This window comes from Salvelinus alpinus, chromosome 22 (assembly GCF_045679555.1).
Source record: "Salvelinus alpinus chromosome 22, SLU_Salpinus.1, whole genome shotgun sequence".
In the NCBI taxonomy this organism is placed as follows: Eukaryota; Metazoa; Chordata; class Actinopteri; order Salmoniformes; family Salmonidae; genus Salvelinus; species Salvelinus alpinus.
This window is the reverse complement of record NC_092107.1, coordinates 41,636,929-41,709,017: the sequence shown is the minus strand read 5'-3', so window position 1 is coordinate 41,709,017 and position 72,089 is coordinate 41,636,929. Positions and strand designations below refer to the sequence as shown.

Sequence of the window (72,089 nt, the reverse complement as noted above, 5' to 3'; positions counted from 1 at the left end):
CAATGGCCAAGACCAGAGAGCTGTGTAAGGACATCAGGGATAAAATTGTAGACCTGCACAAGGCTGGGATGGGCTACAGGACAATAGGCAAGCAGCTTGGTGAGAAGGAAACAACTGTTGGCGCAATTATTAGAAAATGGAAGAAGTTCAAGATGACGGTCAATCACCCTCGGTCTGGGGCTCCATGCAAGATTTCACCTCGTGGGGCATCAATGATCATGAGGAAGGTGAGGGATCAGCCCAGAACTACACGGCAGGACCTGGTCAATGACCTGAAGAGAGCTGGGACCACAGTCTCAAAGAAAACCATTAGTAACACACTACGCCGTCATGGATTAAAATCCTGCAGCGCACGCAAGGTCCCCCTGCTTAAGCCAGTGCATGTCCAGGCCTGTCTGAAGTTTGCCAATGACCATCTGGATGATCCAGAGGAGGAATGGGAGAAGGTCATGTGGTCTGATGAGACAAAAATAGAGCTTTTTGGTCTAACTCCACTCACCGTGTTTGGAGGAAGAAGAAGTATGAGTACAACCCCAAGAACACCATCCCAACCGTGAAGCATGAAGGTGGAAACATCATTCTTTGGGGATGCTTTTCTGCAAGGGGACAGGACGACTGCACCGTATTGAGGGGAGGATGGATGGGGCCATGTATCGCGAGATCTTGGCCAACAACCTCCTTCCCTCAGTAAGAGCATTGAAGATGGGTCGTGGCTGGGTCTTCCAGCATGACAACGACACGAAGCACACAGCCATGGCAACTAAGGAGTGGCTCCGTAAGAAGCATCTCAAGGTCCTGGAGTGGCCTAGCCAGTCTCCAGACCTGAACCCAATAGAAAATCTTTGGAGGGAGCTGAACGTCCGTATTGCCCAGCGACAGCCCCGAAACCTGAAGGATCTGGAGAAGATCTGTAGGGAGGAGTGGGCCAAAATCCCTGCTGCAGTGTGTGCAAACCTAGTCAAGAACTACAGGAAACGTATGATCTCTGTAATTGCAAACAAAGGTTTCTGTACCAAATATTAAGTTCTGCTTTTCTGATGTATCAAATACTTATGTCATGCAATAAAATGCAAATTAATTACTTAAAAATCATACAATGTGATTTTCTGGATTTTTGTTTTAGATTCCGTCTCTCATAGTTGAAGTGTACCTATGATAAAAATTACAGACCTCTACATGCTTTGTAAGTAGGAAAACCTGCAAAATCGGCAGTGTATCAAATACTTGTTCTCCCCACTGTATATATCTTGCATTTCCTTTTTCCCAAATGGGCGGTTATTAGAATGCAGAAGATTCTGTATTTACAGTTGCATAGCTTCTCAAGGTCCAATAGAGACCCAATCCCTTTGTCCCTCAGTCTTCCCGCTCTTTCATTCAAATCCAACCCCCTTCCTTTGTGTAACCAGCCGTCATATTGGGTTAGCCCACTAGGGGCTTGTCATGACATGATTAGTAATCGATGTACGATCTATCCTGTGTATATATATATGTAATTCTGTGTGATTATTTAGGTATTTAGTAAATAAATAATTAAACCAATTTTGTATATTGCTAATTCAACTTGTTAGCTAGGGTTTGTGCAGATAACCAAGTACTTTACGACCATCAGAATGAGACTGAATGAGGTGGCGATTAATAATTGACTGCTATTGATATAGAGTGGATTCGGGAGATAACCCTTCTATTTAAATGAATGCTTCCATGGTGCCCCAGGTTATTAATGGTTTAATTGTTGCATGGTTTAATTCAATCACGTAGTCAGAGACACGACAAGGTTGTTTAATGTAATCCTGTGTGTTATGGAGGGATGGCTGGAGAAACGACACTCTGTGTAAAAGAAATCCAGGCAGACAACATCTGTAATCATTAGTGTGCAGTGAGTTGCTGGGGTGCAGTCAAGGAACGTGAAGTTTTAAAATGTGTGTCTCGTTTAGTCTCTGATGGAGAAACTGAAGACCCATCTGGAATCGTCCCGTAAAGCCGAGGAGAACCACGCTGCACATGCCGCACAGCAACCTGGGAAATCAGACAGGGTGAGTGGAGGTGTACTGTGGCAAGAAAAAGTCCAAAATACATTCATCTTTACAAAACTGTTTCAGTTAAAAAATATTCTTAGGGTGTCTGGTGTGAACCGCTCTCGAGGTCATGCCACAGCATTTTAAATCAGGTTGAGGTCAGGACTCTGACTGGGCCACTCCAGAAGGCGTATTTTCTTCTGTTGAAGCCATTCTGTTGTTGATTTACTTCTGTGTTTTGAGTCGTTATCCTGTTGCATCACCCAACTTCTGTTGAGCTTCAGTTGGCGGACAGATAGCCTTACATTCTCTTGCAAAATGACTTGATAAACTTGGGAATTAATTTTTCCGTCGATGATAGTTAGCTGTCCAAGCCCTGAGGCAGCAAAGCAGCCCCAAACCATGATGCTCCCTCCACCATACTTTACATTTGGAATTATGTTTTTATGTTGGTGTGCTGTGCCTTTTTTTTCCACACATAGTGTTGTGTGTTCCTTCCAAATAAGTCAACTTTAGTTTTATCTGTCAACAGAATATTTTGCTAGAAGCGCTTTGGAACATCCAGGTGCTCTTTTGCAAACTTCAGATGTGCAGCAATGTTTTTTTTGGACAGCAGTGGCTTCTTCCGTGGTGTCCTCCCATGAACACTGTTCTTGATTAGTGTTTTATGTATCGTAGACTCGTCAACAGAGATGTTAGCATGTTCCAGAGATTTCTGTAAGTCTTTAGCTGACACTCTAGGATTCTTCTTAACCTCATTGAGCATTCTGTACAGTGCTCTTGCAGTCATCTTTGCAGGACGGCCAGTCCTAGGGAGGGTAGCAACAGTGCTAAACTTTCTCCATTTGTAGACAATTTGTCTTACCGTGGACTGATGATCATTTTGTGAGTGTTTTTTATATGCAGGGCAGTTCTAACCAACATCTCCAATCTCGTCTCATTGATTGGACTCCAGGTTAGCTGACTCCTGACTCCAATTCGCTTTTGGAAAAGTCATTAGCCTAGGGGTTCACATACTTTTTCCAACCTACACAGTGAGTGTTAAAATTATGTATTCAATAAAGACAAGACAAATACAATAATTTGTGTGTTATTAGTTTAAGCACACTGTGCTTGTCTGCTGTTGTGACTAAGATGAACATCAGATCATTGCCTGCCTTACCCCTGCCTGTCTGTTTTTGACTGTCTGCCCCGTCTGTCTGTCTGAATACCAGCTGTCTGAATGCCTGTAGAGGTATTCTCTCCGGTTAGCAGTAAGAGTTGTCATTGACATGAACACATTTTCTTCCTCGTTCAGATTTATTCCCTAGTGTTCTAGGGTACACACACAAACAACACACCTACCCTTGTCAGATTTATTCCCTAGTGTTCTAGGGTACACACACAAACAACACACCTACCCTTGTCAGATTTATTCCCTAGTGTTCTAGGGTACACACACAAACAACACACCTACCCTTGTCAGATTTATTCTCTAGTGTTCTAGGGTACACACACAAACAACACACCTACCCTTGTCAGATTTATTCTCTAGTGTTCTAGGGTACACACACAAACAACACATCTACCCTTGTCAGATTTATTCCCTAGCGTTCTCTCCTGCCCTGGTATGGGTTTTTCCAAACAGAGCTCATATCTCCACTTTTATTACACAAGTGGTTTAAATTAACGCCATCATTGTGTCATTCATCTTCCACCAGGCATGTGGAATCTCAGACACTCAAAGAGGAATCTTCAAAACAACGTCACATCTCAACTTTTATTAGAAAATACAATCGCTGTTAGTATGTGGCGGTCTACTTTTCCTGTGCTTGTGTCATCAGGTTTACTGGCTGTTTTTGAGCGTTGATAGTCCTCAGTAGAGGCCAGAATGTCCTGTCTGTACTTATCCAATACACTAATCTGGCAACCTAGAACACCATAGAGTTTTGGACCTTCTTTTTTTGCGTGTATTTGTCTTAATCTGCATTTATTTGAGTTCATTTAGAGTCCATACTGCAGAACCACTAGCAGAGGAGAGTTTGGTCCACTATCAAGACTGGCATTGCTCTGTCAGTGATTATTTCCAGGGTTGCTGGGTAGGTAACCCTGGTTTACAGCAGAACACCATAGTGGGCAGCTGCCCAATCAGAGAGGAGGAGGGAACTACTGGGTTAGGTAACCCTGGGTTACAGCAGAACACCACAGTGGGTAGCTACCCAATCAAAGAGGAGGGAACAAGTCATTATCCCAGCATCTCGCAAAACAAACTATTTTTTTTCTTCTAATACCTCTTTTTTATTTCCAGGTCCATTATATTGATAACGTGAACATGTGTCTGTGTAAGTCTGTGTTAGTTTTGGACCATCAGGACAGTCAAGGCCATTGTAAAACCTTGTTCCAATAGTTGTATCTTCCTCATACCAGATACCATATTCAGTACTGGTGGTGGTTGACCGTGTGTGTGTGTGTGTGTGTGTGTGTGTGTGTGTGTGTGTGTGTGTGTGTGTGTGTGTGTGTGTGTGTGTGTGTGTGTGTGTGTGTGTGTGTGTGTGTGTGTGTGTGTGTGTGTGTGTGTGTGCGTGTTTGTTTTAGAGGAGATAAGGATAGTGTGTGTGTGTTATGGATGTAAACCGTGACAAGCACACAGTCAGAGAATGCAGGCCAAAAGCCTTGACTCTAAAGCGTTCACAATGCATTGTGATATTCCATTAAGAGCACGCAGGCCTGTTGGTATGCCTGGAAGCGTGATAGGTTTTCCCATTGGAAATGCTTACGGTATATTGTCTCTTTTGTAGAAGGTCTTTGGTGCAGTCTGTGTGACAGGATACGTCAAGGTAAATGTGTTAGCTCCCCTGAGGGCAGAATGGAGAGAACAGCCTTCTGGGATGCGTAGTCTTGCAGCCTCACTTCCTCTGTACTAGAAACAGACAAAGTAGCACTGTCAGATTTATCCATCTGAATATGTATCCTTCCAGTTTTAAGCGTGAGTCTCTCTCTCTTATGATGTCTCTTCACTTCTCTCTTTTTCTCTAAGTATATGAGTAAATATTTTGATGTGTGTGTGTGTGTGTGTGTGTGTGAGAGAGAGAGAGAGAGAGAGAGAGAGGGAGGGAGAGAGAGAGAGAGAGAAAGCATTATTAATCAACTCTAAGAGACGTTAGAGTTGCCATGGGGATTCAAAATGAAAGCGACAAAGTTGCACCTTTTTTATCTCACTCTCCTCCGTGGGCTATATCCTTATCTCCTCTAACACACATACACTATTGTCATGACTGGCCTGTGAGGATCAGCTTTAGAGAGATATCTCTCCCTCCTGAGGAAGAGAGGTATGGAGGTGTGGGGGGGGGGGGGGGTTATGACCTCACGCCCATCGTAAGTTGTAAGGCAGCAGACCAACTCCTTTCTGGTCTCTAATGTGATAGATGGGAATGCCTGTGCGATTTATGAAGCGTTTACAGACCAAAACTAAAACATCAAATATATGGACTTTCGGACAATATATTTGATCAGGCAAATGGGTGGGAATAATGATGGCAGGAATATGAAAATGAATGTCTATTTGATGTGATTGAAATGTAGATGAAGACTTTATGACAAAACATTGTAACTTGAAGAGTTTTTATAATGTGTATGTGATGTTTACATACTTGATGTTGTGTAGAAAATATCCAGATGAAAGAGAATGTTTTGGTGACGATAAGACAGTGATTTTAGATATCTGAACAAGACCATATTAAATCCTAATACCTCGTAGCTAGTTACGCCCCAGGGAACCCAGAGAGCGTATCATGAAGACGGAAACTCCCCTTCTTAGCTGAGGATATAAAACATGTGAGTTGAGAATTAACATGCTAGACTAGAGGACCACACGCTGCAGCCGAGGTCCACGAGTAGTCACGACTCCGAAACGCAACACGAGGTTGAAGAGGACAAAGTAACCTCTTAACATTCAATGCTACGGTTGAGTACTGTATCTAAGAAGGTGAATTCAAGCAGGACCACCTGGTTATTCTCTTCAAGTCATCGGTTGTCTACATGGCTCTCCTACCCACGCTGGGAGCGCCAACATGGCTGATTAGCCGTCCTCAGAAGACCCCATCTCACAGAATGATTGCAAGCAAGCAAACAGACAACTAAGAGACACTGTGACATCTTGTGGACAATCAGAAACTTACAATCAATAACGAAGGAGACCGCCATCCAAAGAACCAGTCGTCGGTCGAACCTCTCTCTCTCTCTCTCTCTCTCTCTCTCTCTCTCTCTCTCTCTCTCTCTATATATATATATATATATATATAGTGTAGGTCCGCTAGTGACCTGTTGTCATTGTATTAAGTTCTAATCAATTACCTAGACTGTGTGTGTGTTTATCTTATGTTATCATTTAGCTTGTTAGTAAATAAGTAATCAACTCAATTTGTGTGGTACGGAATTATTAGTGAGACCCGGGTTAGTGCAGATTTAACGGATTATGCGACGTTCAGACTGAGACTGATTGACTGCTAGGAAATGATTGACTGATATGATCTCGAGATTCTGGTATTCTTGAGTTAATTCGGGAAACGGAATTAACTTTTCCCCTTGTGCTCCAGGTTACGGAGTTAATTGTTACATGATTAATTTAATCACATAATAATAAACATAGTTAATTATTCTATAAATAGCATGTCATCAGATTAATAATGACGTGCTATGTCAATACACTATCCTTATCTCCTCCAACACACACACGCACTATCCTCATCTCCTCTAACACACACACACACACATCTAAAACCAAGATGGTGTAGCAGTCAAACGTGTGTTTTGTCTTGTCCTGTCCCGTGTAAATATTGTTTTCCCTTGTTTTTTTTGTATATATTTTAATATCACTTTCCATCTACGGACTGAATAGACTCTGCTGCAACCCGCCTCACCCAATGTCGTACGGATCTGCTATTTTTATACTTAAGAACCGGAACCCCCATCAATAGCTAGCCAGCTAACTGGCTCCTAGCTAGTAGTCAGTTAGCCATTGCTAGGCCCATCTCCCGGCTAGCCGAAGAGGCCCATCAGGCACTCCTTGGGCTACAATACCTATTTTGGCAATTGGCCTGGACCCCCGCCGACCCATCACGACTGGACTACCGACGTAATTCCGCCCGAGGGTTTATTTTCAACTGGCTCCTCCGTCGCGAAGTCCCCTGAATGCCAACCCGCTATCCACGGCCCGCTAGCTATCTAGAGCATATCGGATTGTTAGCTTAAGAGGCCCATCGGAAATCGGACTTATTTTTCTCCATATCTCCGGATTCCTACCGCAAGCTCTGAAGCTTTTTTTCCTCACCTGGATCATCACAGCTAGCTGCTATCCGAGTGGCCAATCCTGGCTAATGTCTCTGCCCCGAAGCAAGAACCAATTAGCCTGAAGCTAGCCTTGCTAGGCCCATCTGCTAGGCCCATCTCCCGGCTAGCCGCGGCCCGCTAGCTGTATAGAGCACATCAGACTGTTAGCTTAAGAGGCCCATCGGACAAATTCTATGGCCACTTTCCCTATTTTGCCAATTGGCCTGGTTTACCACACGAAGCCCTGCTGATCCATCTGCTGACGTCACAGCACGAGGGGGCCACAACAGACTTTCTTCCGTCGCAACATCCCTCAAAAGGCCCTTCTGCTAGCTTGCTAGCCCCGGCCCGCTAGCTGCCTGAAGCCACTCACTGGACTCCTATGATCACTCGGCTACGCATGCCTCTCCCTAACGTCAATATGCCTTGTCCATTGCTGTTTTGGTTAGTAATTATTGCCTTATTTCACTGTAGAGCCTCTAGCCCTGCTCAATACGCCTTAGTTAACACTTTAGTTCCACCTCCCACACATGAGGTGACATCACCTGGTTTAAATGATATTTCTAGAGACAATATCTCTTTCATCATCACTCTATGCACAGGTTTACCCCCACTCTATTCACATCCTACCATACCTTTGTCTGTACATTATGCCTTGAATTTATTCTACCGTGCCCAGAAATCTGTTCTTTACTTTCTGTTCTGAACTTACTAGATGACCAGTTCTTTTAGCCTTTAGCTGTACCCTTATCCTACTCCTCCTCTGTTCCTCTGGTGATGTGGAGGTTAATCCAGGACCTGCAGTGCCTAGCTCCACTCCCATTTCCCAGGCGCTCTCATTTGTTGACTTCTGTAACCGTAAAAGCCTTGTTTTCAAGCATGTTAACATTAGAAGCCTCCTCTCTAAGTTTGTTTTATTCATTGCCCTAGCATACTCTGCCAACCCGGATGTCCTAGCCGTGTCTGAATCCTGGCTTAGGAAGACCACCAAAAGCCCTGAAATTTCCATCCCTAACTATAATGCTTAACACCCCGGCGATCCCACAACCTAAGCTTGATGCTCTCAATCTTACACAAATTATCAATGAACCCACCACGACCTCCAAATCCGTAAACACTGGCACCCTCATAGATATCATCCTAACCAACCTGCCCTCCAAATACACCTCTGCTGTCTTCAACTAGGATCTCAGCGATCACTGCCTCATTGCCTGCGTCCGTAATGGGTCTACGGTCAAGCGACCACCCCTCATCACTGTCAAACGCTCCCTAAAACACTTCAGCAAGCAGGCCTTTCTATTTGACCTGGCCCGGGTATCCTGGAAGGATATTGACCTCATTCCGTCAGTAGAGGATGCCTGGTTGTTCTTTAAAAGTGCTTTCCTCACCATCTTAAATAAGCATGCCCCATTCAAAAAATGTAGAACCAGGAACAGATATAGCCCTTGGTTCATTCCAGACCTGACTGCCCTTGACCAGCACAAAAACATCCTGTAGCGTACTGTATTAGCATCGAATAGCCCCCGCGATATGCAACTTTTCAGGGAAGTTAGGAACCAATATACACAGGCAGTTAGGAAAGCAAAGGCTAGCTTTTTCAAACATAAATGTGCATCCTGTAGCACTAACTGCAAAATGTTCTGGGACACTGTAAATTCCATGGAGAATAAGAGCACCTCCCAGCTGATCACTGCACTGAGGCTAGGAAACACTGTCACCACCGATAAATCCGCGATAATTGAGAATTTCAATAAGCATTTTCTACGGCTGGCCAAGCTTTCCACCTGGCTACCCCTATCCCGGTCAACAGCCCTACACCCCTCACTGCAACTTGCCCAAGCCTCCCCCATTTCTCCTTCACCCAAATCCAGATAGCTGATGTTCTGAAAGAGCTGCAAAATCTGGACCCTACAAATCAGCAGGGATAGACAATCTGTACCCTCTCTTCCTAAAATGATCCGCCGAAATTGTTGCAACCCCTAGTACTAGCTTGTTCAACCTCTATTTCGTATCGTCTGAGATCCCCAAAGATTGGAAAGCTGCCGCGGTCCCAAACTGCTACAGACCTATATCTATCCTATCATTTCTTTCTAAGGTCTTCAAAAGCCAAGTTAACAAACAGATTACCGACCCTTTCGAATCCCACCGTACCTTCTCCGCTATGCAATCTGGTTTCCGTGGTGGTCATGGGTGCACCTCAGCCACGCTCAAGGTCCTAAATGATATCATAACCGCCATTGATAAAAGACAATACTGTGCAGCTGTATTCATCGACCTGGCCAAGGCTTTCGACTCTGTCAATCACCCCATTCTTATTGGCAGACTCAACAGCATTGGTTTCTCAACTGACTGTCTCGTCTGGTTCACTAACTACTTCTCTGACAGAGTTCAGTGTGTCAAATCGGAGGGCCTGTTGTCCGGACTTCTGGCAGTCTCTATGGGGGTGGCACATGGTTCAATTCTCGGGCCGACTCCTTTCTCTGTATACATCAATGATGTCGCTCTTGCTGCTGGTGATTATCTGATCCACTTCTACGCAGACGACACCATTCTGTATACATCTGGCCCTTCTTTGGACACTGTGTTAACTAACCACCAGACGAGCTTCAATGCCATACAACTCTCCTTCCGTGGCCTCCAACTGCTCTTAAATGCAAGCCAAACTAAATGCATGCTCTTCAACCGATCGCTGCCCACACCTACCCACCCGTCCAGCATCACTACTCTGGACGGTTCTGACTTAGAATATGTGGACAACTACAAATACCTAGGTGTCTGTAAACTCTCCTTCCAGACATTAAGTATCTCCAATCCAAAATGTAATCTGGAATCGGCTACCTATTTCGCAACAAAGCATCCTTCACTCATGCTTTCAAACATGCCCAAGTAAAACTGACTCTCCTACCGATCCTTGACTTCGGCAATGTCATTTACAAAATAGCCTCCAACCCTCTACTCAGCAAATTGGATGCAGTCTATCACAGTGCCATCCATTTTGTCACCAAAGCCCCATATACTACCCACCACTGCGACCTGTATGCTCTCGTTGGCTGGCCCTCGCTTCATATCCGTCGCCAAACCCACTGGCTCCAGGTCACCTATAAGTCGTTGCTAGGTAAAGCCTCGCCTTATCTTAGCTCACTGGTCACCATAGCAGCACCCACCCACAGCACACGCTCCAGCAGGTATATTTCACTGGTCACCCCCAAAGACAATTCCTCCTTCGGACACCTTTCCTTCCAGTTCTCTGCTGCCAATGACTGGAACGAACTGCAAAACTCACTGAAGCTAGAGACTCATACAGTGAGGGAAAAAAGTATTTGATCCCCTGCTGATTTTGTACGTTTGCCCACTGACAAAGAAATTATCAGTCTATAATTTTAATGGTAGGTTTATTTGAACAGTGAGAGACAGAATATCAACAAAAAAATCCAGAAAAACGCATGTCAAATATGTTATGAATTGATTTGCATTTTAATGAGGGAAATAAGTATTTGACCCCTCTGCAAAACATGACTTAGTACTTGGTGGAAAAACCCTTGTTGACAATCACAGAGGTCAGACGTTTCTTGTAGTTGGCCACCAGGTTTGCACACATCTCAGGAGGGATTTTGTCCCACTCCTCTTTGCAGATCTTCTTCAAGTCATTAATGTTTCAAGGCTGACGTTTGGCAACTCGAACCTTCAGCTCCCTCCACAGATTTTTTATGGGATTAAGGTCTGGAGACTGGCTAGGCCACTCCGGGACCTTAATGTGCTTCTTCTTGAGCCACTCCTTTGTTGCCTTGGCCGTGTGTTTTGGGTCATTGTCATGCTGGAGTAACCATCCACGACCCATTTTCAATACCCTGGCTGAGGGAAGGAGGTTTTCACCCAAGATTTGACGGTACATGGCCCCGTCCATCGTCCCTTTGATGCGGTGAAGTTGTCCTGTCCCCTAAGCAGAAAAACACCCCCAAAGCATAATGTTTCCATCTCCATGTTTGACGGTGGGGATGGTGTTCTTGGGGTCATAGGCAGCATTCCTCCTCTTCCAAACACGGCAAGTTGAGTTGATGCCAAAGAACTCCATTTTGGTCTCATCTGACCACAACACGTTCACCCAGTTGTCCTCTGAATCATTCAGATGTTCATTGGCAAACTTCAGACGGGCATGTATATGTGCTTTCTTGAGCAGGGGGACCTTGCGGACGCTGCAGGATTTCAGTCCTTCACGGCGTAGTGTGTTACCAATTGTTTTCTTGATGACTATGGTCCCAGCTGCCTTGAGATCATTGACAATATCCTCCTGTGTAGTTCTGGGCTGATTCCTCACCGTTCTCATGATCATTGCAACTCCACGAGGTGAGATCTTGCATCGAGCCCCAGGCTGAGGGAGATTGACAGTTCTTTTGTGTTTCTTCCATTTGCGAATAATCGCAGAAACTGTTGTCACCTTCTCACCAAGCTGCTTGGCGATGGTCTTGTAGCCCATTCCAGCCTTGTGTAGGTCTACAATCTTGTCCCTGACATCCTTGGAGAGCTCTTTGGTCTTGGCCATGGTGGAGAGTTTGGAATCTGATTGATTGATTGCTTCTGTGGACAGGTATCTTTTATACAGGTAAGAAACTGAGATTAGGAGCACTCCCTTTAAGAGTGTGCTCCTAATCTCAGCTCGTTACCTGTATGAAAGACACCTGGGAGCCAGAAATCTTTCTGATTGAGAGGGGGTCAAATACTTATTTCCCTCATTAAAATGCAAATCAATTTATAACATTTTTGATATGCGTTTTTCTGGATATTTTTGTTGTTATTCTGTCTCTCACTGTTCAAATAAACCTACCATTAAAATTATAGACTGATCATTTCTTTGTCAGTGGGCAAACGTACAAAATCAGCAGGGGATCAAATACTTTTTTCCCTCACTGTATCTCCCTCACTAGCTTTAAGCACCAGCTGTCAGAGCAGCTCACAGATCACTGCACCTGTACATTGCCAATCTGTAAGTAGCCCATCCAACTACCTCATCACCATATTGTTATTTATTTTGCTCCTTTGCACCCCAGTACCGCTCTTTGCACACTCATTTTCTGCACATCTATCACCCTAGTGTTTAATTTGCCATACTGCAATTATTTTGCCACTGTGGCCTATTTATTGCCTCACTTATCCTACCTCATTTTCACACACTGTATATAGACTTTCTCTACTGTATTATTGACTGTATGTTTGTTTATTCCATGTGTAACTCTGTGTTGTTGGTTGTAGATGAGAACTTCATAAATAAAATGAAATAAAAAAAATATATAAAAAATAATCCTTAGCTCAACTGTAAACATGCAAGTAGGGACTAGACTATAAATACTGCTACAGTAGTCCTAATGGAACTTCTTTAGGGATAGGGTCTAGTTTCCTGAATTTCTGCCTGACTGACGTGCCCAAAGTAAACTGCCTGTTACTCAGGCCCAGAACCCAGGATATGCATTTAATTGGCATAAGATAGAAAACACTTTGAAGTTTCTAAAACTGTTAAAATCATGCCTGAGACTATAACAGAATTGATTTGGCAGGCAAAAATCCAAAGATAAACCAACTGGATTAAAAAAATAAAAATTAGGTCCCAGGCTCTTACAATGGAAAGCTATGGGGCCGATGTAATTCCGACTCCCAGATTGCAATTCCTATGGCTTCCACTAGATGTCAACAGTCTTTACTCAAGGTTTCAGGCTTGTTTTTTGAAAAACATAAAAATTTGGGGTTTTGGTGAAGAGAGCACCGGAACAATATCAGTCTTTCGGGGCGCGAGGGAGACGGCGCGCGCTTACTAATTTTGCTTTCCTATTGAACATACTACTTTCCGTATGAAATATTATAGTAAATTTACATTTTAGGGCACCTGAGGATTAAATAGAAATGTTGTTTTAATTGTTTGGATGAAGTTTAGCGGTAGCTTTTTGGACTCCTTTGTCTACATGTTGAACAAGTGGATAACTGAAATCGATGGTGCCAACTAAACTGACTTTTTGGGATATAATGAAGGATTTTATCTAACAAAACGACCATTCATGTTGTAGCTGGGAACCTTGGGATTGCAAACAGAGCAAGATCTTCAAAAGTAAGTGAGTTATTTAAATCGCTATTTGTGATTTTATGAAGCCTGTGCTGGTTGAAAAATTTGTTGATGTGGGGCGCCGTCCTCAGACAATTGCATGGTATGCTTTCTCTGTAAAGCCTATTGTAAATCGGACAATGCAGTTAGATTAACAAGAATTTAAGCTTTTAAATTATATAAGATACTTGTATGTTCATAAATGTTTAATATTATGATTATTTATTTGAATTGCGTGCCCTCCAATTTCACTGGATGTTGTCGGCTGGTGTCCCGCTAGAGCAGTGCTTCTCAATTATTTTCTGTTACGCCCCCCCTAGGAAGAAGTAAACATTTCGCGCCACCCCAACTCTCCGCCGCTACTGTAAATAGTATCATTTGTCTATAAAATTGTTATAGGTACACCTCTGCATAACATTGTATCCTTATTAACATTAAAGAAAACAAAAAAAGAAAGAAATATAGATCAATTTACAACAAAGAATACCTTTATTAACATAGTTTTTTAGTCTGTAACAGAAAAGACTTAAAGTGCATCACTTTGCCTGAAAAAATAAATAAAATTCAAGCCTTATTTAAATTGTAATTTTTTTTGGACCATTAGATACTGAAAAATAAAATATAATCAATAAATAATAATAAATTCAAATTGATCAGCAACATTAACTCAGGAGCACAATATATGAAACACTTTAACTTATAAAACAAAAATGAATAAAACAATTTGTGCTGATTTTTTTTTATCAAAATGAGGAAGTCAGGATTAATGGCTACAATGAGAACGTTTTGCAAAGCGGGACGATTGTTGGCAATATTCGGCACGTTTTCGCTGAAAAAACTCAAGCGGCTTATCAGCGTGATTGGGGTGTAATGTCTTTAAGTGACGCCTTCATTTATTTGGCCTCATGCTGTCCGCTGCCAACATTTTTAGACACAGTAAACATACCGGTCTTTCCTCGTCTCCCACCGTAGTCACAGTGAAGCCAAGCGCTACATACGCGTCGTCATATTTCCTCGTCTTAGCTTTCGTGAGACTTACGTTTGTCTCATTATCTCCGTCTCTCTCCGCCATTCTTTTCATCCCTGTTAAATATTTTTCCATGGTGTCTCTTAAGGGTTTGTTATCTGCACTTCATATCTCCTGCTGTGTGCTCTTGTTTGGTGCAAAAAAAAAACGACTCCCTGCAGCAAAAAAAAGCATGTTCCCCGGGGTCACACGCGCCCCCCCCTGGCATCGCTCCGGCGCGCCCCACTATTTGAGAAGGACTGCGCTAGAGGGACGTTAATAATGTCCCTGTTTCCTCCTCAACCGCTACCCTCGTCCTCATGGCTTTAACACCGGCCCTGTTTCCTCCTCAACCACTACTCTATTCCTTATGGCTTTAACACCGTCCCTGTTTCCTCCTCAACCACTACTCTATTCCTTATGGCTTTAACACCGGCCCTGTTTCCTCCTCAACCACTACTCTATTCCTTATGGCTTTAACACTGGCCCTGTTTCCACCTCAACCACTACCCTCGTTCTCATGGCTTTAACACCGGCCCTGTTTCCTCCTCAACCACTACTCTATTCCTTATGGCTTTAACACTGGCCCTGTTTCCTCCTCAACCACTACTCTATTCCTTATGGCTTTAACACCGGCCCTGTTTCCTCCTCAACCACTACTCTATTCCTTATGGCTTTAACACCGGCCCTGTTTCCTCCTCAACCACTACTCTATTCCTTATGGCTTTAACACCGGCCCTGTTTCCTCCTCAACCACTACTCTATTCCTTATGGCTTTAACACCGGCCCTGTTTCCTCCTCAACCACTACTCTATTCCTTATGGCTTTAACACCGGCCCTGTTTCCTCCTCAACCACTACCCTTGTCCTCATGGCTTTAACACTGGCCCTGTTTCCTCCTCAACCACTACTCTATTCCTTATGGCTTTAACAGTGGCCCTGTTTCCTCCTCAACCACTACTCTATTCCTTATGGCTTTAACACCGGCCTTGTTTCCTCCTCAACCACTACCCTTGTCCTCATGGCTTTAACAGTCGCCCTGTTTCCTCCTCAACCACTGCCCTCGTTCTCATGGCTTTAATACCGGCCCTGTTTCCTCCTCAACCACCACCCAAATCAGACTTTTGATTTCTTAAATCATGCTGATCTAATAACCAGTTTAATAGATCTATGGTATTAAAATATTAGACGTCTGTCTCCTGTATCAATGTTTTTCTGGTTTAGTTTTCAGCAGCCTGATGCAGCTAAACTATGCCTAAATCCAAGGCCTGGTGTTTCTGTAGATGTTTCAATGGTGCCAGGGTTCAAGGATAGTTCGTTTTTAATACGTTTTGATATTTACCTTCTATGGCACAACGGGTCAGAGTCCAGAAGCATTTGCTGTTTGCACTTTTTGGGTTCCTAGTTCCACAACTGATGCTCAATCTAAACAAGGCAAAGTCTCATTCGCCCATTCGGGGAATAGGGTACCTGTGTGCGTGCGGCCGGCCCAGGTAGAAGTGGTCTAAAACTCCAGCAGTGAGATGCAGCAATTACACCCATACACACAGACCTGTGGTTTAATTAATTAAATAATGATCCACTTAGTGAAGGCTAACAATATGAGCCCCACACTGGCCCAGCACACACACAGTTATCACATCTCTGCCTTAGTGTCAGTAAGCGGCTTTAGCTAGATCGACTGCCTCCCCTGTGCTCTGTCTGAGAGAGAAAGAGGAAATTAGAGCTGGATTAGACTAGATCAATTAGAGCTGAGATTAAAACACATACACACACTACACAAACCACACACTACAAACGCCACAAACACTACACCACACACACTACACTACATCACACACCCCGCAATACATACGCCACACACTCTAGACTACACATGCCACACACACACTACACACTACACACTACATCACACAATACATACGCCACACACACTACACTACACACACACACACTCCTAGGCCTGCTCTCACATAGACCCAGACCTGTCAATCAGTCAAGACAGGGTGTGGAGACACGACATCCACACAGCTCATCCTGTATCCATGGAGATGCCGCTGTCACTGCCATAAAAGATTACATCCTAGAAGCAACACTCAACCATCAGATCCTGTCGACATGGTTTATATGTGACTAGGATGACAACTGAACCAACACCAACACAACTTTTCAAAGCACCCTCCTATCTGGTTTCTGTTGCGATGTGAAGTGGGAATATTTACCCGCTGTTCATTGCTCCCAAATGTGATCTTTATTGAGCTACAGCAATAACATGCACCTCTGTTAACTGACCCAACAATGACCTCTGTTAACTGACCCAACAATGACCTCTGTTAACTGACCCAACAATGACCTCTGTTGACTGACCCAACAATGACCTCTGTTGACTGATCCAACAATGACCTCTGTTGACTGACCCAACAATGACCTCTGTTAACTGACCCAACAATGACCTCTGTTGACTGACCCAACAATGACCTCTGTTAACTGACCCAACAATGACCTCTGTTAACTGACCCAACAATGACCTCTGTTGACTGACCCAACAATGACCTCTGTTAACTGACCCAACAATGACCTCTGTTGACTGACCCGGCTTTAACAAAATGGATTTGTATTGATACACTGATTGATTAGTCTAGTATGAGAATAGCCCTTTGGGTCTCTGTCTGGTGTGTGTGTGTGTATTGATAACGTAGGCCAGAGACTATACTAGCTCAATAATCACGCTTTGGTCAAACAGTGAGCAAACAAACATTTCATCAGATGATGGGGAAGCCAGACGATGACAACTACACCCTGGACAACGTTCGTTTCGAACGTAGCTCAGAGAGAGGGGGAGGAGCGAGATGAGGAGGGGATGAGGAGCAGAGCCATAGAGGACCACAGGTGACTGGCCGTTACCATAGAGAAATTACATCACTGTTTCAGCAACCCGAGCTCAAGAAACTCCTGCTCATCGCCATAGGAACCTAGGTGAGGGAAAAGGGAAGGAGGGCTTGGCCCCCTAGGATTTGTAGTGTACGATTGGTGTGTGTGTGTGTGTGTGTTCTGACAGTGAGTGTGAGTATAGGTATAGTACCAGTCAGACGTTTGTCACACTTTCCCATTCCAAGCTTTTTCTTTATTTTTACTATTTTTTACATTGTAGAATAATAGAGTAGACATCAAAACTATTAAAATAGCACATACCGAATCATATAGTAACCAAACAAGTGTTAATCAAAATATATTTTAAAATGTTTGATTCTTCAAAATACCCACCCTTTGCCTTGGTGACAGCTTTGCACACTCTTGGCATTCTCTCATCCAGCTTCACCTGAAAGGAGTTCCCACATATGCTGAGCATTTGTTGACTGCTTTTCCTTCACTCTGCGGTCCAACTCACCCCAAACCATTGCAATTGGGTTGCGGTTGGGTGATTGTGGAGGCCAGGTCATCTGATGCAGCACTCCATCACTCTCCTTCTTGTACAAATAGCCCATACACAGCCTGGAAGTGTGTTGGGTCATTGTCCTGTTGAACACAAATGATAGTCCCACTAAGCGCAAAACAGATGGGATGGTGTATCGCTGCAGAATTTTGTGGTAGCCATGCTGGTTAAGTGTGCCTTGAATTCTAAATAAATGACTGACAGTGTCACCAGCAAAGCACCATCACACCTCCTCCTCCATGCTTCATGGTGGGAACCACCATCCGTTCACCTACTCTGCGTCTCACAAAGACATGGCGGTTGGAACAAAAGATCTCAAATTTGGGGCCTCCTGAGTGGCGCAACGGTCTAAGGCACTGCATCGCAGCATGAGCTGTGTTACTACAGATCCTGGATCGATACCGGGCTGTGTCGCAAACGGCCGCGACCAGGAGACCCCCGAGGCGACACACAATAGGCCCAGCGTCATCCGGGTTAGGGGAGAGTTTGGCCGGCCGGGATGTCCTTGTCCCATCGCGCTCTAGCGACTCCTGTGGCAGGCTGGGTGCATGCACGCTGACACGGTCGCCAGGTGTACGATGTTTCCACCGACACATTAGTGCGGCTAGCTTCCGGGTTGAATGTGCATTGTTTCGGAGGTGACACAGCTCTCGACCTTCGCCTCTCCCGAGTCCGTACGGGAGATAAAGAAATGGGACAAGACTGTAACTACCATTTGAATATGACAAAAAATTGTGGAGAAAAATGGGTAAAAATAACAAAATAATTCAATTTTCTCAAATTTGGACTCATCAGACCAAAGGACCGATTTCCAATGGTCTAATGTCCATTGCTCTTGTTTCTTGGCCCAAGCAAGTGTCTTCTTCTTATTTGTGTCCTTTAGTAGTGGCTTCTTTGCTGCAATTTGACTTTGAAGGCCTGATTTCACACAGTGTCCTCTGAACAGTTAATGTTGAGATGTGACTGTTAGTTGAACTATGAATCCTTTATTTGGGCTGCAATTTCTGAGGCTGGTAACGACTTAAAGATTGCTGTACACCAGCGGAACCCATTCAACTTGAAGGAGCTGGAGCAGTTTTGTCTTGAAGAATGGGCAAAAATCCCAGTGGCTAGATGTGCCAAGCTTATAGAGACATACCCCAAGAGACTTGCAGCTATAATTACTGCAAAAGGTGGCTCTACAAAGTATTGACTTTGGGGGGTGAACAGTTATGCACACTCAAGTTTTCTGTTTTTTTTTTCACCACAAAAAATATTTTGCATCTCAAAGTGGTAGGCATGTTATGTAAATCAAATGATACAAACCCCCCAAAAAATACATTTTAATTCCAGGTTGTAAGGCAACAAAATAGGAAAAATGCCCAGGGGGTGAATACTTTCGCAAGCCACTGTAGGCTTACCAAAAACAAAGGGGTTGAACACTTATTGACTCAAGACATTTCAGCTTTAAATTTTTTGATCATTAAAAAAAAGAATAATAACATAATTCCACATGTGGGGTATTGTGTGTAGGCCAGTGACAAAATAGATACTAGCCTGCAATCAGTTGGAAATAGGTCATACAAGTGTGTATATCTGAATGACTTGAGACACCTGTGTGACTCAACGGTAGGCACCTCGGAGCCACTTCATGTACCATCTCTGCTAGCGCCGCTAATTTCACGTGACTAACGGAATAATGTGTGTGAGCGTGAGTGAGTGACATTAACACTATTTTGACAGTTTTTTCTATGTATGGTATTTAGGTGCATTGTGATGATTGGCTGTCTCTTGTGCAACACCTTTAGAAAAGTCATACCTTAGGGGAATTACAACCATAAATCTGACTGTTGAAAACCCTGTTTTTACTGCCTGTTGATCTGGAGGGAGACGGGGGAGACACATGGAATATTCAGTCTGGCCAAGAGGACTTTTATGGTAAAACACACACACATACCACAATCTAAATAATGATTTTAAAATGTAAGTAGAGTTTTCGGTAATGTCAACTGAAGGATGAGTCTTCATATTGTAGGATATTGTTGTCTTCCTCACGTAACATTTAATGATAATCTTCAATAAACCTAATCATCTTTAATGTCACTGTTTGAGGTATTACACAATCGACCTGAGCACACACGGTCAAGGCTTTCCCTTGCTTTTAATCTTTAGAGAACTATGGTTAAATTGTTGCTGCAGGTTTATTAAATATCCGTCAGACAGTGTTTTTGATGTAACGTTTTATGTAGCGAGATAGGGGGGGTGGGGGGGGGGGGTTGTGAGGAGAGACAGAGAGAGACCAAACATATTTCAATGTAATCTATTAGGGTCAGGGCACACTGCTTGGGAATTTTTTCTTTCTTTCAGAATTGCACATCCAGGAAAATGACCGCAGTGTATGTGTGTTGCATCCTATGGTTGTCTCTCTATATCTAGCTCTCTGTGTGTGTCTGTCTATCCATCTTTTGGTCTGTCTGTCTGTCTGTCTGTTTGGCATGTGCATGTCTATGTATACTGAAACAAGAATATTAACGGAACATGCAGCAATTTCAATGATTTTACTACAGTTCCATCAGTCAATGGAAATCCTTTCATTAGGCCCTAATATATGGATTTCACATGACTGGGCAAGGGCCAGTCAATCAGAATGAGTTTTTCCCCACAAAATGGTTTTATTACAGACAGATATACTTCTCAGTTTCATCAGATGTCCAGCTGGCTGGTCTCAGACAATCCCGCGGGTGAAGAAGCCGCATGTGGAGGTCCTGGGTTGGCATGGTTACAAAGTGGTAGGCATGTTGTGTAAATCAAATGATACAAACCCCCCCAAAATATATTTTAATTCCAGGTTGTAAGGAAACAAAATAGGAAAATTGCCACTTTATGATCAGGCCACGGATCACACTGTCTATTCTTTCCTGGATGGTGTTGCACTGTAATATGATGTTATACAAATAATTGCACTCAATACACAGTATAACCTATATACCATGGTGAAGGTTTCACTATGCATAGTAGAGAGAGAGAGAGAGAGAGAGAGAGAGAGAGAGAGAGAGAGAGAGAGAGAGAGAGAGAGAGAGACTAATCTTTAATGCATATTTAATTGTAGATTAGAATATTAGGTCAAGACAATACAAAATACTTAAATCTATATACATTTTTTTTACCTACATGGACTATTTTCATTCATCTGTATTTTGTACCTGAGTGGGCTAAAACAGGCCTGGCCATCTTTCTTTGAAGTCCTTCACAGGAAGGGCCTGAACGACATCTTGTCTTCGATATGAGAATGTCTTTGCCATTTTGGCACTCACAATGTTGTGGTTGTCACGTATTTGTACTTCTCCCAGGTGCTCCACTCGCTCTCTCTCCAGGGTCTCATCTGTTTCTCCAGCAGGGTGGGGTGGGAGGTAATATACCTCTGCCTTCTTTGTTTTTTTATGTTCTTGGCAACAGGCCTGTCCTCTGGTGATTTTCTCTTGACAGAGTTCACTTCCAGTTCTGGGCAACCAATTCCTCTCAGTTTCAATCTGTAATTGCCCATCTTGTACTTCAGGCTGGTTTGCCATCCGTACAGGCATGCCAAGGACCCAGGCTCTTTAAGGCATGGCTACTTTTTTACCAAAGCTTCTGCAACCTGCCAAATTTGTGGACTTGACGGATAGGCTCTAAATTGCAAGATCCTTTCATTCAGTTTTTCCAGGATGTCTGATTTCACAGACAGAAGTGTTGAATAGTGTTTTATCCTTCATGTGTGCTTCATTAGCTGCCTCAAGAATGAGCTCTGTATCATAAGCAAAGCGAGGAACTTCAAACTCAGACGGCCACGGACTGGAGCGTTGGGAAGAGGTACATTCTGGAGAGGACAATATCACAGTATCACGTGATCCACGGGAGCCCCTCACATCCCATGTCTCTGTGGGGCTGTTCTTGAGGTCTTGTACATTTCAAGTAATAAGAGGTGGAGGGGGGGGGGTCAAGGTCAACCACTTTGTTGGTGTCTTTATCCTTTAGGTCTTCAGTATCAAGCGAAGAAAATAACTGATCTCCAAATTCACTGTCCATGTACTGTAGAACAAATTATTTTTGAAGCTGAAATGTCTCTTGCACAATTGTGCCAAGCTCAGCCACAGTAGCAGGGATTCCAGAAGGCAATGTAAGCTTACGGATATCAGGGCCCTCCAATAGGACCCGTAGCCTGGCAGACATTTCTGTTCTGTTGTAGTGAAAGTGATCCTGTCAAGAAAAAAATGCATAAAAGTTATCAAATGGGTATGATGTCAAACATGGGTATCCCCTTAAATCGTTATCAAGTGCTGCTTACTAGATCTCATAATAATAAACGTGCAAAACCAAGAATTTCTATTCTATAAAAAAATACAAAATTCGACATGAGCTCTATGAGCAATGCATTGTCTTTAAACCCATGTACCCTTGTATAAATACACCACATTTAAAACTGTTACATTTTAAAATATTGTTACCTAATATTGCAGACAAATATGGTGCTTCAGGGTTACCATGCACTTTTGGCCAACAGCGTATGCTGTTAGTGGGTAAATGTCTACCAATTCATTTTGCTCAATGACCTTAAGCTTCTGTGTGGATTCCAGCTCAAACCCCCTAAGGTGCTCATTATACCAAACATTCTGACACTTGGCAATAAAAGCAAGTTCACCATAAACAACAATCGTTAGAAGTATTTCAACACAATCTGGTAGACCTCCAGAGGATCCGTAGGTTAAGATCATTCCAACCGAGTAGTTTGTACCATTGCAGGAAAGTGTGTTTGCTATCTGAACAAAAGTCTCATCTGGAAAAGAACATTGTACCATTTATTTTGTGTCATCCTTTGACACTTCCTAAGAAATAGTGGACAGCTTTGTAGTAGATAGGGCAAGCTTGACAAGATTGGTGCCATGCAGATGGTACGCAAGCATTAGTTGATGCTTAACTGCAAGAGACAGCAAAATGTTTAGAAAGTTGTTGGTCTGTCGACAATCCGCTTCAAAAAGCTGTGTTTAGCTGCAAAGCGCATAGTCCAGAAAGCTATAAGAGGTCCAAATGCCTTTATCGGCTGCGGGTAGTGTTCAATGAAATTATGTTTCCGGATAAGACTATCCCGAGGAAAAACCTAAGAATCTATGCCTGTGCTCGGATATCTTGCTGTCAAGGTACCAAATTGATTCTTCTGTGTGAATTGGCGAAACCACAAGTTCAACAATATCTTTGAGGTCCATAAGAATTTCCCATGATGGTTCACCTACAGGTATTTTAGTTCCTATAATGAATGGAAGCAGACGCAGTAGGCACCAGTTTTCATCAGCATTTCCTCCAATACTTATTTTCCTTCGATTCATCAAGTCAAGAGGAATTGATTCTGGGCAGTCAGTTTTATCACTTCACTTCCAGGGGAACTGTGTGATATGAATGTTGAGTTCCAGCAGAGTAACATATTGATTCAAACCTTTAAGCACAATGCCAGTTCCAGAAGCAGGATTCCCTCAAAAGGTCATGCAGCACATCTGGTGGATAGCCAGACAGCACATCAAAATGTTTACATCATTCAGCCAAAGCACACTACTTTTTCACACCATAGCAATGTATTAAGGTGGGATTTTCCAAAACTCTCTATATCTGTTCAGAATGTTGCTGCTTTGTTCTGGGTTGGAATGCCCCAGTTCTCACTTATTTTATCTGGGTCTCAGATTTCTCAGCCAAACAGAACCTGCAGACATGCATTGCACTAAAACTTTCTACAAATCCACCAATAAGAGTGGGCTCCAAAATTATCTGCCGCCACAAAAAAAAAACAGTGCCCTTTAGTATCTTTCCCAGCGCAGTAATAAAAACATTTGCCAACACCCAATAGACTCCTGTGATTTTGTGCGTTTTGCGGGATCTTCCAAGGGGATTGCACAAAGTCATCAACATAGAGAAGTAAAGATAGGGTTAATTCATCTCCTGATAAACAGTAATTTTCTTTGAAATGTGTGCCATCATAAAAAGACTCGTATCGAGAAAAACTCATAGGCCTTCTTTTTAAAGCTTTCTCCTGAATGTCCTTGTTGCTAAATACTTGTAACAGTGACAGCAGAATAGAAACATAGTGTAAGCTTCTTCTTTTCTTTGCATCAACTAAATGTTCTACCGGCTCCACCACAGAAACGTTTTCTTAAAAAACTGCTGCATCTTGTACGGTGTGGCGAGGGGTCCATCCGGCCCTAAAACTGTGCTGATGGGATTTGTCTCACAGACATCTTGAACAAAATCTAAGATTATGTAATTGTCATTAACTTCAGTCATGTTTCCTTAACTTCTCTGGGATATGTGGGACGGTAGCGTCCCACTTGGCCAAAAGCCAGAAAAAATGTAGCGCCCCAAATTCAAATATATTACTATAAAAATCTATCTTTCATGAAATCACACATGAAAGACACCAAATTAAAGCGCTAAAAAATAACAAAATTTCTTCGCCATGTTGGAGTCAACAGAAATACGAAATTACAGCATAAATATTCCCTTACCTTTGATGATCTTCATCAGAATGCACTCCCAGGAATCCTAGTTCCACAATAAATCGTTGTTTTGTTCGATAATGTCCATTACTTATGTCTAAGTAGCTACTTTTGCTAGCATGTTTAGTGCACATGTCCAAACGCTCGCGCAGATGCAGGCGAACTCGGACGAAAACTTCAAAAAGTTATATAACAGGTCGAATAAACTGGTCAAACTAATTAGAGAATCAATCTTCAGGATGTTGTTATCATAACTATCCAATAACGTTCCAACCGGAGAATTCCTTTGTGTCTCTAGAAAGCAAGACGAAATCGTTTGGAACGCGCGTGACCAGGAACTGGCATTCTGCCAGACCAATGACTGAAACACCTCCCATCCGGCCCCACATCACACTAGAGGCTTCATTCTACGTTCTACAGACTGTTGACATCTAGTCAAATCAAATCAAATTTATTTGTCACATACACATGGTTAGCAGATGTTAATGCGAGTGTAGCGAAATGCTTGTGCTTCTAGTTCCGACAATGCAGTAATAACCAACGAGTAATCTAACCTAACAATTCCACAACTACTACCTTATACACACACAAGTGTAAAGGGATAAAGAATATGTACATAAAGATATATAAATGAGTGATGGTACAGAACGGCATAGGCAAGATGCAGTAGATGGTATAGAGTACAGTATATACATATGAGATGAGTAATGTAGGGTATATAAACATAAAGTGGCATAGTTTAAAGTGGCTAGTGATACATGTATTACATAAAGATGGCAAGATGCAGTAGATGATATAGAGTACAGTATATACATATGAGATGAGTAATGTAGGGTAACTTTTGGATGAATGGTGGAAGGCGTAGGAAGTGCAAACAGATCCATATCTTACAGGGAATTGAATAGGCGATGAGTTGAACATTGACCAGTCTCAGAATTCTCACTTCCTGTTTGGATTTTTTCTCAGGTTTTTGCCTGCCATATGAGTTCTGTTATACCCACAGACATCATTCAAACAGTTTTAGAAACTTCAGTGTTTTATATCCAATACTAATAATAATATGCATATATTAGCATCTGTGACTGAGTAGGAGGCAGTTTACTCTGGGCACGCTTTTCATCCAAAAGTGAAAATGCTGCCCCCTATCCTAGAGAAGTTAACACCCTGACCATCCTACAATCTAAGCTGGATGCCCTCAATCTCACACAAATTATCAAAGATCCTACCAGGTACAACCCCAAATCCGTAAACATGGGCACCCTCATAGATATCATCCTGACCAACTCTAAATACACCTCCGCTGTTTTCAACCAGGATCTCAGCAATCACTGCCTCATTGCCTGAGTCCGTTATGGGTCCGCGGTCAAATGATCACCTCTCATCACTGTCAAATGCTCCATAAAACACTTCTGCGAGCAGGCCTTTCTAATCGACCTGGCCCGGGTATCCTGGAAGGATATTAACCTCATCCCGTCAGTAGAGGATGCATGGTTCTTTAAAAGTGCTTTCCTCACCATCTTAAATAAGCATGCCCCATTCAAAAAATGTTGAACTAAGAACAGATATAGCCATTGGTTCACTCCAGACTTGACTGCCCTTGACCAGCACAAAAACACCCTGTGGCATACTGCACTAGCATCGAACTTTTCAGGGAAGTCAGGAACCAATACACACAGTCAGTTAGGAAAGCTAAGGCTAGATTTTTCAAACAGAAATTTGCATCCTGCTGCACTAATACCGAAACGTTTTGGGACACTGTAAAGTCCATGGAGAATAAGAGTACCTCCTCCCAGCTGCCCACTGCACTGAGACTAGGAAACACTGTCACCACTGAAAAATCCACGATAATCGAGAATTTCAATAAGCATTTCTCTACGGCTGGCCATGCTTTCCACCTGGCTACCCCAACTCCGGCCAACAGCTCTGCACCCCCCGCAGCAACTGGCCCAAGCCCCCCCCCCACTTCTCATTCACCCGAATCCAGACAGCTGATGTTTTGAAAGAGCTTCAATACCTGGACCCCTACAAATCAGCTGGGCTAGACAATCTGGACCTTCTCTTCCTAAAAGTATCTGCTGCCATTGTTGCAACCCCTATTACTAGTCTGTTCAACCTGTCTTTCATATCGTCTGAGATTCCTAAAGATTGGAAAGCGGCCGCGGTCATCCCTCTCTTCAAAGGGGGAGACACTCGAGACCAAAACTGTTACAGACATATATCCATCCTGCTCTGCCTTTCTAAAGTCTTTGAAAGCCAAGTGAACAATCAGATCACACACCATTTCGAATCCCACCGTACCTTCTCCGCTATGCAATCTGGTTTCCGAGCTGGTCACGAGTGCACCTCAGCCCCGCTCAAGGTCCTAAACGATATCATAACCGCCAGCGATAAAAGACAGTACTGTGCAGCCGTCTTTATCGACCTGGCCAAGGCTTTCGACTCTGTCAATCATCACATTCTACCAGCCTTACTCAGCAGCCTTTGTTTCTCTAATGACTGCCTTGCCTGGTTCACTAACTACTTCTCCGATAGAGTTCAGTGTGTCAAATCGGAGGGCCTGTTGTCCGGACCTCTGGCAGTCTCTATGGGGGTGCCACAGGGTTCAATTCACGGGCCGACTCTTTTCTCTGTATATATCAATGATGTCGCTCTTGCTGCGGGTGATTCTTTGATCCACCTCTACACAGACGACACCATTCTGTATACTTCTGGCCCTTCTTTGGACACTGTGTTAACAAACGAGATTCAACGCAATACAACACTCCTTCCGTGGCCTCCAACTGCTCTTAAATGCTAGTAAAACTAAATGCATATTCTTCAACCGATCGCTGCCCGCACCCGCCTGCCCGCCCGTCCAGCATCACTACTCTGGACGGTTCTGACTTAAAATATGTGGACAACTATAAATACCTAGGTGTCTGGCTAGACTGTAAACTCTCCTTCCAGACTCACATTAAGTATCTCCAATCCAAAGTTAAATCTAGAATCAGCTTCCTATTTCGCACAAAGCCTCCTTCACTCATGCTGCTAAACTTACCCTCATAAAACGTACTATCCTACCGATCCTTGACTTCGGCGATGTCATTTACAAATTAGCCTCCAACACTCTACTCTGCAAATTGGATGCAGTCTATCACAGTGCCATCCGTTTTGTCACCAAAGCCCATACACTACCCACCACTGCGACCTGTATGCTCTCGTTGGCTGGTCCTCGGTACATATTCGTCGCCAAACCCACTGGCTCCAGGTCATCTGTAAGTCTTTGCTAGGTATAGCTCCGCCTTATCTCAGCTCACTGGTAACCATAGCAACACCCACCCGTAGCACGAACTCCAGCAGGTATATTTCACTGGCCATCCTCAAAGCCAACACCTGCTTAAGCCGCCTTTCCTTCCAGTTCTCTGCTGCCAATGACTGGAACGAATTGCAAAAAATCCCTGAAGTTGGAGACTTGCATCTCCCTCACTAACTTTAAGCGTCAGCTGTCAGAGCAGCTTACCGATCGCTGCAGCTGTACACAGCCAATCTGTAAATAGCCCACCCAACCAACTACCTACCTCATCCGCATATTTGTTTTCCTGCTCTTTTGCACACCAGTATTTCTACTTGTACATCCTCATCTGCACATATATCACTCCAGTGTAAATTGATCAATTGCAATTACTTCGCTACTATTGGCCTATTTATTGCCTTACCTCCTTACTTAATTTGCAGACACTGTATACAGACTTTTCTATTGTGTTATTGACAGCACGTTTGATTATCTCATGTGTAACTCTGTGTTGTTGTGTTGTCGCACTGCTTTGCTTTATCTTGGCCAGGTCGCAGTTGTAAATGTTCTCAACTGGCCTACCTGGTTAAATAAAGTTTTTTATTTTTTTTATTTTTTTAAACGTACACATCCCATATTACTTACGCATTCCATTGTAACGTCTGCTTCCAACTCACACACTCAAACACATAGATCCCCTGAACGCAGCTCACTCTCCAGATCCCAATCACCTGAATTCTGATCACCTGTTCACACACCTGTATGTCATTAAAACACACTATTTAGTTCAGTTCTTTACACCCCATCATTGTGAGGTATTGTTTGTTTTGTGACACACTTCTATTCGGAGCGCTGTTTTTCCCGTGATTTAATCCTCCTGTGTATGATAGTTTTTGTGTATGATAGCCTGCCTCACTAATGACGCCTTTTGCCTATTCCCTGCCTGTACTTTAGCCTATCGGATTTCCTGTTATCAACCTATTGCCTGATCTCCCGGATGACATTGCTAGCCTTTTCACTGCCTGTAAAGTTGCCTTTTTGGACCCCTGTGTATGACCTTCCGCCTGCCCCTGGACCCAGCTACCTGCTGTGTATGACCTTCTGCCTGCCCCTGGACCCAGCTACCTGCCTCCTGCTGTGTATGACCTTCTGCCTGCCCCTGGACCCAGCTACCTGCCTCCTGCTGTGTATGACCTTCTGCCTGCCCCTGGACCCAGATACCTGCCTCCTGCTGTGTATGACCTTCTGCCTGCCCCTGGACCCAGATACCTGCCTCCTGCTGTGTATGACCTTCCGCCTGCCCCTGGACCCAGATACCTGCCTCCTGCTGTGGTTCTTTACAATAAACACCTGCTTCACCCTGCGCTTGAAACCAGCTCTCTGTCTCCCATCATGTTCATTACACCCATATGCTAACTCATTCTAAAATAAGGAAGACACACATTGTGTAAAACACTAATAGGACCCTATGAAATCCTTGTTCTTTTTTCCCAAATGCCGTTTTATTTTCCGGAATTCCGTGTTAACTTTGTTGCCTAACGTGTTCAATCCATTTTGTTGATTTAAAAATACAGTATATATCTAATACCTATTATTCACACTAATGTTGGGTTACTATAATAAAAATATCCAGTGTATCCTGTCCGAGGGGTACCGTGTATTCTGTTTACATTTCTGGAATACGTCTGAGTTTCCACACTGCGGAAATCATAGGGCCCTACAAGCCCTAATGTGAGCTACAATGAAAACACAGACATTTGAATAAATGTACATACCTTGTCAATGTATTCTGGAAAATATGGTCTGTCCAGTACTCAGGAATGTCTGAATACGTAAATACCTATACCTAAAGCAGAGGAGTTGTATTAAAATCTATGACAATGTAAGGAAAATTAAACTTGAATGACTTCAGCTTTAGATAGCTAGCTAGCTAAAAAAAAACGGAAACATCGCAATCCTAGCTGACTTGGAAGAGCTGCTTGTTATCTATCTTACTAGCCAGCCCAGTTATTTAATTTAGCTAGTTTGGCTGTTAGATTGACTAGATAACTACTGCACAAGGTTAACGTTTGCAGTGCTGCCTTGAACATGTTGTGAATACGTGAACAACAAGAAGGTTTCTGCAAGGACAGGTGTAGCTAGCTAGCTACGTATTGTTTGTTCCTGTCTCAGCCTGGCTAGCTTGCCTAGCAGGCAAACATTAAATTGAAGGGGCACATGTGTTCAGTTCTACTGTAATGTTTGCTAACGATGCATGTTTTGGTAAGCTAGGTAGCTAATATGTTACATAGCTATTTCGGTTAATACAAAACTTACACAAAAACGACAAAGGTTAGAAACAGCGTGGAGGCGAGTAAATGCACTGCTAACTTACTAGCTAGTAGCATGCCCACCACTAGCTAACTATAAAAATATGTGTAGAGATCCAAACTACATTCCAAGTTATAATTCGGTCCTTACCGGCCGCATGGCCATTCCAGAGGAGAAAGATCAACACAACGTCCGTTGAAGTGTTCCAAGCACAATACTGTAATGAAACGGCAGGGAGCAGGTCTCGAACCCTCGTCCTTCTAGCCCGAGGTCCGGCGCGCTATCGACTGTGCCGCAAAAGCATGCTCCTGCGGCAAAGACGATTTCCGCGCTTATAAACCCAGGATCGTTACAATACGTTCAGAACAAGATCTGGCATGTCAGTCCAACATAATAATGATAATTTAATATCATATTTTTACATTGTTGGTTGTGACCTAGAAATATTTGTTCAATTTAGCAGTATATTAGCTTGGATTTTTATTAGCAAATGCCAGTCTTTTTCAACACATATAAATTAAGTACTATATTCAAAAATGTAAGTAAAACCAAAAAACAATTATTTTAAGTAAAAATCATTGATTTTCTTTTGCAATATTTACTAAGCCTGTGGGTCCTTTTTCACAGTGTATGATGAAACTGGTTCTCATGAGGACCGCCACAGGAATGGAAGACCCAGAGTTACCTCTGCTGCAGAGGAAAAGTGACCAGCCTCAGATTTAAGGCCAAATAAATGCTTCATAGAGTTCAAATAACAGACACATCTCAACATCAACTGTTCAGAGCAGACATCGTGAATCCGGCCTTCATGGTCGAATTGCTGCAAAGAAACCACTACTAAAGGACACCAATAATAAGAAGAGACTTGCTTGGGCCAAGAAACACGAGCAATGGACATTAGACTGGTGGAAATCTGTAATTTGGTCTGACGATTCCTAATTTGAGAATTTTGGTTCCAACCACCATTTCTTTGTGAAACGCAGAGTAGGTGAAGATGATCTCCGCATGTGTGGTTCCCACCGTGAAGCACGGAGGAAGAGGTGCAGTGGTTCTTTGCTGGTGACACTGTCTGGGATTTATTTAGAATTCAATGCACACTTAACAAGCATGGCTACCACAGCATTCTGCAGCGATACGCCATCCCATCTGGTTTGCGCTTAGTGGGACTATAATTTCTTCTCAACTGGACACCTCCAGGCTGTGTAAGGGCTATATGACCAAGGAGAGTGATGGAGTGATGCATCAGATGACCTGACCTCCACAATCACCCGACCTCAACCCAATTGAGATGGTATGGGATGAGTTGTATCGCAGAGTGAAGGAAACACAGCCAACAAGTGCTCAGCATATGTGGGTTGAGAGCTGGTTGAGAGAATGCCAAGAGTGTGCAAAGCTCTCATCAAGGCAAAGGGTGGCTACTTTGAAGAATCTAAAATCTAAAATCTTTTTTGATTTGTTTAACACTTTTTTGGTTAATACATGGCTCCCGAGTGGCACAGCAGTCTAAGGCACTGCATCTCAATGCTAGAGGTGTCACTACAGACCCTGGTTCGATTCCAGGCTGTATCACAACTGGCTGTGATTGCGAGTCCCATAGGGCGGCGCACAATTGGCCCAGCGTCGTTAGAGTTTGGCTGGTGTGGGCTGTCAATGTAAATAAGAATTTGTTCTTAACTGACTTGCCTAGTAAAATAAAAAAAGTGTTATTTTGGATGTCTTCAGTTTTATCCTACAATGTAGAAAATAGTACAAATAAAGAAAAACCCTTGAATGAGTAGGTGTGTCCAAACCTTTGACTGGTACTGCATATGCTGTGTGTGTGCTTATCCAGGGTATATGTATGCACTATCCTGGTAGTGTTTTCTTCAGTTTGTGTGTCTCGGGCCCCAGGCTGGGGGGATAGTCTGGCACATGGGCAAAGAAGAGGTCAAGGTCACCAAAGCGATTAGTGTTCGACATGAATTACGACCTGTCGCCCGCTACGGCTCTGTGGTTTTAAATGGCTGATACCGTCAGTTACCATTATCATGTGTTTATTATGGGGACAGAGTCGGTTCATATAGGAGAGGAGGCTGGGTGAACCAAACACACCCGTTGACTTTAGTGGTGTACTATTGTTGACATATACCATAGTCTAGTCTACTAGAACCAAGTCTACCTTAAATTATTGTTTTATCTCTATGGCCTTGAGTAAAATAAGAAGTAAATGATTTACAATGGTCAGTGTTCAGTTGATTATGACAAATTGGTCTAGTATACAAACACACTGAATATGTTCTGCTGGCATTGCACAGTCAATCAATCAATCAATCAATCAATCAAATGTATTTATAAATCCCTTTTTACATCAGCCGATGTCACAAAGTGCTGTACAGAAACCCAGCCTAAAACCCCAAACAGCGAACAATGCAGGTGTAGAAGCACGGTAGCTATGAAAAACTCCCTAGAAAGGCCAGAACCTAGGAAGAAACCTAGAGAGGAACCCGGCTCTGAGGGGTGGCCAGTTCTCTTCTGGCTGTTCCAGGTGGTGATTATAACAGAACATGGCCAAGATGTTCAAACGTTCATAGATGACCAGCAAGGTCAGATAATAATAATCATAGTGTGGGTCAACTGGCATATGTGTGGCATGAAAACAAATTATTAAGGATCAAATCACATGCAAACACTAGGCCTATTTGATTTGTAGGTTATGGTTTTGCTTTATCCTGCAGTTACGTGTATTTTTGACTCTAGTGTCTCCTCCGTCAATATCTGCGCCAAACAGCAGCCTAGCCCTAAACTAAAGTATCTCTCTCACAGGGATGGTAAGGAGGGGGGGGGGGGGGGGGCAGGGTTTAGACTGATATTATATCTGATTGGCTGTGGCGGATGGAGGTAGAATAGTGATGCTGTAGAGCTCGAGCGGACAGATAGAACTCCACGAGGTAGTGGCTCGAGCTGATGTTTGACTGCAAACTGACTCCGCAAGCATCTCTCTGTATCTCCCGATCCTTCTCAGGCCCGCACCTGGATACACCGTTTCCTGCCCTCTGGAGAGGGGAGGAATACAGCCAACTGCAGGGATGCGAGGGTGAAGGAATGAAAGCATGAATAGTCCACAGAGAGAGAGAGTCAGAAAGCCGTGAATCCACAGAGGATGTGATAGTGGAGAGGTGCGCAGCAGACAATACTTCAACTGGGATTTCAAAGGGGAAACAAAAAGGACAACGGTTAAAATCGTTAGACATGAGATTCAGCTGGTGAATATAGTCCCTCTCTCTGGCCGTCGCGAGAGCATCTTGGTTTGGGTAATACATTTGTTCTCTAGCTCGTGTCGCTCACGCTCTTGACCGGTGCGCGCGCCTCCCCATCTTTCCCACGCGAGTGAATCTGATGAGTCCCGGTGGCGGTGTGTTGTTTCGCCGCCGCACGCGTACGCGCCCAGACTTTTCGCGCTTAGCAGCAGCAGCATGTCCTCGCGCAAGATCTCTTCGGAGTCGTTCAGCTCGATGGGCTCGGAGTGCCTGGAGAGCCCCGGAGATGATGGGGACTCCTGCCCCTTTTCACGCATCTGGAACGGCAAGAGCCCGGTGGAGAAGCTCGCGTGCCCGTTCGAGGACGCACCAGGACCCAAACGAGCGAACAGACGGAAGCGCGTGAACCTGGACTCGCTCGGGGAGAGCTTGAGGAGGTTAACGTCGCCCACGGTAGGATACATTTACAAAAAACACAGATAGAGAGATTTTCTCCGGTATTTCTCTCCCCTCTGCATGCGTCACCTGCGTGGTTACAAAAGGACCAGCACGCAAGAGATGACTGTTAGAATACAGAGAGAGCGAGATAGAGAGAGATAGAAGAATGGGTAGTAGATTAGGCCTATTCTATATCACTCCTTACTGAGCGATGAGGTTATTCTGGGTGAGATTTGGTGAGACTGTATCTGTTTACCTAGTGTAGCTTCCTCTCCTCCACCTGCACTGAAGTGAAATAAGTGGACAGGTTAAATAAAATACCTGGTTGGGAGGCCTTCAGTTTACAGCATCATTAACCTGTGTTTTCAGAACAGTGTACAATAAGGAACAGAAACTAGGGGGAAAATAGATATTAGAGATTAGAGATGCACTTGATAATGATGATGATGGTGATAAAGATATCCTGGTCTTATACAATGCTGTTTTTAATTTCCTTGGTCGTAGGGAAGGAAGTGTTTAGCTTGCTACTCTCTGGCCAAAAGCAGAGATGCCCCCCCCCCCCCCCCCACACACACACACACACACACACACACACACACACACACACACACACACACACACACACACACACACACACACACACACACAGACTGCAATCATGGTGACCCAATCGTACAAGAGCAAAGCAATGAGTGAACCACTCTTAGCAACCAGTCAACCATGACCCGGAGAACAGAGCATGTACTTGGTGTTCACTTCACGGTCCTGATACTGTCAACCAGTTAACCATGACCCGGAGAACAGAGCATGTACTTGGTGTTCACTTCATGGTCCTGATACTGTCAACCAGTTAACCATGACCTGGAGAACAGAGCATGTACTTGGTGTTCACTTCATGGTCCTGATACTGTCAACCAGTCAACCATGACCCGGAGAACAGAGCATGTACTTGGTGTTCACTTCATGGTCCTGATACTCTCAACCAGTCAACCATGACCCGGAGAACAGAGCATGTACTTGGTGTTCACTTCATGGTCCTGATACTCTCAACCAGTCAACCATGACCCGGAGAACAGAGCATGTACTTGGTGTTCACTTCATGGTCCTGATACTCTCAACCAGTCAACCATGACCCGGAGAACAGAGCATGTACTTGGTGTTCACTTCATGGTCCTGATACTGTCAACCAGTTAACCATGACCCGGAGAACAGAGCATGTACTTGGTGTTCACTTCATGGTCCTGATACTGTCAACCAGTTAACCATGACCCGGAGGACAGAGCATGTACTTGGTGTTTACTTCATGGTCCTGATACTGTCAACCAGTTAACCATGACCCGGAGGACAGAGCATGTACTTGGTGTTTACTTCATGGTCCTGATACTGTCAACCAGTTAACCATGACCCGGAGGACAGAGCATGTACTTGGTGTTTACTTCATGGTCCTGATACTGTCAACCAGTTAACCATGACCCGGAGGACAGAGCATGTACTTGGTGTTTACTTCATGGTCCTGATACTGTCAACCAGGCCAGCCACAGTGACCCAGAACAGAGGACACACACAGCATCTTCAAACACAAATGGACATATCCTCCTCCTGTCACCACACATTACACACACATAAAGATATGCAGGGAGGTGGTAGTTAGTGGTGTGAGCCATAACTGTTCTACAGTAGTGTACTGTAGATCATCAACTTCCAAGGCTGTGTGTGTACTGTGGGACATGGAACTGTGCCGTAACTTACACTACATTCCCTAATTAAAGCCGTACACAGACACAGTCACATACAAACATACTGCCTTAGAGGAGAGAGAAAGAGGAGGGAGGAGAACTGCTTGAGAAGAGAGATAGAGGACAGAGGGAGGATACGGATGATGGAGGGAGAGGAGAGAGGAAAGGAGGGCAGAAGAAGGATACGGATGATGGAGGGAGAGGAGAGAGGAAAGGAGAGAAGATGAAGGATACGGATGATGGAGGGAGAGGAGAGAGGAAAGGAGGGCAGAGGAAGGATACGGATGATGGAGGGAGAGGAAAGGAGGGCAGAAGAAGGATACGGATGATGGAGGGAGAGGAGAGAGGAAAGGAGAGCAGAGGAAGGATATGGATGATGGAGGGAGAGGAGAGAGGAAAGGAGGGCAGAGGAAGGATACGGATGATGGAGGGAGAGGAGAGAGGAAAGGAGGGCAGAAGAAGGATACGGATGATGGAGGGAGAGGAGAGAGGAAAGGAGAGCAGAGGAAGGATACGGATGATGGAGGGAGAGGAGAGAGGAAAGGAGGGCAGAGGAAGGATACGGATGATGGAGGGAGAGGAGAGAGGAAAGGAGGGCAGAGGAAGGATACGGATGATGGAGGGAGAGGAGAGAGGAAAGGAGGGCAGAGGAAGGATACGGATGATGGAGGGAGAGGAGAGAGGAAAGGAGGGCAGAGGAAGGATACGGATGATGGAGGGAGAGGAGAGAGGAAAGGAGGGCAGAAGAAGGATACGGATGAAGGAGGGAGAGGAGAGAGGAAAGGAGGGCAGAGGAAGGATACGGATGATGGAGAGAGAGGAGAGAGGAAAGGAGGGCAGAGGAAGGATACGGATGATGGAGAGAGAGGAAAGGAGGGCAGAGGAAGGATACGGATGATGGAGGGAGAGGAGAGAGGAAAGGAGGGCAGAGGAAGGATACGGATGATGGAGGGAGAGGAGAGAGGAAAGGAGGGCAGAGGAAGGATATGGATGATGGAGGGAGAGGAGAGAGGAAAGGAGGGCAGAGGAAGGATATGGATGATGGAGGGAGAGGGGAGAGGAAAGAAGAGCGAGAGATGCTGAGAAATTAAAACTAAAGACGCAAATAATTGACACTTTTTTCATTTTGTGTGTGTGTGTGTATGTGTGTGTGTTTGTATGGATCAGCCAGCTGATCCACTGTGTTAATTAACAAGCCAACCCGCCTTTCATAGCATATGTATGTGTGTGTGTTTGTATGGATTCATGTACAAGTCTTTGTGATGTGAATGTTTGCTTGTCTGTGTCGGTGAATTTTGATAAAAGATGTGTGCTTGTCATTGTGTTTACTGGTTTGCTGCTGGTAATGTGTGGAGAGAGTAAGTGTGTGTGTCGATGACGTATGTTCTGTGAATGAATGGCTAAGACAAGGATACTCTCATAGGACACAAACACACTATGCCTGTATATATAACGTTGGATGAGCCAGATGCTGGTCTCCTATACACCAGGACCCGGATACACTATGCCTGTATATATCAAATTAAATCAAATCAAAGTTTATTTGTCATGTGCGCCGAATACAACAGGTGTAGACCTTACAGTGAAATGCTTACTTACAGGCTCCAACCAACAATGCAAAAAAAAGGTATTCGGTGAACAATAGGTAAGCAAAGAAATAAAAACAACAGTAAAAATTTGTGTTTGAAGATGCTGTGTGTGTCCTCTGTTCTGGGTCCTCCTCCCAGAGTGCTAAGAACCTTGGCGTGATCCTGGACAACACCCTGTCGTTCTCAACTAACATCAAGGCGGTGACCCGTTCCTGTAGGTTCATGCTCTACAACATTCGCAGAGTACGACCCTGCCTCACGCAGGAAGCGGCGCAGGTCCTAATCCACGCACTTGTCATCTCCCGTCTGGATTACTGCAACTCGCTGTTGGCTGGGCTCCCTGCCTGTGCCATTAAACCCCTACAACTCATCCAGAACGCCGCAGCCCGTCTGGTGTTCAACTTTCCCAAGTTCTCTCACGTCACCCCGCTCCTCCGCTCTCTCCACTGGCTTCCAGTTGAAGCTCGCATCCGCTACAAGACCATGGTGCTTGCCTACGGAGCTGTGAGGGGAACGGCACCTCCGTACCTTCAGGCTCTGATCAGGCCCTACACCCAAACAAGGGCACTGCGTTCATCCACCTCTGGCCTGCTCGCCTCCCTACCTCTGAGGAAGTACAGTTCCCGCTCAGCCCAGTCAAAACTGTTCGCTGCTCTGGCACCCCAATGGTGGAACAAACTCCCTCACGACGCCAGGTCAGCGGAGTCAATCACCACCTTCCGGAGACACCTGAAACCCCACCTCTTTAAGGAATACCTAGGATAGGATAAAGTAATCCTTCTAACCCCCCCCCCTTAAAAGAGTTAGATGCACTATTGTAAAGTGGTTGTTCCACTGGATATCATAAGGTGAATGCACCAATTTGTAAGTCGCTCTGGATAAGAGCGTCTGCTAAATGACTTAAATGTAAATGTAAATGTAAAAAGACAGTGAAAAAGCAGTAGCGTTGGATGAGCCAGATGCTGGTGTTCTGTACAGCAGGTTTCAGCAGAGGCCGTAGGATGACCCCAGATGCTGGTGTTCTGTACAGCAGGTTTCAACAGAGGCCGTAGGATGACCCCAGATGCTGGTGTCCTGTACAGCAGGTTTCAGCAGAGGCCGTAGGATGACCCCAGATGCTGGTGTTCTGTACAGCAGGTTTCAACAGAGGTCGTAGGATGACCCCAGATGCTGGTGTCCTGTACAGCAGGTTTCAGCAGAGGCCGTAGGATGACCCCATATGCTGGTGTCCTGTACAGCAGGTTTCAACAGAGGCCGTAGGATGACCCCAGATGCTGGTGTCCTGTACAGCAGGTTTCAGCAGAGGCCGTAGGATGACCCCAGACTGACACAGTGTTCTTTTAGCGTTGCTACAGGATTGTATTAATGTTCATCATATTAACACCACTCTCTCTTACACACAAACACATGGCATGTACGCGGGCACACACACACACACACACACACACACACACACACACACACACACACACACACACACACACACACACACACACACACACACTGTCTCAGTCAGAGCCCACTGCAGAGGAATTTAGAGGTAAAACTGGATTTTGAATATTTAAAGCTTTCTGTATTTATTTTTTTGTTGTTGATAGGAAAATATAGTTTTTCTGTGCGCCAGTTATACATTACTGGACCGTTTGTAAAGCGTTGAGATGTCAGCTTTAAATGCAGGCTGTTGAAATGATCTGTTTTTATATATAGGGCCCTGAGGTTTTAATTACGACCAGGACAACAATATTCTTATATTTGTCCTATTCCACACATGTACTAGTGTACTAGTGTGTATTAATACGTATGTGTCAATTGGAAATGTGTTTTTTCATATCCCAAATCTCCCTGAGAAACCCTCGGAGAGCGAGGTCACGGCCAGGGTCTGACATTATCAACGGCGACCCTGGTGCAATTAGGGTTAAGTCACTTGCTCAAGGGCACATCGCCAGACTTTTCCCCTTATTGCCTCAGGGATTCGAACCAGTGACCTTTTGGTTACTGGCCCAGTAACATTTGTTTTTCCATCTTCTTTCAGACCCAGATGGTTCAACAGTCTTTACAGAGAACCTTAGAGTTCTACAGACAGAAAGAGATCAGGTAAGGACTGCTGTGCTGCGTGTGTGTGTGCACACGTGTGTGTGTGTGTGTGTGTGTGTATGCATTGTGTATGCGTGTGTGTGTGTGTGTGTGCACACGTGTGTGTATGCATCTGTGTATGCGTGTGTTTGTGTGTGTGTGCGCGCGTGTGTGTGTGTGTGTACGCGTGTATGTGTGTACGTGTGTGTGTGTGTGCGCATGTGTGTGTGTATGCGTGTGTGTACGCGTATGTGTGTGTGTATGTGTGTGTGTTTGTATGTGTGTGTGTGTGTGTGTTTATGCGTGTATGTGTGTGAGTGTATGCATGTGTGTGTGTATGCGTGTGTGTGTGTATGTGTGTGTCTGTGCCCTTGAGAATGGTGTACTAGATGTAGCTATAGACCTTGGTAAGAGTGGATAAAGACTCTGTGAGTAATAATCTCTAGTAACATAGTGAGGTCACAAAAGAACAAGGCCTTTGTTCCTTTTCATCTAATTGTTATAATTGAGAAAAGCATGTAACTAATTTATCCGTTACGTAACATGTGTTTGTATTTGATGTGAACATTGCTCTGTGTCCTTTGAATTAGTTGAGTATTACTGTCTGTTTGTGTTGGTGTGAGTTTCTGTTCAATGCTCTGTGTGTGTGTGTGTGTGTGGGGAGGGGGGGGGGGGGGTTGTTTGCCTAACTATACTTGAATAGTAAATGAATAACAATTTGACCAAATGGGGACATTTTGTTAGTCCCCACAAAATCCCCACAAGGTCAAATGCTATTTCTAGGGGGATTAGGGTTAAGGTTAGAATTAGTGCCACGGTTAGAATTAGGTTAGGGTTAGGAGGGTTAGTTTTAGGGTCAGGAGCTAGGGTTAGGTTTAGGGTGAAGTTTAGGTTTAAGGTTAGGGTAAGGGGTTAGGGAAAATAGGATTTTGAATGGGACTAAGTTGTGTGTCCCCACAAGGTTAGCTGTAGAAGACCGTGTGTGTGTGCGTGTGTGTTTATGTGTGTGTGTGTGTAGGTGCTCTCTAGCCTGTTATATCATCTTTATGTCTCCATTCCACGTGTGTGTGTGTGTGTGTGTGTGTGTGTGTGTGTGTGTGTGTGTGTGTGTGTGTGTGTGTGTGTGTGTGTGTGTGTGTGTGTGTGTGTGTGTGTGTGTGTGTGTGTGTGTGTGTGTGTGTGTGTGCCAAAGGTGCAGAGAGGATGGGAAGGAGGAAAAGAAAAGTGTTACTTTGGAGAAGTGTCCCTTTGTGGATCATTGTGGTTCTGGAGAAGAGGCGGACGTCTCTGGAATACTACAGTACATGGCTACTCTACAGGGTCAGTATCACTCTACCGTGTGTGTGTGTGTGTGTGTGTGTGTGTGTGTGTGTGTGTGTGTGTGTGTGTGTGTGTGTGTGTGTGTGTGTGTGTGTGTGTGTGTGTGTGTGTGTGTGTGTGTGTGTGTGTGTGTGTGTGTGTGTGTTTGTTAGTGTGTGCGTATGTGTGTCATTTTGACTCCCCAAAAAGTCCTGGAATTTCACCCCAAAAAATAAATCTGTGTGTGTGGAATGGGCGTGTGATTTATAATGCTTACTTGGTGCTTACACTAGAATGATTCTTCAGCTGGACTTTGCAACTAAAAGCAGCCTCTCCACATGCATGAACACAAACCCCTCTGGAACCCTACAGCTACCTTCTAATGAGGAGGAGACACATCTGGGTGGAGTTCTGACAAACACACACTTCTTCACCTCTTTCTGCTTTTCTCTTTTGTCTCCTGCTTCCTCTCCCTTTCCTGGCTCTCCTATCTGTCACCCTCCCTCCCTCTTTCTCCTCCTCCCTCCATTCTTGTGCTGCAGTACTGATGGTTATTAGGTTAAAGTACAACCTGTTCCTCAGTGTACTCCTTCTCTGTACCTCTACCTCCCTCCCGACATCAATCTCTAGCTCCGTCCATCTCCCTCCACCTCTACCTCCCTCCCTCCATCTCTCTCTCTACCTCCATCCCTCCCTCCACCTCTACCTCCCTCCCTCCATCTCTCTCTACCTCCATCCCTCCCTCCACCTCTACCTCCCTCCCTCCATCTCTCTCTACCTCCATCCCTCCCTCCACCTCTATCTCCCTCCCTCCATCTCTCTCTGTACCTCGGTCCCTCTACCTTCCTCTCTCCATCTCTCTAATTCCCTCCGTACAGCTCTCTCTACCTCCCTCCCTCCATCTCTCTGTACCTCGGTCCCTCTACCTTCCTCTCTCCATCTCTCTATCTCCCTCTCTACAGCTCTCTCTACCTTCCTCCCTCCATCTCTCTCTACCTTCCTCTCTCCATTTCTCTATCTCTGTCACGTTTCTGACCTTATTTCCTTTATTTTCCTTTGTTTTGTCTTTAGTTAGTATGGTCAGGGCGTGAGTTGGGGTGGGCAGTCTATGTTCTGTGTTTCTATGTTTAGGTTTGTCATTTGGCCTGATATGGTTCTCAATCAGAGGCAGGTGTTTTTCATTGTCTCTGATTGGGAACCATATTTAGGTAGCCTGTTTTCACTGTTGGTTTGTGGGTGTTTGTTTCCTGTGTCAGTGTTTGTGCCACACGGGACTGTTTTCGGTTAGATACTCTTTGTTATTTTGTATTGTGTCTTGTTTAGTTTGTTCTATTAAAACATGGACACTTACCACGCTGCGTCTTGGTCCGATCCCTGCTACATCTGCCGTTACAATCTCCCTCCCTCCATCTCTCTCTACCTCCCTCTCTCCATATCTGTCTCAGCCGTGACATGCCTGTAAATGTCAGCATGCTCCTCACCATACCCTCATTACCTAACCCACCTCTGTGTGTGTGTGTGTGTGTGTGTGTGTGTGTGTGTGTGTGTGTGTGTGTGTGTGTGTGTGTGTGTGTGTGTGTGTGTGTGTGTGTGTGTGTGTGTGTGTGTGTGTGTGTGTGTGTGTGTGCGTGTGTGCGTGTGTGCGTGTGTGTTTTGTAGTTTTTTGTGTGTTGTCCAGCCTGTAGTGATCTCTCTGTTTGTTATGCATCAGGGTTGACTGATCAGTCAGACAAACAGCAGCTGTGTGTGTGTGTGTGTGTGTGTGTGTGTGTGTGTGTGTGTGTGTGTGTGTGTGTGTGTGTGTGTGTGTGTGTGTGTGTGTGTGTGTGTGTGTGTGTGTGTGTGTGTGTGTGTGTGTGTGTGTCCAGATCAGTGTTCTGCTCTGCCTCTCCTTCACAGTAAATAACTCCCCACAGCCTAGCCATGGCACTCCAGCTGTGTTTGTTTATTTTGAAGTTGTGTTGTCCTTACGTTGTCCTGATGTTGTGGTTGTGTTGTCCTTACGTTGTCCTGATGTTGTGGTTGTGTTGTCCTTACGTTGTCCTGATGTTGTGGTTGTGTTGTCCTTACATTGTCCTGATGTTGTGGTTGTGTTGTCCTTACGTTGTCCTGATGTTCTGGTTGTGTTGTCCTTACGTTGTCTTGATGTTCTGGTTGTGTTGTCCTTACGTTGTCCTGATGTTCTGGTTGTGTTGTCCTTACGTTGTCCTGATGTTCTGGTTGTGTTGTCCTTGCATCGTCTTGATGTTGTGGTTGTGTTGTCCTTACGTTGTCCTGATGTTGTGGTTGTGTTGTTCTTACATTGTCCTGAGGTTATGTTTGCGCTGTGTTCTAGGTGTGCGGTTCTGTGAGCTGAGGGAGCGTTTCGGGGAGGAGTTCTTCGGTCTGTGTTTTGAGGAGAACGAGCGTGTTCTAAGAGCAGTGGGAGGGAACCTGCAGGACTTCTTTAACGGCTTTGACGCCATCTTAGAACACATCAGAACCTCGACCGGACGCCGCGCCTCTTCAGAGAGCCCCTCCTTTCAATGCAAAGACCCTCACCAGGAGGAGAGAGGAGGAGGAGGAGGAGGAGGGGAGAGGGTGGGAGGAAAGCTTCTCCTCCTCCACTGCTTTAACCCCGCCCCTGTCGTGGGATTGGCTATGCCTGGTTTGATTCGAGGTGTCGCACGCCGAATCTTCCACTCCCACGTTGTGGTGAAGGAAGCCCCTCCCCTAGCGTCCTTGTCGCCCAATGAGGACGCAGCACACTCAGGAGGAGACTCCATCCCTACTCCCACCGCTTCTCCTTCCTCGTCTCCCTCACCCCCTTCATTGTCTGCCCCCGTCTCACTGTCCTTCCTCATCAGAGAAACCTTCCCCTCCTCTTCCTCCATCCCTCCCTCTGTCACCCTTCCATCAGAGACCTCCAAGCAGACCCTCCCGCCCCTCTCCCTCTCCCCCACTGACCTGCGCATCGGTCCGGCAACATTCTGCAGGGCCTTCCCCTTCCACCTGGTGCTGGGCCCCAGCATGGAGCTGCTGCAGCTAGGGGAAGGTCTGAGAAGGCAGGCACGGATCGAGCCTCACCGGACCCTCTCCTTCAGGGACTGCTTTGAGATTATCTCCCCCAGGATCCAGCCCACCTTACAGGCCATACTGCTGCGCCTGGCCTCCCCCTTCACCATCCGCACCCGGCCAGACTGCTCCCAGTCAGGCACCAAGGAGAAGGTATTTATGTACTGTGTGTGTGTATGTACTGTGTATTTGTGTGCGTGTATGTGTGTATGTGTGCGTGTGTATTTGTGTGTGTGAGTGTGTGTGAAAGAGAGATGGTTTATGTCCATGAGTCTCAGTCTGCGTAGAAAATGAAAGCACAATTACATTGTGTCTGTGCAGGCGTGCGTGTGTGTGTCTGTGTGTGCGTGTGTGTGTGTGTGTGTGTGTGTGTGCGTGTGTGTGTGTGTGGGTGTGTGCTTGCGTGCGTGTGTGCATGTGCGTGTGTGCGTGTGTGTGTGTGTGTGTGTGTGATTACGTGTGTGTGCGTGTGTGTGTGTGTGTGCGTGTGTGTGTGTGTGTGTGTGTGTGTGATTACGTGTGTGTGCGTGTGTGTGTGTGTGTGTGTGCGTGTGTGTGGGCACATTAGAAAAAGAGGCTAAAATGACCCTGTTGTGTAATAACCTCTGAGCTGATCTGCAGTCTCCTCTGTCAACAAGCTAACACTCTGCTCTCTCCATCTTCTTATTTCTCACCTATTTTTCTGTTCCAGTCTTCCTGCCTTTCTCTCCTCTATTAGTTCTGTTACTCTGGGTTACAGCTTTAAAAGTCTGTGTTGTTACTCATTTCTTCTAGGATTTGTCTGTCCTTTTCTACCGGTCTATTTCTGTAGGTTAGTTGTCCTCTGGGGGCCTATCTGTCCCAGCTGAACTCATTTGAATGCTTTTAACTGACTGTGTTCAGGAAGTCTTTTCAGGTCAGGTTTCTGTCGTCTATGGACAGTAACACCGTGTTAGCCATACATCAGCTAGTGATATAAGTCGGAAATGTAGATATTTTTGATTGCAATAATTAGAAAATATACCTTAAGGTCTGCTGCTTTTCAGAACGAACCATCTTTCCAAGCTACTGTTTTTTTTACCATACGTTGAGTTCAAAGTATCAGGGAGTCTAGTAAACTATATTCACTATATCAATTCATGATTGCTGTACGATACATCTGCACAATATAAGCTTATTTTGAGATTACCAACTCAAATGTACACGATTTAGTAGTTGTGTGTGTGTGTGTGTGTGTGTGTGTTGCTGTTTTGTACAGGGGTTTTAATTGGATAATTGTGGCGTTGCAGTGGGGTTCAGAGGGAGGCTGTTGACAGACTAATGCCAACCAGGGCTTACTGTGGTAATCTGGACAGATGATTATGAAATAGACCAGTTTATGTTTTCATATGAAAGAGCGTTACCCTGCTGGCCTGCTCCATTATTATAGACCTCCCACACAAAACACCATCTTAACACACACACATGGCCATATGCACGCACACACAACTACACACACACACACACACACATGCCATGTTATATTCTTCTATCCTTGTGGGAATCTATAATTAATTTTCATTCAAAATCCATTCAAAATCATAATTTCCATTCAAAATCCATTCAAAATCATAACTTCCATTCAAAATCCTTTAAAAATCATAATTTCCAATCAAAATCTATTTGAAATTGTAACCCTAACCCTAATTGTAACCCTAACCGTTAACCTAAACCCAAATGTTAAATAAGCCTTTGTCCTCATAGGGACGTGGGAAATGTCCCCACGAGGGAGAATGTTCCTTGTCTTACTATCCTTGTGGGGACTTTGGGGGATTTTAGGTCCCTACAAGGATAGAAGAACCAACCCACACACACCAATCTAAACCTTCATTCTAACCCTAAAATAGCCTTTGTCCTCATGGGGACCTGGGACATGTTTGGGGGATTTCCGGTACCCATCAGGATAGGAACACACACACACACACACACACACACACACACACACACACACACACACACACACACACACACACACACACACACACACACACACACACACACACACACACACACACACACACACACACACACACACACACACAGTATTGTACAGCTAACCTTATGGGGACACACAATCCAGTCCCATTCAAAATCCTATTTCCCCTAACCTAAACCTAACCCCTAACCCTAACCCTAACCCGTACTCTTACCCTAACCTTAACCCTATCCCATTCAAAATCCTATTTTCCCTAACCCCTAACCTAAACCTAACCCTAACCTGTACTCTTACCCTAACCTTAACCCAAAAACATAACCCTAAACCTAACCTTAGCTCGTAACCCTAACCCCTAAAACTAACCCTAGCTCCTAACCCTAAACCTAATTCTAAACCTAACACTGATTCTAACCTTAACCCTAAACTCCTTAGAAATAGCATTTGACCTCCTGGGGATTTTGTGGGGACTAACAAAATGTCCCCAGTTGGTCAAATTTATGTTCATTTACTATTCTTGTTAAACACGTCTACACACACACACACACAGACTAAGACACACACACACACACCACAGTACCAGGACCTCATCTCCACAGTCAGAACTCAAGCACCACTACATCTCTCTATCACCCTCTCTCCCGCTCACTCCCTCGCTTTTATCTTTCTCTCCTCACTCCCACTCTGCTCGCTCTCTCTCACAGGGTTCCTCTTCTTAGCTCTCCTTTCCTATCTCTGAGAATAGGATATTAGTCCCCTGTTTTAGAGGGCCTTAGTTGGACCTGGATTTGTCCGTTTTAGCTTGGTTGGGCACCTTTCTCACTCACACACGCACGCACGCACGCACGCACACACACACGGAAAGACACAGTTATTGCAGATGAATTGGGTATCTGTGCGTCACCCAGGTCTCTCTGTCAGCAGTGGTTGGGTAACCACAGTGATGAATCAGAAAGCAGTGTGACGTGTAGAGCAGATCTGGCTGAGTTAGTGGAAACAAACCTCAGTTTGAATAACACAACAACCTGCCTTTCAACTAGCTCACGCAGTTTCATGTCAGAATTAGACGTTCATCCATGTTTCTCATATGTCAAATTTCGAAGTGTTTAAGGTTAAGGTTAGGCATTCACTCTGAATGGTTAAGGTTAAGGTTAGGCATTCACTCTGAATGGTTAAGGTTAAGGTTAGGCATTCACTCTGAATGGTTAAGGTTAAGGTTAGCATTCACTCTGAATGGTTAAGGTAAAGGTTTGGGATAGGCTTAAAACTAAAAGAATATATAAAAAAACACTTTCTATCGTTGTATTTGAACTTGCCAATCCCGATCCACAATGCCCTAGCAAAACCGAAACCTACTTGAAGTTAACAGCGTTAACAGATGGTGAACTCGCCCAGTCGCCCAGTGTTTATCCCAGAAAACACAGCGTTAACAGCGGGTGAACTCGCCCAGGATCGAATCCCGGAGCTGACAAGGTAAAAAAAAGAAATCTGTCATTCTGCCCCTGAACAAGGCAGTTAACCCACTGTTCCCCGGGAGCCCGTCATTGTACGTAAGAATTTGTTCTTAACTGACTTGCCTAGTTAAAATGTTTTATTTAACCAGGTAGGCTAGTTGGTTACACATAACCGACATTGACCTGTTTACACTTTGTAGTTAATTTTGACACTACAAATAATGTTTTTGTCGCATATCACTGACACAGGGTCCGTTTAAAACCAGAGAAGTTGGTTCTAAGGGGCAGTTGACCTTTAATAGTCATAGCAGGGACAGTGATGTATGCAGCAGTAAGACACATTAATAGTCATAGCAGGGACAGTGATGTATGCAGCAGTAAGACACATTAATAGTCATAGCAGGGACAGTGATGTATGCAGCAGTAAGACACATTAAGAGTCATAGCAGGGACAGTGATGTATGCAGCAGTAAGACACATTAAGAGTCATTAGGGACAGTGATGTATGCAGCAGTAAGACACATTAATAGTCATAGCAGGGACAGTGATGTATGCAGCAGTAAGACACATTAATAGTCATAGCAGGGACAGTGATGTATGCAGCAGTAAGACACATTAAGAGTCATAGCAGGGACAGTGATGTATGCAGCAGTAAGACACATTAAGAGTCATAGCAGGGACAGTGATGTATGCAGCAGTAAGACACATTAATAGTCATAGCAGGGACAGTGATGTATGCAGCAGTAAGACACATTAATAGTCATAGCAGGGACAGTGATGTATGCAGCAGTAAGACACATTAAGAGTCATAGCAGGGACAGTGATGTATGCAGCAGTAAGACACATTAAGAGTCATAGCAGGGACAGTGATGTATGCAGCAGTAAGACACATTAAGAGTCATAGCAGGGACAGTGATGTATGCAGCAGTAAGACACATTAATAGTCATAGCAGGGAAAGTGATGTATGCAGCAGTAAGACACATTAAGAGTCATAGCAGGGACAGTGATGTATGCAGCAGTAAGACACATTAAGAGTCATAGCAGGGACAGTGATGTATGCAGCAGTAAGACACATTAAGAGTCATAGCAGGGACAGTGATGTATGCAGCAGTAAGACACATTAAGAGTCATAGCAGGGACAGTGATGTATGCAGCAGTAAGACACATTAAGAGTCATAGCAGGGACAGTGATGTATGCAGCAGTAAGACACATTAAGAGTCATAGCAGGGACAGTGATGTATGCAGCAGTAAGACACATTAAGAGTCATTAGGGACAGTGATGTATGCAGCAGTAAGACACATTAAGAGTCATTAGGGACAGTGATGTATGCAGCAGTAAGACACATTAAGAGTCATTAGGGACAGTGATGTATGCAGCAGTAAGACACATTAAGAGTCATTAGGGACAGTAATGTATGCAGCAGTAAGACACATTAAGAGTCATTAGGGACAGTAATGTATGCAGCAGTAAGACACATTAAGAGTCATTAGGGACAGTAATGTATGCAACAATATGCAACTTTCCACATCAAGTAACTCATGAAATAATGCAAATACACCTTATGGAACAGCGGGGACAGTGAAGAGACACACACATATGATAACATAAGCATTATATACACACATTGATTTTGCGTTGTAGATATGTCATAGTATAGTAGCAATCAATCAATCAAATGTATTTATGAAGCCATGTTTACATCAGCTGATATCTCAAAGTGCTGTACAGAAACCCAGCCTAAAACCTCAAACACCAAGTAATGCAGATGTAGAAGCATGGTGGCTAGGAAAAACTCCCTAGAAAGGCAGAAACGTAGAGAGGAACCAGGCTTTGAGGGGTGTCCAGTCCTCTTCTGGCTGTGCCGGGTGGAGATTATAACAGTACATGGCCATTAAGGCCAGATTGTTCTACAAGATATTCAAATGTTTATAGATGACCAGCAGGGTCAAATAATAATTACAGTGGTTGTAGAGGGTGCAACAGGTCAGCACCTCAGGAGTAAATGTCAGTTGGCTTTTCATAGCCGGGCATTCAGAGGTCGAAATAGCATGTGCGGTAGAGAGAGAGAGTTGAAAACAGCAGGTATGGGACAAGGTAGCACGTCCGGTGAACAGGTCAGATTTCCATAACCGCAGGCAGAAGAGTTGAAACTGGAACAGCAGCATGACCAGGTGGACTGGGGACAGCAAGGAGTCATCAGCCCAGGTAGTCCTGAGACATGGTCCTAGGGCTCAGGTCTTCTGGGAGGAGAGGGAGAGAGAGAATTACACCGGAATAAGATGCGGAGAGTAACAAGAGATATAACAGACCCTAGCCTCCCGGCACATAGACTATTGCAGCATAGATACTGGAGGCTGAGACACGGGGAGTTGGGAGACACTGTGGCCCCTTATGACGATACCCCCGGACAGGGCCAACCAGGCAGTATATAACACCACCCACTTTTCAAACGCACAGCCCCCACACTACCAGAGGGATATCAACAGACCACTAACCTACTACCCTGAGACAAGGGTGAGTATAGCCCACGAAGATATCCTCCACCACGCGAGCCAGAAAGGGCGACAAAACGGACAGGAAGATCATGTCAGTGACTCAACCAACTCAAGTGACGCACCCCTCCTAGGGACGGCATGGAAGAGACACCAGTAAGTCAGTGACTCAGCCCCCATAATAGGGTCAGTGGGAGAGAATCCCAATGGCGAGAGGGGAACCGGCCAGGGCAGTTCGTCGCTCCAGTGCCTTTCCGTTCACCTTCGCACCCCTGGGCCAGACTACACTCTATCATAGGACCTACTGATGATTTGAGTCTTCAGTAAAGACTTAAAGGTCGAGACTGAGTCTGCGTCTCTCACATGGATAGGCAGACCATTCCATAAAAATTAGCTCTATAGGAGAAAGCCCTGACTCCAGCTGTTTGCTTATAAATTCTAGGGACAATAAGGAGGCCTGTGTATTGTGACCGTAGCGTATGTGTAGTTATGTACGGCAGGACCAAATCGGAGAGATAGGTAGAAGCAAGCCCATGTAATTCTTTGTAGGTTAGCAGTAAAACCTTGAAATCAGCCCTTGCCTTAACAGGAAGCCAGTGTAGGGAGGCCAGCACTGGAGTAATATGATCACATTTTTGATTCTAGTCAAGATTCTAGCAGCCGTGTTTAGCACTAACTGAAGTTTATTTTGTGCTTTATCTGGGTAACCGGAGAGTAGAGCATTTCAGTAGTCTAATCTAGAAGTGATAAAAGCATGGATTAGCTTTTCTGCATCCTTTTTGTAAAAAAAGCTTCTGATTATTGCAATGTTACGAAGATGGAAAAAAGCTGTCCTTGAAATATTCTTGATATGTTTGTCAAAAGAGAGATCAGGGACCAGAGTAATGCCGAGGTCCTTCACAGTTTGATTTGAGACGACTGTACAACCATCAAGATTAATTGTCAGATCCAACAGAAGATCTCATTATTTCTTGGGACCTAGAACTAGCATCTCTGTTTTGTCTGTTTTAAAGTAAAAATGTGCTGCCATCCACTTCCTTATGTCTGAAACACAGGCTTCCAGGGTAGGCAATTTTTGGGCTTCACCGTGTTTCATCGAAATCTACAGCTGTGTGTTGTCCGCTTGGCAATTAAAGTTAACATTGTGTTTCCGAATGACATCACCAAGAGTTTAAATATAAAGTGAAAACAATAGTGGTCCTAAAACGAAAACTTGAGGAACACAGGAAATTACAATTGATTTGTCAGAGGACAAACCATTCGCAGAGATGAACTGATATCTTTCCGACAGGCAAGAACTTGTCCATGTAGACAAATTAAGGTTTCCAATCTCTCCAAAAGAATGTGGTGATCGATGGTATCAAAAGCAGCACTAAGGTCTAAGAGCACGAGGACAGATGCAGAGCCTTGGTCTGACGCCATTAAAAGGTAATTTACCACCTTCACAAGTGCAGTCTCAGTGCTATGATGGGGTCTAAAACCAGACTGAAGCGTTTCGTATACATTATTTGTCTTCAGGAAGGCAGTGAGCTGCTGCACAACTTCAAAAAAAATTGAGAGGAATGGGAGATTCGATATAAGCTGATAGTTTTTTATATTTTCTGGGTCACGGTTTGGCATTTTCAAGAGAGGCTCTATTACTGCCACTTTTAGTGAGTTTGGTACACATCCGGTGGATAGGGAGCTGTTTATTATGTTCGACATAGGAGGGCCAAGCACAGGAAGTAGCTCTTTCAATAGTTTAGTAGGAATGGGGTCCATTATGCAGCTTGAAGGTTTGAAGGCCATGACTATCTTCATGAATGTGTCAAGAGTTATAGGATTAAAAAACTTGACTGTTTCCATCGATCCTAGGTCCTGGCAGTTTTGTGTAGACTCAGGACAGCTGAGCTTTGGAGAAATACGCAGATTCAAAGAGGAGTCCACAATTTTCTTTCTAATGATCATGATCTTTTCATCGAAGAAGTTCATGAATTCATCACTGCTGAAGTGAAAGGCATCCTCTCTTGGGAAATACTGCTTTTTAGTTAGCTTTGCGACAGTATCGAATATACATTTTGGATTGTTCTTATTCTCCTCAATTAGATTGAAAAAATAGGATGATCGAGCAGCAGTGAGGCTCTTCGATATTGCATGGTGCTTTCTTTCCAAGCTAGTCGGAAGACTTTCAGTTTGGTGGAGTGCCATTTCCGTTCCAATTTTCTGGAAGCTTGCGCCAGGGCTCGGGTATTTTCTGTATACCAGGGAGCTAGTTTCTTGTGACAAATGTTTTTTTGTTTTTAGGGATGCGTCTGCATCTAGTGTATTACGCAAGGTTAAATTTAGATCCTCAGATTTTTGTACTCTGACATCCTTGGGAAGGTGGAGGGAGTCTGGATGGGCATCTAGGAATGTTTGGGTTGTCTGAGAATTTATAGCACGGCTTTTGATGATCCTTGGTTGGGGTCTTAGCAGATTATTTGTTGCCATTGCAAACGTAATAAGATGGTGGTCCGATAGTCCAGGATTATGAGGAAAAACATTTAGACAAAACTTGTGGCCATGAGTAGGTCCAGAGACATGTTAGACAAAACCCACTGAGTCGATGATGGCTCCAAAGGCCTTTTGGAGTGAGTCTGTGCACTTTTCCATGTGAATATTAAAGTCACCAACAATATGAATATTATCTGCCATGACTACAAGGTCCAATAGGAATTCAGGGAACTCAGTGAGGAACTCTGTATTCGGCCCAGGAGGCCTGTAATCAGTAGATATTAAACGTGATCGAGTGCATAGATTTCATGACTTGAAGCTCAAAAGATGAAAACGCTGTCATTTTGGGGTGGGTAAATTGAAATTTGCTATCGTAAATGTTAGCAACACCTCTGCCTTTGCGGGATGCGCGGGGGATATGGTCACTCGTGTAACCAGGAGGTGAGGCCTCATTTAACACAGTAAATTCATAAGGCCTAAGCCATGTTTCAGTCAGGCCAATCACATCAAGATTATGATCAGTGATTAGTTCATTGACTATAACTGCCTTGGAATTGAGGGATCTCTTTCACGATCTCTTTCAATAATGACAGGAATGGAGGAGGTCTTTATTCCAGTGAGATTGCTAAGGCGAACACCGCCATGTTTAGTTTTGCCCAACCTAGATCGAGGCACAGACAAGGTCTTAATAGTCAGCTGAGCTGACTACACTGACTGCGCTAGTGGTAGACTCCACTAAGCTGTCAGGCTGGCTAACAGCCTGCTGCCTGGCCTGCATCCTATCTCATTGTGGAGCTAGGGGAGTTAGAGCCCTGTCTATGTTCGTAGATAAGATGAGAGCAACCCTCCAGCTAGGATGGAGTCTGTCACTCCTCAACAGGCCAGGCTTGGTCCTGTTTGTGGGTGAGTCCCAGAAAGAGGGCCAATTATCTACAAATTCTATCTTTTGGGAGGGGCAGAAAACAGTTTTCAACCAGCGATTGAGTTGTGAGACTGCTGTAGAGCTCATCACTCCACTTAACTGGGAGGGGGCCCTAGACAATTACTTGATGTCAACACATCATTCTAGCTAATTTACACACGGATGCTATGTTGATCATGGCGACCTCTGACTGTTTCATCCTAACATCGTTGGTTCAGAAGTGGATAACAATATCTCAATACTCTCTACACTTGCCAGTTTTAGCCTTAGCCAGAACCATTTTCAAATTAGCCTTAACGTCGGTAGCCCTGCCCCCTGGTAACAGTGTATGATTGCTGGATTGGATGCTTCTTTTTAAGTCTAATATTGCGGTAATGGAGTCACCAATGATTAGGGTTTTCAATTTGTCAGAGATAATGGAGTGAGGATTCGGCGGCTCATACCCCGTTATGGGTGGAGGAGAGACCTGAGAAGGCTCAGTCTCTGACTCCGACTCGTTGCTTAATGGGGAGAACCGTTGGAAGTTTCTGTCGGCTGAATGAGCGACACCGGTTGAGCATGCCGACAGCATTTTTTTCTAGAAGCCATGAGAAAGTTGTCCGGCTGCGGGGACTGCGAGGGGATTTATCCTACTATCTGTACTTACTGGTGGCACAGACTAGAGGTCGACCGATTAATCGGAATGGCCGATTAATTAGGGCCGATTTCAAGTTTTCATAACAATCGGAAATCGGTATTTTTGGACATATATATATAATAATTTTTACACCTTTATTTAAAAACTTCTTGAGGCTAGCGGAACCCCTCGACAACATCCGCTGAAAAGGCAGAGCGTGAAATTCAAAAATATTTTTCATACATTCACAAGTGCAATACACCAAATTAAAGCGTAACTTCTTGTTAACCTGTCTGGGAACGGGATTCCGCTAGCGGACGCCAACACCCTCGCCAACAGCCAATGAAATTGCAGGGCGCCAAATTCAATCAACAGAAATCTCATAATTCAAATTTCTCAAACATACAAGTATTAGACACCATTTTAAAGATAAAATTCTTGTTAATCCAACCACAGTGTTCGATTTCAAAAAGGCTTTTCGGCGAAAGCAGAACATATCACTATGTTAGGTCAGCAACTAGTCACAGAAAGCATACAGCGATTTTCCAACCAAAGAGAGGAGTCACAAAAAGCAGAAATAGAGATCAAATTAATTACTAACCTTTGATATTCTTCATCAGATGACACTCCCGGGACAACATGTTACACAATACATGTATGTTTTGTTCGATCAAGTTCATATTTATATCCAAAAACCTCAGTTTACATTTGGCTTTGCCTCCAAAACATCCCGTGAATTTGCACAGAGCCACATCAATTTACAGAAATACTCATAATAAACATTGATAAAAGATACAAGTGTTATTCACAGAATTAAAGATATACTTCTCCTTAATGCAACCGCTGTGTCAGATTTCAAAAAAACTTTACGGAAAAAGCAAACCATGCAATAATCTGAGTACGGCGCTCAGAGACCAAACCGACTCAAACAGATATCCGCCATGTTGGTGTCAACAGAAGTCAGAAATAGCATTATAAATATTCACTTAACTTTGATGATCTTCATCAGAATGCACTCCCAGGGATCCCAGTTCCACAATAAATGTTTGTTTTGTTCGATAAAGTCCATAATTTATGTCCAAATACCTCCTTTTTGTTAGCACGTTTAGTTCACAAATCCAAACTCACGAGGCGCGGGCAAGTCCAGGCGAAAGTTCAGACAAAAAAAGTCCAAAAGGTTATATTACAGTTTGTAGAAACATGTCAAACGATGTATAGAATCAATCTTTAGGATGTTTTTAACATAAATCTTCAATAATGTTTCAACCGGGCAATTCCTTTGTCTTTAGAAATGCAATGGAACGCAGGTCGCTCTCACGGCTACACGCATGACCAACTCATAGCATTCTGCCAGACCTCTTACTCAATCAGCTCTTATTCTCTCCTCCTTCACAGTAGAAGCCTGAAACAAGGTTCTAAAGACTGTTGATATCTAGTGGAAGCCTTAGGAAGTGCAATATGATCCCATTTACACTGTATATTAGAAAGGCAATGAGTTGAAAAACTACAAACCTCAGATTTCCCACTTCCTGGTTGGATTTTTCTCAGGTTTTCGCCTGCCATATGAGTTCTGTTATACTCACAGACATCATTCAAACAGTTTTAGAAACATCAGAGTGTTTTCTATCCAAAACTACTAATAATATGCAAATATTCGCTTCTTGGCCTGAGTAGCAGGAAGTTTACTCTGGGCACGCTTTTCATCCGAACGTGAAAATGCTGCCCCCTATCCCAAACAGGTTAACTAGGCAAGTCAGTTAAGAACACATTCTTATTTTCAATGATGGCCTAGGAACGGTGGGTTAACTGCCTTGTTCAGGGGCAGAACGACAGATTTTTACCTTGTCAGATCGGGGATTCGTTTTTGCAACTTTCCGGTTACTAGTCCAACGCTCTAACCACCTGCCTTACATTGCACTCCACGAGGAGCCTGCGTGGCAGGCTGACTACCTGTTACGTGAGGGCAGAAAGAAGCCAAGGCAAGTTGCTAGGTAGCATTAAACTTATAAAAAACAATCAATCTTCATATAATCGCTAGTTAACTACACATGGTTGATGATATTACTAGTTTATCTAGAGTGTCCTGCGTTGCATATAATCAATGCGGTGCTGTCACGCCCTGACCTTAGAGATCCTTTTAATTCTCTATTTTGGTTAGGTCAGGGTGTGACTAGGGTGGGCAATCTAGTTTTCCTATTTCTTTGTTTGGCCTGGCATGGTTCCCAATCAGAGGCAGCTGTCTATCGTTGTCTCTGATTGGGGATCATACTTAGGCAGCCTTTTTGCCCACCTTAGTTTGTGGGATCTTGATTTTGTATAGTTGCTGTGTAGCCTGCAGAACTTTACGTTCGTTTTGTATTTTGTTGTTTTTCGGTGTTCATTTTAATAAAAGTAAGATTTTCGCCTACCACGCCGCACCTTGGTCTCCTCATTGAATCACAGCCTACTTCGCCAAACGGGTGATGATTTAGCATTGTCGTTGCACCTAACCATAAACATCAATGCCTTTCTTTAAAATCAATACACAAGTATATATTTCTAAACCTGCATATTTAGTTAATATTGCCTGCTAACATGAATTTCTCATAATTAGGGAAATTGTGTCACTTCTCTTGCGTTCCGTGCAAGCAGTCAGGGTATATGCAGCAGTTTGGGCCGCCTGGCTCGTTGCGAACTGTGTGAAGTCCATTTATTCCTAACAAAGACCGTAATTAATTTGCCAGAATTGTACATAATTATGACATAACATTGAAGGTTGTACAATGTAACAGCATTATTTAGACTTAGGGATGCCCCCGTTAGATAAAATACGGAACGGTTCCGTATTTCACTGAAAGAATAAACGTTTTGTTTTCGAAATGATAGTTTCCGGATTCAACCATATTAATGACCAAAGGCTCGTATTTCTGTGTGTTATTATGTTATAATTAAGAGCGATGGTAGGCAGCAGCAGGCTCGTAAGCATTCATTCAAACAGCACTTTCGTGCGTTTGCCAGAAGCTCTTCACAATGCATCAAGCATTGAGCTGTTTATGACTTCAAGCCTATCAACTCCCGAGATTAGGCTGGTGTAACCGATGTGAAATGGCTAGCTAGTTAGCGGGGTGCGCGCTAATAGCGTTTCAATCGGTGACGTCACTCGCTCTGAGACTTGCAGTAGTTGTTCCCCTTGTTTTGCAAGGGCCGCGGCTTTTGTGGAGCGATGGGTAACGATGCTTCGAGGGTGGCTGTTGTCGATGTGTTCCTGGTTTGAGCCCAGGTAGGGGCGAGGAAAGGGACGGAAGCTATACTGTTACACTGGCAATACTAAAGTGCCTATAAGAACATCCAATAGTCAACGGGATATGAAATACACATGGTAGAGAGAGAAATAGTCCTATAATTCCTATAATAACTACAACCTAAAACTTCTTACCTGGGAATATTGAAGACTCATGTGTTCTTTCATATGTTCTCATGTTCTGAGCAAGGAACTTAAACGTTAGCTTTCTTACATAGCACATATTGCACTTTAACTTTCTTCTCCAACACTTTGTTTTTGCATTATTTAAACCAAATTGAACATGTTTAATTATTTATTTGAGGCTAAATTGATTTTATTGATGTATTATATTAAGTTAAAATAGGTGTTCATTCATTATTGTTGTAATTGTCATTATTACAAATAGAAATAAAAAATTGGCCGATTAATCGGTATCGGCTTTTTTTGGTCCTCTAATAATCGGTATCGGCGTTGAAAAATCATAATCGGTCTACCTCTAACACAGACGTTGTTTCATCCTTTCCTACACTTAAATTGTCTTTGCCTAACGATTGCATCTGAAGCTGGGCTTGCAACACGTCTATCCTCACCATAAGGCAATATTTCTCCTGTATATTATGAGTACAGCGGCTACAATTAGGGCATAGTGTTAATGTTACTACTTAACTTTTCTGGGGCTGGTGGAGGTCCTGTAGAACCATGTCCAGATAAAGTTGTATGAAAGAAGTCCAGCGAGAGAGAAAAAATAACTAAGATGTTGGTAAATGTGTTAAATGGCCATTTTAATTAAACGGTTATAACAAAAGTAAAAAACGTAAAGGTTGGCAGGTAGCCAAGTACCAACAAACAGCACAGCAGCACGGAGACAAGTGACACTCTCAAAACGGAAGTGGCCTGAGGGCATACACTTAATGTGTTGTGAAATCTGTAAATTGTATATAACTGCCTTAATGTTGCTGGACCCCAGGAAGAGTAGCTGCTGCAGCAGCTAATGGGGATCCTTATTTGCAGTGGGCTAAATCAGTGTTTCTTGGTCTTGGTCTTAAACAAATCTACTTTGAAACAAACGTATACACCTCACACACATGGTTATGGGTTAAAAAAAGAAGACACCTGTACCATGTCAGATATAGAGTTGAAATGTATTACGTTTTGAGTTTGCATCTCAATATTACACTTTATATACATCACAGACGGCTGAAATATAACAAAACTGTTTGACATAGAAACATCGGATTTTGGGCTGCTTTTTAAAAATAATGTTGATTAACTATGAAATTATAAAAAAAACATTAATAACGTTCCACCCATGAGACCACTAGAGGGTGATTTGGTAATTAGACTGTAGGAGAGGACTACTAAATACAAACAGTGAGGTATGCAACAGTAAGACACATTAAGAGTCATAGCAGGGACAGGGATGTATGCAACAGTAAGACACATTAAGAGTCATAGCAGGGGCAGTGATATATGCAACAATAAGACACATTAAGAGTCATAGCAGGGACAGTGATGTATGCAACAGTAAGACACATTAAGAGTCATTAGGGACAGTGATGTATGCAACAGTAAGACACATTAAGAGGCATACAGGACAGTGGAGATAGTCAGAGCACCTGGATCAGTGAGGGAGTTAGCCAACGAGTTAGAGAGAAAGTGAATTAAAGCACGTGTGTGTGTTTTTTCAGAGAAGGGGGATGAGCTGACATTTTCATCAGAAAGGGCAGAGAGTGGAGGCGACAGGACATAGTCTGAAGCTGAGTCCATACCCCCCCACCCAGACTCCCTCTCTCCCTCTCGACAGTGTCTGTTTGTCCATCCATCCTCCCCCCAGGGCTTGAGCGTAGACCTACTGGAAAGGTCACTTAGCTCTCTCTCTCTCTCTCTCTCTCTCTCTCTCTCTCTCTCTCTCTCTCTCTCTCTCTCTCTCTCTCTCTCTCTCTAGTGTATTTCTGTATTGTTTTAGTGATTCACCATAGTGAAGGCGTAGGCTCAGGTCTTCTGGGTCTCTATGTTTTTGGTTGGATAGGTTTATGAATTTCTTTCTTAGGTTTTTGCATTCTTCAAACCATTTGTCATTGTTAAGTTTCGTCGGTTTTATGTTTGACATTTCTAGATTTGATAGGGGAGCTGAGAGGTCAAATATACTGTTTAGGTTTTTTACTGTCAAGTTTACACCTTTACTATTACAGTGGAACGTTTTGTCCAAGAAGTTGTCTAAAAGGGATTGCATTTGTTGTTGCCTAATTGTTTTTTGGTAGGTTTTCTACACTACTTTCCTTCCATCTACAGCATTTTTTTATATTATTCTGTTCCTTTGGCTTTCATGCCTCATGATTTAGTATTGCGCTGTTCAAGTAGACTGTGATTTTGCTGTGATCTAATAGGTCTCTCTCCATTTCTCTCTCTTTCTCTCGCAATTCAATTTCAATTTAAGGGCTTTATTGACATGGGAAACATATGTTAACATTGCCAAAGCAAGTGAAGTAGATAATAAACTAAAGTGAAATTAACAATACAAATTAACAGTAAGCATTACACTCACAAAAGTTCCAGAAGAATAAAGACATTTCAAATGTATATATTATGTGCAAATAGTTAAAGTACAAAGGGAAAATAAATAAACATAATTATGGGTTGTATTTACAATGGTGTTTGTCCTTCACTGGTTGCCCTTTTCTTGTGGCAACAGGTCACAAATCTTGCTGCTGTGATGGCACACTGTGGTATTTCACCCAATCGATATGGGAGTTTATTTGAATTCTTTGTGGATCTGTGTAATCTAAGGGAAAAATGTGTCTCTAATATGGTCATACATTTGGCAGGAGGTTAGGAAGTTCAGCTTAGTTTCCACCTCATTTTGTGTGCACTGTGCACATAGTCTGTCTTCTCTTGAGAGCCAGGTCTGCCTACGGCAGCAAGGCTATGCTCACTGAGTCTGTACACAGTCAAAGCTTTCCTTAAGTTTGGGTCAGTCAAAGTGGTCAGGTATTCTGCCACTGTATAGTCTCTGTTTAGGGCCAAATAACATTCTAGTTTGGTCTGTGTTTTTGTTAATTCTTTCCAATGTGTCAAGTAATTAAAATTTAGTTTTCTCATGATTTGGTTGGGTCTAATTGTGTTGCTGTCCTGGGGCTCTGTGGGGTGTGTTTGTGTTTGTGAAGCCCCAGGACCAGCTTGCTTAGGGGACTCTTCTCCAGGTTCATCTCTCTGTAGGTGATGGCTTTGTTATGGAAGGTTTGGGAATCGCATCCTTTTAGGTGGTTGTAGAATTTAACGTCTCTTTTCTGGATTTTGATAATTAGCGGGTATCGGACAAATTCTCCTCTGCTTGCATTATTTGGTGTTTTACATTTTACACTGAGGATATTTTAGCAGAATCTTTATTTGGTGTTTGTCACATTTTGGGAATTCTTGGTTGGTGAGCGGACCCCAGACCTCACAACCATAAAGGGCAATGTGTTCTATAACTGATTCAAGTATTTTTTAGACACATCCAAATTGGTATGTCGAATTTGATGTTCCTTTTGATGGCATAAAGGCCCTTCTTGCCTTGTCTCTCTCTCTCCCTCTCTCTCCCTCTCTCTCTCTCTGTCTGTCTCTCTCACTCTCTCTCTCTCTCTTTCTCTCCCTCTCTCTTTGTCTCTCTCTTCTCTGTCTGTGGTACCAAAGTCTCACTCTCCTTTTCCTTTACTCCTTTAACTTCCCCCCCCCTCTCTCTCTCTCTCTCTCTCTCTCTCTCTCTCTCTCTCTCTCTCTCCCACACACACACACACACACACACACACACACACACACACACACACACACACACACACACACACACACACACACACACACACACACACACACACAGACACACACAGACACACACTGATGCTGGGAGCCCTCCAGCTGTGTGTGTGTACACCTTTCTGCACACAGAGGAGACATCTTATTGGCACGCCGTCAGGACCGCTCTCATCTACCCAGCACCGTACACTCTGTCTGTAGCTCCTTCACTCCAAACCCCTGTCTTCACCTTCTAACCAGTACATCACCCCTTCCCATCCTGCCCAATAATGTTTGTACCGTGTTTTGTGCTGGTCTCTCTTTATGTAGTGTTGTGGTTTCTCTCTTATCGTGATGTGTGTTTTGTCCTATATTTTTATTTTTAATCCCAGCCCTCGTCCCTGTAGGAGGCCTTTTGCCTTTTGGTAGGCCGTCATTGTAAATAAGAATTTGTTCTTAACTGACTTGCTTAGTTAAATAAAGGTTAAATAAAAAATAAAATAATTCTTCGCTTCACCTACCCAGAACACCCCACCCACAGTAATCCATCTTCTCCAACCACTATCGTCAGTTTGAATTTGCGCAGCGTGTTACTGTGCAACCTTAAGAGCACCTACATCATGAACCTGTTTTTATCATCCAGAATACATCATGAACCTGTAATACCAGTGTTTTTATCACTGGTATCATATGGTCATCCTCTCCACTCTCCACTCTCTCCACAATATGACCCAGAGAGTAAGGGAGAGCGGTGACTTTCATAATGACCCAGAGAGTAAGGGAGAGCAGTGACTTTCATAATGACCCAGAGAGTAAGGGAGAGCGGTGACTTTCATAATGACCCAGAGAGTAAGGGAGAGCGGTGACTTTCATAATGACCCAGAGAGTAAGGGAGAGCAGTGACTTTCATAATGACCCAGAGAGTAAGGGAGAGCAGTGACTTTCAGAATGACCCAGAGAGTAAGGGAGAGCGGTGACTTTCAGAATGACCCAGAGAGTAAGGGAGAGCGGTGACTTTCATAATGACCCAGAGAGTAAGGGAGAGCAGTGACTTTCAGAATGACCCAGAGAGTAAGGGAGAGCGGTGACTTTCATAATGACCCAGAGAGTAAGGGAGAGTGGTGACTTTCATAATGACCCAGAGAGTAAGGGAGAGCAGTGACTTTCATAATGACCCAGAGAGTAAGGGAGAGCAGTGACTTTCAGAATGACCCAGAGAGTAAGGGAGAGCGGTGACTTTCATAATGACCCAGAGAGTAAGGGAGAGCAGTGACTTTCATAATGACCCAGAGAGTAAGGGAGAGCAGTGACTTTCAGAATGACCCAGAGAGTAAGGGAGAGCGGTGACTTTCAGAATGACCCAGAGAGTAAGGGAGAGCGGTGACTTTCATAATGACCCAGAGAGTAAGGGAGAGCAGTGACTTTCAGAATGACCCAGAGAGTAAGGGAGAGCGGTGACTTTCATAATGACCCAGAGAGTAAGGGAGAGCGGTGACTTTCATAATGACCCAGAGAGTAAGGGAGAGCAGTGACTTTCAGAATGACCCAGAGAGTAAGGGAGAGCGGTGACTTTCATAATGACCCAGAGAGTAAGGGAGAGCAGTGACTTTCAGAATGACCCAGAGAGTAAGGGAGAGCGGTGACTTTCATAATGACCCAGAGAGTAAGGTAGAGCAGTGACTTTCATTGTGACCCAGAGAGTAAGGGAGAGCAGTGACTTTCAGAATGACCCAGAGAGTAAGGGAGAGCAGTGACTTTCAAAGCCTCCTCTCTTGTTGTTCTCCTGAACAACAAACAGTAAAACAACACAGTGTTGACTGGGGCATCGGATCAAAGGTTCGCTAAATGTCTCAATCCTTTTTGTTCCCTATCACACATGCACACACACCCACACTTGTACGCACGCACACAAACACACACAGGCAGCGCACACATACACACACACACACACACACACACACACTTGCACGCACGCACACAAACAGCGCACACATACACACACACACACACACACACACACACACACATAGCCTTGTCATGTAAAACAGCCTCCACAATAACAGATCAACAGAGAAATCAAAGGCGTAAAGCGCCAGACAGAAGCCGAGTTGGACTAGAGGAGAGATTAGTGTCTGAGCACCGGTTGGCCTAGAGGTCTCACATCATCTTTCAATAGATCTGAGTGGGTATACAGGGAGATACCATGTATGTGCATGGCCTGCGTGCAATGTACGTGTGCATTTTTGTGTGTGTGTGTGTGTGTGTGTGTGTGTGTGTGTGTGTGTGTGTGTGTGTGTGTGTGTGTGTGTGTGTGTGTGTGTGTGTGTGTGTGTGTGTGTGTGTGTGTGACTCATTGACTTGTGCTCTGTTCTTCTATGCAAACGAGTCTGTTTATATGCCAGTCTGCTTAAATCCTCTCTTTCTCCCTCTCTCTGTTGTTTCTCCCTCTCGACCCACCTCTCCTTTTCTCTCTCACTTTCCCTTTCTATCTCTCATTCTCTCTCCCTTTCTCTCTCTCCACCTCTCTGCTCTCCTTCTCTGTCCTCTGGTTGAGAGTAGGGCTGTGGTCCTCTGTGGTCTGTGTGTTACTGCTGTGTGTTACTGAGAGTGGAGATCAGTCTGTACTGATGAGCGAGATGGAAACAGGAAGGAACTGTGTTAAAGCAGGGAGACGCAAAACGAGACCAGCAGAACAGCCTTGTGTGTGTGTGTGTGTGTGTGTGTGTGTGTGTGTGTGTGTGTGTGTGTGTGTGTGTGTGTGTGTGTGTGTGTGTGTGTGTGTGTGTGTGTGTGTGTGTGTGTGTGTGTGTGTGTGTGTGTGTGTGTGTGTAAGTTAGCACAATCGTTTGCTTGTGAGTGAGTGTGCATACTCTACATGTTACATATAGGTAGAGTACTCTACATACGTAGATCGGTGCATTTGTGTGTGTATTAGTGGTTGTGTGTGTAATTGTGTGTGTGTGTGTCTATGCATGCATACTTGTATGTGTGTGTATATGAATATGTGTGTGTTTGTGTGTATGTGTGTGTTTGTGTGTATGAGCGTTCTGTTAAGTTTGAGGGTATTTTTCCGAGATACAGTCGCTTGGTTTTCCGGAGTGCCAGCGTTCCTGGTGTTCCTGTCATCTCCATGGAGATTCCCATTAGTGTGTCAACAATGTGACTCCTCCCACTCTCCCCGCCACAACCACAGAAGACAGCTGTTCACATCCTCCCACAATACACACTGCGATAGTGTGTGTGTCTGTGTGTATGTTTCTACTTTCTGTAGCTAAGCGTGTGTGCAGTGCTCTGTCTCTCTGTAGACTATATGTAGGTAGTGTGTTTGTTAGCTCTCTGTATATGTAGGTTGTATGCATTATGGAGAGCTAGGAGAGGTTTCTATAAATAAATCAGCCTGCAGTGGGCTGCAGTGGGCTCACAGGCAGAATAATCTATCTGACACCAGGGGGAGAGAGAGAGAAACCGAGGGAAAGAGAAAAACCGAGGGGGAGAGAGAGAGAAACCGAGGGAGAGAGAGAAACTGAGGGAGAGAGAGAAACCGAGGGAGAGAGAGAAACTGAGGGAGAGAGAGAAACTGAGGGAGAGAGAAACCGAGGGAGAGAGAGAGAGAGAGAAGATGCTAGGATCTTAAACCAGGCCTGGAACCTGAGAGAGACCTGGCTTCCCCTGGTTAAAATAACAATATGTAGCTTTCACTTCAGGTCAAAGTGCTGCCCTTGTACATGTGTGTAAACTCAGGGGGTGTGTAAACCCTTCATTGTTTGGTTATTCGTCTTGGGTGAGAATGGTGTTCCTATGTTCTGGTATTCCACCAGAACCGCAACCGAAGATACAGTAGCAGACTAACCTGACTTTTTTCAGTCAGCTGAGAGCCAGAGAGATGTTTTCAACCCTGAACACGTTTCAATGGAATCCTGTATTGTCTATAGGCTACGGCTGGACTTATTACCGCAGGGCCACTGTTCTCTTGAACTGGTGTGTTTTGGAGAATGGGTGAAGGACATCTCATTTGTTGCCTAGATGATGTTGGAATGTGCAGCAGTACATCCCCATTGTGAAGGGGATTAGGGTCTTCTGAAAACATTGTTGTGTTTGGACTACAACCTCCTCTTAACGTTCTGAATAGTATTTCTATGGTTGTGTTTATAGATCAGGTAATGGAAACGCCACGTGTCCCTCCGTGGAGGATAGATCCAGAATCTCTACATTGCCGCCCATCAACATGATCCTAAATTTAACCTACTGTTTATATGTGTATTTCACACTACGTTGAGGTAAACATCGGAGTATAATGCTGTATGGATGTCAATCCCAATTCATGTTCATGTCATCTTCACCAATCAACTGCATTACACTTAAAAATGACTTAAACTACCACCACCAATTTCTGTTTGGCTAGCTATGCTACCAGCTTTTTTGAACGGGTTAGCGTTTAGCAAAAAAAATAATATATATATATAATAATAATTATACAGCGAAAACAGCCAAATGTAGTCGAATCGGATTTCAGTAACCACATTGTGGGCCAGTTGATGCCAATGACGGCTTCCTTCTTCTACAGTGCCTTCAGAATGTATTCACGCCCCTTCATTTTGTTGTGTTACAGCCTGAATTTGAAATGTATTACATTTCCATTTTCTGTCACTGGCCAACACACATTTCATAATTATGTTTTTATAATTTTGTTTTTACAAATTAATAATAAATGAAAAGCTAAAATGTCTTGAGTGAATAAGTATTCAACTCCTTTGTTATGGCATAAATACGTTCTGAAGTTAAAATGTGCTTAACAAGTCACATAATAACATGGACTCACTCTGTGTGCAATAATAGTGTTTAACATGATTTTTGAATGACTACCTCATCTCTGTACTCCAACTATACAATTATCTGTAAGGTCCCTCAGTCAAGCGGTGAATTACAAACACAGATTCACCCACAAAGAACAGGGAGAGGGAGATGGGGACACTTGAGCAGTTGCACAACTGAATTAATTCAACTGAAATGTGTCTTCCGCATTTAACCAAACCCCTCTGAATCAGAGGGAGGTTTTCCAATGACTCACAAAGAAGGGCACCTATTGGTAGATGGATAAAAACAATTTAAGCAGACATTGAATATCCCTTTGAGCATGGTGAAGTTATTAATTACACTTTGGGTGGTGTATCAATACACCCAGTCACTACAAAGACACAGGCGTCCTTCTTAGCTCTGTTAACGGAGAGGAAGGAAAACGCTCAGGGATTTCACCACGAGGCAAAGAGTGACTTTAAAACAGTTACAGAGTTGAATGGCTGTGATAGGAGAAAACTAAGGATGGCTCCACAACATTGTAGTTACTCCACAATACTAACCTAACTGACAGAGTGAAAAGAAGGAAGCCTGTACGGAATAAAAATATTCCAAATCATGCATCCTGTTTGCAACAAAGGCACTAAAGTAATACTGCAAAAAATGTGGCAAAGCAATTCACTTTTTGTCCTGAATACAAAGTGTTATGTTTGGGGCAAATTCAATACAACAAATTACTGAGTACCACTCTCCATATTTTCAAGCATAGTGGTGGCTGCATCATGTTATGTGTATGCTTGTAATCGTTAAGGACTAGGAGATTTTCCTGATAAAAAAGTGACGTAATAGAGCTAAGCACAGGCAAAATCCTAGAGGAAAACATGGTTCAGTCTGCAGACACTGGGTGATGAATTCACCTTCAGCAGGACAATAACCTAAAACACAATGCCAAATCTACACTGGAGTTTCTTACCAAGAAGACAGTCAATGTTCCTGAGGGGCTCACTTACAGTTTTGACTTAAATCTTCTAGAAAATGTATGGCTAGACTTGAAAATGGTTGTTTGGCAACGATCAACAACCAATTTTACAGAGGTTGAACATTTCTGAAAAGAATAATGGGCAAATGTTGCACAATCCAGGTGTGGAAAACTCTTCGAGACTGTACCCAGAAAGGTGTAATTGCTGCCAAAGGTCATTCTAACATGTATTGACTCAGGAGGTTGAATACTTATCTAATCAACATATAGTAGTGTTGAATTTTTCACATTTTTCTTCCACTTTGACATTAGAGTATTTTGTGTAGATCATTGACAAAAAAAGGACAATGAAATCAATTTTAATCTCACTTTGTAACACAACAAAATCAAAGAGTGTGAATACTTTCTGAAGGCACTGTATTTCCCACAGTCTGCATTCCAGTGATCTCTTTATCATATGAACAACCCCTCTCCCTGTCTTCTGCCCCACACCCTCTCTCTCTCTCTTGCTCTTTCTCTCTCTTTGCCAGGTGATGGAGGTGAAGGGTCAGATGATTCATGTCCCAGAATCCTCTACTCTGATGTTCCTGGGTTCCCCCCGGGTGGACAAGCTGGAGGAGCTGATGGGCAGGGGCCTCTACCTGTCAGACATCCCCATCCACGACGCCACGCGTGATGTCATACTGGTGGGACAGCAGGCCAAGGCACAGGACGGCCTCAAGAACAGGATGGACAAACTCAAGGTACAGTCAAACACACATGCAATATGCACACACGCACAAGTGCACACACACACATACACGTGTGCTCATACTCATTATTCTGTCACGTAGACATTCAGCAGCCGACTCATCCAGCTTCAGAAAAAGAGAAAACGCGTTGGTCACTAAACCTCTACTCCATCATCCCCATTCTACTAATTGTATTTCTATCCCTGTGCTCTTCCCCAGGCCACTCTAGAAAAGACACACCAAGCTCTAGAAGAGGAGAAGAGGAGGACAGTAGACCTTCTCTACTCCATCTTTCCTGGTGACGTGGCCCAGAAGCTATGGCAGGGGGAGTCTGTCCCCGCCAGGAAGTTTGATGATGTCACCATGCTGTTCTCTGACATTGTGGGCTTCACGGCAGTGTGTGCCCAGTGTACCCCCATGCAGGTCATCAGCATGCTCAATGAGCTCTACACACGCTTCGACTACCAGTGTGGAATCCTGGATGTGTATAAGGTAGGAACAAACACCTTTTTGACCACCAGTGTGGAATCCTGGATGTGTATAAGGTAGGAACACACACCTGTTTGACTACCAGTGCGGAATACTGGATGTGTATAAGGTGGGAACACACCTATTTGACTACCAGTGTGGAATACTGGATGTGAATAAGGTGGGAACACACACCTGTTTGACTACCAGTGCGGAATACTGGATGTGTATAAGGTGGGAACACACCTATTTGACTACCAGTGTGGAATACTGGATGTGAATAAGGTGGGAACACACACCTGTTTGACTACCAGTGTGGAATCCTGGATGTGAATAAGGTGGGAACACACCTGTTTGACTACCAGTGTGGAATCCTGGATGTGTATAAGGTAGGAACACACCTGTTTGACTACCAGTGTGGAATACTGGATGTGAATAAGGTGGGAACACACACCTGTTTGACTACCAGTGTGGAATCCTGGATGTGAATAAGGTGGGAACACACCTGTTTGACTACCAGTGTGGAATCCTGGATGTGTATAAGGTAGGAACACACCTGTTTGACTACCAGTGTGGAATACTGGATGTGAATAAGGTGGGAACACACACCTGTTTGACTACCAGTGTGGAATCCTGGATGTGAATAAGGTGGGAACACACACCTGTTTGACTACCAGTGTGGAATCCTGGAGGTGAATAAGGTGGGAACACACCTGTTTGACAACAGTGTGGAATCCTGGATGTGTATAAGGTGGGAACACACCTGTTTGACTAACAGTGTGGAATACTGGATGTGAATAAGGTGGGAACACACCTATTTGACTACCAGTGTGGAATACTGGATGTGTATAAGGTGGGAACACACCTGTTTGACTACCAGTGTGGAATACTGGATGTGTATAAGGTAGGAACACACCTGTTTGACTACCAGTGTGGAATCCTGGATGTGTATAAGGAGGGAACACACCTGTTTGACAACAGTGTGGAATCCTGGATGTGTATAAGGTGGGAACACACCTGTTTGACTACCAGTGTGGAATCCTGGATATGTATAAGGTGGGAACACACCTGTTTGACTACCAGTGTGGAATCCTGGATGTGTATAAGGTGGGAACACACCTGTTTGACTACCAGTGTGGAATCCTGGATGTGTATAAGGTGGGAACACACCTGTTTGACTACCAGTGTGGAATCCTGGATGTGTATAAGGTGGGAACACACCTGTTTGACTACCAGTGTGGAATCCTGGATGTGTATAAGGTAGGAACACACCTGTTTGACTACCAGTGTGGAATCCTGGATGTGAATAAGGTAGGTGGGAACACACCTGTTTGACTACCAGTGCGGAATACTGGATGTGAATAAGGTGGGAACACACCTGTTTGACTATCAGTGTGGAATACTGGATGTGAATAAGGTGGGAACAAACCTATTTGACTACCAGTGTGGAATACTGGATGTGTATAAGGTGGGAACACACCTGTTTGACTACCAGTGTGGAATCCTGGATGTGTATAAGGTGGGAACACACCTGTTTGACTACCAGTGTGGAATACTGGATGTGTATAAGGTGGGAACACACCTGTTTGACTACCAGTGTGGAATCCTGGATGTGTATAAGGTGGGAACACACCTGTTTGACTACCAGTGTGGATTCCTGGATGTGTATAAGGTGGGAACACACCTGTTTGACTACCAGTGTGGAATCCTGGATGTGTATAAGGTGGGAACACACTTGTTTGACTACCAGTGTGGAATCCTGGATGTGTATAAGGTGGGAACACACCTGTTTGACTACCAGTGTGGAATCCTGGATGTGTATAAGGTGGGAACACACCTGTTTGATTACCAGTGTGGAATCCTGGATGTGTATAAGGTGGGAACACACCTGTTTGCACGTCACAAACTGTACACTCAGTGCATGCTTGTTGTTTTATGTTTCAGGGTTTGGGTCGATTCTGAATTGAGTTACGAATTGCTCTTTAGTTCCATTTCAATTATTGTATTTGAATTGAATTTTAATTGGCCACACCCCACAGGAAGCAGAATTTGGATTGCATTCAAATTAAAGGAAGTAGTAGTAATTTAATTAAATGAAATTCAAATGCCTTATTCATTCTGCACATCACCATAGCAATGTATATTTTGACTTGGTTACCAATACCATTTAGCATTAGATTGAAACATTTCATCTTTAAAACTAATTTTCCTAAAACAATAAAAAATGATTAGTGGTCTAGAAATACTCTAAGATCATGTTGTGGATTGTCATTAATAATTAATAACTCCCTTAAATGTTTTTAAATATCATAAACAAAATGTTTTCCCATAACGCATTAGATCAAACTGTTTGACATATTTGAGTTAAAATAAAACTCATATTTCAAATGGTATGTGTATTCGTTGTATTCATAAGTGGTAGATTTGTCAAATTAATGAGATTTTCATGTTTCACATCTCAGTTGACTCAAATCAAATTCAAATTCTGCTTCCTGTGGAGTATGGCCAATTGAAATTCAATTGAAATTCATTGTTTGAATTGGATTAAATTCAGAAATACTGAATTGACTTCAACCCTGATACGTGTCATCTGTCCACATAGGAGAGGTATAGTGCCATTGAGTGATGGTGCTGCCGTGGCGTTATATATCAGCACTGTGTGTGTGCGTGCGTGCATATGTATCGGGTGGAAAAACACACTGATTAATGGCTAATGCAACAGTGCTTAACAACAGTGTGTCAATACTGGCTGCCTGACATAGTGGTATTACAACAAGGCCCAGTGCGTCCATTAACAACCATCACTCCCTCCATCCATCCCTCCATCCATCTAGCACTAGCACTACTCTTGTCCTTTGCCAGGGTTTGAGTCTGCACAGATACAGCAGCTTTTCTTCCCCTTCCCTTCCTTTCTCCTCACCCTTCCACTTTTTCACTTGACTCTTCCCCTTCTCTCTTTCTACTTCCATTTTCTCTCGTCTCCACTTTCTCCTCTCCCCCTCTCTTTTCCTGCTCCATGTGAGGAGAGAGGAGTCCCATATGTTCCCATTGTCATGGTTACTCTGGATAAATGACTGTGACTGGAAGAAAATAAGAGTTGTGTTTCTTGTTGTCAGGTACAGCTTGTCTGAGTGTTTATTTTAATTCTGCCAATAACCCTGTCAGGATAAATGTTATTATGAAAATATTTAAATTTGATTAAGGTATAGAACTCAAATCAAATGAAATCGTCATGGCTTCATGGACTCTTCTCCAATCCCCATATAGATTGAGACTATAGGCGACGCCTACTGTGTTGCGGGCGGGCTCCACCGGAAGATTGACAGCCATGCCAAGCCAATCGCACTCATGGCCCTGAAGATGATGGAGCTGTCAGAGGAGGTGTTAACGCCGGACGGCAAATCCATCAAGGTGAGTCTTCGCTTGGCACAGGAGAGGGGATGGGCTATTTCTCCCTCACTCTCTTTTTCTGTCATCTTTTCTAACTCCCTTTCTAACGCCCCCTCTGTTTCTCTCACTTCCTCTCTCTCTTTCTTTCTATCCCTTTTCACCCTCTCCTCCTACTGTCTGTCTCTCTTCTCATTTAGATGTATATGTGGTTTACACCTCGAATTTAAAGCATATATCAGCTTATCAATGTGGTGCTGTGTTGTGCCACAGACAGAATGGGTAACCCAGACACGTCACAGGGGCTATAAAGCTGAAACATCCATTTAGAAAGTTTTCTTACCACCAAATATGTTAGTGAGAGGAAAGTCCAGTCGCTGGTAGTGGGAGAGGATGGAACTAGGTGAAACTGGGCCAAGTTGTCATCGATGAAACATCTGATCTCAATAAATGCTTCTGTTCCCAAAACTAGAATCCGCTATGAACAGTGCACTAAGTTTTATAAGTTTAAAAACAGTTTTTTAGTAGGAGTGCAAGGTCGAATTGAGTTTGTGCACATGCACACTTCACAGAGGAGGCATTTCCTAATGGAATACATGCTACAACACGTTAATAGAATCTCGCTAGCTCGTGCTTGGCTTTGCCCACCTCCTTGCTTGTTCTGCCGACTATGCTTAATATGCTCCCACTGTAATGTGTTGTGTTGTGCTAGCTGTGTTGTGATGTGTTGTGCTAGCTGTGTTGTGTTATGTTGTGCTATATTGTGTTGTGTTGTGCTAGCTGTGTTGTGCTATCTGTTGTGTTGTGCTAGCTGTGTTGTGATGTGTTGTGCTAGCTGTGTTGTGTTGTGCTATCTGTGTTGTGATGTGCTAGCTGTGTTGTGCTAGCTGTGTTGTGTTATGTTGTGCTATATTGTGCTGTGTTGTGCTAGCTGTGTTGTGCTATCTGTGTTGTGATGTGCTAGCTGTGTTGTGTTGTGCAATCTGTGTTGTGATGTGCTAGCTGTGTTGTGCTAGCTGTGTTGTGTTGTGCTAGCTGTGTTGTGATGTGTTGTGCTAGCTGTGTTGTGTTATGTTGTGCTATATTGTGCTGTGTTGTGCTAGCTGTGTTGTGTTGTGCTATCTGTGGAGTGTTGTGCTTGCTGTGTTGTGCTGTGTTGTGCTAGCCGTGTTGTGTTGTGATAGCTGTGTTGTGCCGTGCTAGCTGTGTTGTGTCGTGCTACCTGTATTGTGTTTTGCTAGCTGTGTTGGCTAGCTGTGTTGTGCTAGCCGTGTTGTGTTGTGATAGCTGTGTTGTGTTGTGCTAGCCGTGTTGTGTTGTGCTAGCCGTGTTGTGTTGTGATAGCTGTGTTGTGCTAGCCGTGTTGTGTTGTGATAGCTGTGTTGTGCCGTGCTAGCTGTGTTGTGTCGTGCTACCTGTATTGTGTTTTGCTAGCT

The 72,089-nt window shown here is 43.9% G+C and overlaps 1 protein-coding gene across 2 annotated transcripts; it reads left to right on the top strand.

Annotated features, from left to right (window-relative positions):
• Window positions 1–32,827: 32,827 nt before the first annotated feature.
• On the top strand, window positions 32,828–71,123 carry LOC139549536 (guanylate cyclase soluble subunit alpha-2-like). 2 transcript variants are annotated; one of them, XM_071360135.1, is made up of 7 exons: window positions 32,828–33,615; window positions 38,958–39,019; window positions 40,197–40,318; window positions 42,633–43,504; window positions 66,598–66,810; window positions 67,018–67,290; window positions 70,534–71,123. In XM_071360135.1, the coding sequence occupies exons 1-7, from the start codon at window positions 33,379–33,381 to the stop codon at window positions 70,981–70,983; spliced, it is 2,229 nt and encodes a 742-aa protein (XP_071216236.1). In that variant the 5' UTR covers window positions 32,828–33,378; the 3' UTR covers window positions 70,984–71,123. The 2 variants fall into 2 exon arrangements, with proteins under 2 accessions (XP_071216236.1, XP_071216235.1); XM_071360134.1 differs by having other exon boundaries at window positions 40,191–40,318; window positions 70,534–71,121.
• Window positions 71,124–72,089: the final 966 nt, after the last annotated feature.

What these genes read in the sequence shown, in the direction of transcription:
- LOC139549536 (XM_071360134.1), top strand. Translation starts at nt 33,379, where the DNA reads ATGTCCTCGCGCAAGATCTCTTCGGAGTCGTTCAGCTCGATGGGCTCG. An exon ending in AGTCAGGCACCAAGGAGAAG is followed by an intron (nt 43,505 to 66,597) that starts GTATTTATGTAC and finishes TCTCTTTGCCAG; the next exon opens with GTGATGGAGGTGAAGGGTCA. An exon ending in GAATCCTGGATGTGTATAAG is followed by an intron (nt 67,291 to 70,533) that starts GTAGGAACAAAC and finishes ATCCCCATATAG; the next exon opens with ATTGAGACTATAGGCGACGC.